At 34.5% G+C, this 72,089-nt stretch overlaps 2 pseudogenes; both read left to right on the top strand.

Annotated features, from left to right (window-relative positions):
• Positions 1-35,284: 35,284 nt before the first annotated feature.
• LOC103013867 (poly(A) polymerase alpha-like) lies at positions 35,285-36,125 on the top strand (annotated as a pseudogene).
• Positions 36,126-51,886: 15,761 nt separating this feature from the next.
• LOC103018641 (metalloreductase STEAP2-like) lies at positions 51,887-53,171 on the top strand (annotated as a pseudogene).
• Positions 53,172-72,089: the final 18,918 nt, after the last annotated feature.

Here is a 72,089-nt window from a genome sequence, read left to right on the forward strand (position 1 = left end):
TTCACTGCACTCATCCTATTCAGAGCCATGCTACTCATCACTTGACAGGATGCAAAATGGAATGGTCATAAAAGTAAAGTCTGCTAACTTTCACTCCTGACAATTTGTCAAAAGGCACATTAAAAATAATTGGAGAAAAATTGCACAGATTTTTTAAATGTATTGAGTCATTTTTCTTCAATGCTTGACTGGTCAGCTTGCAAGATACCATTCTCTCCATTATTAACCAGCCAGGACCACTGCTTTAACAAAAGGAATAGCACTATATTGCACTCATCTTGCTCTTGGGATTTGTTTCCATAGGCCTCTGATTTATCTAGAAAGTCAACAAGTAAAACAGTCTTTTAGTACATGACTAGTTTATGTTTCCAATTTACCTTCTATTAAAATTGTCGTTTTTTCCCCCCAAGCCTGCAAGGTATATCATAAATACCACCTGAAGTGGAACTGGTAAACCCTTCTATATTGTTTTATTAACAGTTTAATGTCTTAATAAAAGTTTAGAGAATTCAACTGTTAATAAATTCTATTCTTAATCTATCTTACACAAACCGTTTCAACTGTAATAAATTTCAGTGACATTGTTACATGGTCAAATGGTTCTCGTGAGAGCCTAAACAAAATACAACAAATGACACACCATGATGAACTCCATTAAGAGGTAAATTTAATGTCTTTGGGATTTCAAGAAAGAAGAAAACAATACTTCTACTCTATGGATCTAGGATCTATGAATAAGAAATAAGGAGCAAAAAGAACAGGAAATTCAGTTTGAGTTAACGTGCTGGCTGAAAAAGTGGAATCTGGACCATATGTTCTTTTTTTAAAAAAAAAGGATATTAATATGGAGTAGAAATAATTTCTGTATTACAGTGATTAAACTGTATCTAGATAAAATATGGATTGCTAATAACATGATTTTTAATGATCAACAGGATTACTAATTTTTCACAGAATTTCTATAGTTGCAAAATAATACTACTGATTAAACTACAGCAATAATTACCACAAAGTCATATTCATTCTCACCAAACTTACCATGCCATATTTGTTTTTTAAAAAATAAGAAATAGAGATTTCTTTTCTAAAATTCTGAGAGGCTACCTGGTCAAAAGTTTGCTTCTGGAAAAGTCTGCTATATTTCCTGTAAAGTATTAATATTCACAATAAAAGTGATAGAATGTCCTTTTTGCCTTCTGTTTCATGAATCCTTCCTACTCTAATTCACTAAGTAAATTAAATCTACACATTCCAATCTGTCTTTAAAAGGGCATTTCAGGAAAACAACACGTTCTCAATTGAGATGATTATTACAGATTAAAGTCTTATGTTAAGAGAATATTGGTCATTTATAAAGAAGATTCCATTTTCTTCTCCATCCTCAAATTAATTAAAACTTCATTTATAAAATAATAAGGAAAACAAAATCAAATCTCCCAGAGTCAGGCATCTGTCGGAAAGGCTTTTCCACAAAATCACTTTATTTTCTTTTCAAGAAACATTAGGTAATGACCAGTTATTAAGCACATTGCTTTCATAAGCCATTTACACACAAAATAAAGAACATATAAATGCAACATATTACCTAGCCCACCTCAGGCAGGATGTCCAAAGTCCCCGACATTGCACTTCATTTGTTTGCTGGTATATTAACTGTTTACATGTTGCCTCAGTTTTACTCAACTCATCACAATTGCCTAAAAATTGTAGTAAAAATACATTGAAAAAATTAATTAAAAATTTTTGGTGGTTTCTTACAAAACTACGCATACTCTTACCATAAGATCCAGCAATCACACTTTTTGGTACTTACCCAAAGAAACTAAAAGCTTAATTCCACACAAAACCCTGCACATGGATATTTATAGCAGCTTTATTCGTAATAGCCCAAACTTGGAAGCAACTAAGATGTCCTTCAGTAGGTGAATGGATAAACAAACTGTGGTACATCCAGACAATGACATATTATTCAGCACTAAAAAGAAATGAGCTATCAAGCCATGAATGCACAGGGAGGAAGCTTAAATGCACTAGGTAAAAGAAGGCAACCTGAAAAGACTACATACTGTATGATTCCAACTGTATAACATTCTGAAAAATGCAAACTTGTGGATATTAAAAAGATCAGCATTTGACAGGGGTTGAGGGTAAGAATAGGTGGGTCACAGATAATTTTTAGGGCAGTGAAAATACTCTGCGTGAAATCATGATGGTGGATACATGTCACTATACCTTTGGCCAAATGCATAGACTGCATGACACTAAGAGTGTACCCTAACATAAATTATGGATTTCGGGTAATTATGATGTGTCAATGTAGGTTCATCAGTTGTATCAATGTTGCAACTTCGGGGTGGGTGCTGTTAATGGGGGAGGCTATGCACGTGTGGGGTGAGGGGCTAATGGGACATAGCTATACCTTCTCAGTTTTGTTGAACCTAAAACTACTGTAAAGAAATAAAGTCCTTTAAAAAAATCTTTAAAAATTAGTTGTCACAGTACAAAGAAAATACCATATTAGAATTTATTTAAGTTCTCCTTAAAAATATACATTTAATACACATTTGAGCTATTTTTTATAGTCTTACACTTTTGTATTTCTCATGTCTTTAATTTTAGTTATTTGAGTGGATCTAAGTTAATGATTGCGCATAGGTCAGGAGATGTAAAAAATGAAATATAATAAATTATCAATGATGAGAATGTATTCAAATAAGTAGTTCATAGAATACTGAACAATTATTGTTTTCATTCATTTTCTTTTCAACAGAAATACTTTTACTCTTTGATATTTTTAAGTGATAACTTCTAGGGCTTATAGAAAAGTTTAGTGAGAACTCTTGTCCTGGTGCCTCATAAATCATGTTCATACTATGATATAACTAACTATATTGTAAAATAGTGTCAGCTATAATATGACACTTTAGGAAAAAATGTCTTCCATGTTATAAAAGTAACAGACGTGTGTTTCTAAAGAGTTCAGATATCTCTTCATGAAATTGTACACACATTTGAGAGTAGTATCTAATGTTCTTTTTCTAGTGGTAGTGTTATGAAAAATCACTCTGTAAATACTTTTGTCATCTTAGCTTGAAACATATAACTGAAGTAAATCTTAGAAATGGGGCTTATGAGAGTGGCAGAATGGAAAGGTTTGATTGAGAAAGTCAGCTTGGATATATAAATAGAAAGAAATATCTCCCTTGAATCTGTGGTACGTTGCAGAGTTTCATTTTTGCTGGTTTGAATTCTCTTTCTGACACTCTTTGGTCTCTTGCACCTGTCACTTTGGGGTAATAATTCCTCACAGGAATCTGCTGGTAGTTCTCAAAGATATGAATGGTAGGAATTCATCAAATATGCCTGCATTAGATAACACAGAGGCAATTCTATTTTAATCATAGTTTATCTTAACTTATGATTTAATGTAAGATTAATACTTTTAGGATTTGGATATGATCATTGATTTTTTTATTTTTTGCCTCCTGCCTCTTATTTCTCATTCATATTAAACCAAGATAGTATTTGCCATGTGCCAAATTGAATAAAAAGCAAACTAAAAATATAAAATATTGCCTAATATCATATAGATTCTTAATCTTTTTTACTATCATTGAAAATTAGTGTTTGCATTTCATGAAATAAAGGCTCATAATTACAGAAAAGTCTGTACTTGTTTTTTGGTTTTCCTTCTGTTAGTGTGTGATTTCTTGGTGTGATTCTTACATATATATAATAAATACACGTATAATAAAACTCATAAATAATATAAACTCATAAATCATAAAACATGAAGGAGCCCTTTGAGGCATGGTGTCAGCCCCATCAGGCATGAAATAAAGCCTTGACGGGAGACTGACTCCATGCCTCGGGAGGTCTCACTTTTAGTTCTTGCTGTAACCAAGCCAAGATTGATCTGCACATGCTGATAAGAAGAGACAGATATTTGGGGACAGTCTCCTCACAAGTTGACTGAGATAACATCTGTGAAGAGAAAGTTGGCACTAAAAATCTTTCCCTCCAAAAGTGGACATTTTGGGGATCTCCTGCCAAGTTGACCTGAGCAGACATGGTTAGCATTAGAAACTCTCCCCCTCCCAAACTGAACATCTAGTCTTGGGAATAACGGCCTCCTGGGACCATACATATGGGTGAGCTGGGACTGTCAGTTTGAGACACATCTGGCTGTGACTCCGTCTCCTGAGGATCCACTCGCCAAGACATTGGCCACCAGAGGTTCTACCCAAGTGGACGGTCTTCACTTCATTGTTGGGGACCCAGCAGTAATCTGGACCCGCTTGAGTGCCTACTTGAGGAGACTGGTCTCCCACAACAACTGGACTTTTCCATCCCTGGACACACAGACTTGGTAGGTTACTAGCACTTTGTGCTCCAGTGGTTGACTTTCATTCTGCAGTTTTACTTACATCTTTGCTTTCTGTTTCTCTGCTCGCTTCTTCTCACTTATGTGAAAGTTTCAATAAACTGGTTCATTCCTGAAATGTATTTTGTTCGTCCTTACCTATCATGTGATCAAGGTAGTAAGAACCTGCCTCTCACTTTGAGAGGTTAATTTGTCAACAGGTGTCAGGGAGCAGATTATCCTTGGCTGGTTCAACATGACACTTTCAAGGCACCGTGTTAAAGGATATCTAGTTCAAAGTTCAAACACACTCCTTCATTATGCTTTATTTTTCAAGGGAATTTTAGGTGGTTATTTTTCTTTTCTTTTTTTCATTTCTTAACATATATACTGATGAACTTCATTTTGTGTGTAGCCATCGTTTTACCACTTAGTACTTTCTGCTCTTACCTGATTTCTTATAGCTAGGTGCATGATTTGGATCTGTTCCATAAGTAATTACATATTATATTACTCTCCGAACTAGTTACAGTTACTTGAATTATGTTACACAGTAAAAGATGGACTTGCCTATAACAGTTTTCTCCATTAGCATTAAAAAAACAAAAACAAAAACAAAAACTTACATCATTAGGAAAAAAATAATTAATTTGCCAATGACAAGGGTAGAAAAAGGAGTTTAGTCTGAGCACACATCTAATATACTACAAAAATTTCACATTAGCTGGTATCTCAAAATATTTTGGGTAAGGTTTTCAATATTAAAACATTTCCTATGAAAACAAACTACTGTTTATTCTTGTATCTATACATGGCTTTGTATTCCATTACTGAACTACAGAAAATTTGGTAAAACAAAAAACAATCTTTACAACTCAAGAAATTAATCCAATTTCTGCTTGTATCTACCTCTTCGCTTAGATCCAGACCAATTTCTTATAACACAGCTCTGTGAAGCCTTTTTCAGTTTTCATTTTCATTCATTTACTGTGATTTCATAAGCATTTGCATTGGATTATGTCATTTCAAATTTCTTGCATTTCCAAAATATCTTCATATTGTGCTGGCGTTTAAACACTGTTTTCCTTGAGTATATGATCATTGGATCATAGCTCTTTCCTTTTGATAAATGATACATAATATTTCATTGTCTTCTATCTTTCACTGTTGCAGTTAAGTCCACACTCCTTTTATTTACATTCTTTTTAATGCCTTTATATGGTCTAAGTACTTAAAAGATAATTTTATACTCAGACTTGAGAAACTTTATAAAACTTCAGGCTAAAGGTCTACCATTTTCGTTAAATTTGGTAATTCCTTTATGCTCTTTTATGTGTACATTTAAGCTAGCCCTAACTCAGAGAAATATGCTCATTTATAACCTTTGTATATCTTCATTTTCTCTTCTCAAAAAAATGTTAAGATTCTCAATGCTGTCTGCATAATATTATTAACTTTTGAAATATTCTCTATCACCAGAGAATCATATCTCAGCTTCCAAGGTGATTTTTATGATCACCCATTTTTGAGAACTATTGGAATATTTTAGATGATAACCTTCCCTGGTTCAGTAGCTACCAGGATATTTGATAGTTTGTAGCAGTGTAGATTTGACATGCTCTTTTTCCAAATAAATCTACATGAATTCCGCTCACAATTGTGCAGTGACCAGAAATGGAAATGGTAGAAAATATCATTCACTTATACATATCTATTACTCCTAGAACATGCACGTCCTTTTCTTGGGCCAAAAGTAGTTCACTGTGTGATGTCATTGTGCTTTGCCGTATGACTTGCTTTTTCCAAAGAAATGTGACTGAGCATAATGAATGCAAATTTGAGTCATCCATATTCTTGATTTTAGTGGATGCGTTCCCAAGATGTTATTTAGCACACTCCTCTCTCCTTTTGTTTTCCTATAAACAGTAGTTTTTAGATTTAGAGATTTGACTAGATTTTGGTTCAGTTTTTCAGCAAGACCACTTCCTAGGAGCTGGTGTATGTTTCCTGTCGTTTCATTGTTTATGGGAAAGTAACTTTTCTGTGAAGTTAGCAGTCAGTGTTGATCATTGTCTAGATCCATTATTTCATTTGATGTTGCAAATGGTGCTTTTCTTACTCCATGATTCCTTCGTCACTTTTCATCTGGAATACTTTCAGAATGAGAAATTTCATATCATCAAATGTTTAACTTATCAGAACAGAGTTTACACATGAAAAGCATGTTAAATACTTATTTTTTAAATTTACTGAACAGTTTTCAAAATAATAGATTTATTCTCTAGCATTCTCCAATGGAGAGCAATAGAATTTGTATTTTTTAATTTTTTTTTGTTCATTTTATTTTTTATGTCATTAAGAACATATTTGATGTTTTTCAATCCATGTCAGGTATATTGCTTATTGGTCCTCAAATTATCCAATTTTGGCCTGTAGTAACTTCTTAAAATTAGATCACATTAGTCCTTACTTAACTTTACTATGTATCTTTAACTCTGAACTTACTTTCCCCGTAATAATATCAGTCTTTGATAGCTTCCTTTTACTTTACTATGACAATATGTTCCAGTCTCATTTTGTACTTTTTCTGCATCAGTTCTGAAATTAGTTATTATACCAAAAAATGCTTTTAGTGGAAAATTATATTCAGAGACCACAATATGAGCTGCTCATTCTACTGTTCTAAATTATTGATTATTGTTTCTACATATTTTTTTAAAAAATTTTTTGGCTGTGTTGGGTCTTTGTTGCTGCATGCAGGCTTTCTCTAGTTGTGGCGAGCGGAGACTACTCTTCGTTGTGGTGCACAGGCTTCTCATTGTGGTGGCTTCTCTTGTTGCGGAACACGGGCTCTAGTGGTGTGGGCTTCAGTAGTTGTGGCACACGGACTCAGTAATTGTGGCATGCAGGCTCTAGAGCGCAGGCTCAGTAGTTGTGGCACATGGGCTTAGTTGTTCCGCTGCAAGTGGGATCTTCCCGGAACAGGGATCGAACCTGTTTCCCCTGCATTGGCAGGTGGATTCTTAACCACTGTGCCACCAGGGAGGTCCTCTACATATTTTTAATGGATAAAGCAAGAAATTATGTGTGTCTATTATTATACTATAAGATGAGTTTAAATGATATTTGAAATTCAAATAAGAATTCAGGATTTTTGTTTTTTACTTAAATTATTTATTTTATAGTTGCATCTGTTTTACCTTAAGGTAAAAATCTTGGTTCCTAATAACATTGTCATGATGAATTACTTGTTTCATCCTATTGGTATATACATATATGATGTTAATAGTTTCAGAAGAAAATATTATTAATAATACGAATTACTCTATAATCAGACTTGATAGTTGCAAGTTTTTTTTCAGGATCTTTTGATCCGTAGAGAAATATCTCACTAGGAAAGTACTATCAAATTATTGAATTTAAAGGCAATTTACATAATTCTTCATTGTGAGGAATGGCTGCAGAAACAGCTCAGAAAAGTTGGGTTTATTCCTCTTATTTACCTTTTGATTTTTAGGAATTACTTTATAAATCTTAACATTGAGTGATTATTATGTAAAACATTTACCTGCTTATAAAATTAATTCTACAAAATGTGGTACATTCAGAGCAGTCTAATTTCTATTCATGTCCTCCCCATCTTGTTTCCTCCTGTCCCTCACAGGTAACTGTATGTTTAATTTTGTTTATTTTTCAATTTTCAAAAAGCACATATATTTATGTGGATTTTCTTTTATTTCTTAAATGTATACTCTTTGAATATGAAAATTTATAAGTACACAGTTATAAATTTACAGGGTAATAATAACAGCATTAACAACTACACTAGTTATATTTAAATAGGTAGTGTGTTTAAACAAATATGTTAATGTTCACAAACCAAATGAAACTCAGACTTTGAGAGACCTGGCATTTCATAATATTAGCTTTATACAAATACAGGATCTTTAGTTAATTCTTTTTTGCCAGTATTCTCTCTTGTTGATTTCAGTTGTAAAATTCAGTCATTGCAATGATTGAGTTTTGCAATATTCAGTCTGTTCATTTGGCATTTCTTACAATAATAAATTTAATACTGCATATTTATATAAAAGAATGTGTTAAAAACATAACATTAAACATGTTTTTAGTTATATTTATACAACATTGGACATTTTGGAAAGCATATGGGATAGTAAAAGTAGAATACCATAGTTCTTGAATGATATCCTGACTAGTGTTAGTTGGCAATTACGTTGCTTGAGATACCCCAAACTCAGCAATTCTAAGACTTTATGGTTGCTGCATTTGCTTGAAGATAAATAAATCTTTAATTATTATTCTATTATACCAAATCATAATGTGAGCGTTTCTTAATTTTAACACAGCTTGAAAAAGATTAGATTATTTCAAATTTTGGTCATTACAGAAATATCTTTCAGGAAAAGACAAATGCCAAAACCTTCCCACAATTGTTAGTTACCTTTTCTTTGTTCCTTTGGAGCTGTAAATGCCCATTTATTAAACAGATCACAATGGCATTTCTCTCTTTCCTTTTTGCTCATCTTCCACCTATATCTCCATTCCATTCATTTAACTGTGTAATTGCAACTAAATACAGTTAATTTATTTTTTTAATTAAAGAAGAATACTGAGCCTGCGCTCCGCAACGAGAGAGGCCGCGATAGTGAGAGGCCCGCGCACTGCGATGAAGAGTGGCCCCCACTTGCCACAACTGGAGAAAGCCCTCACATAGAAACGAAGACCCAACACAGCCATAAATAAATAAATAAATAAAATTTAAAAAAAAATAAAATAAAGAAGAATAGTTTGTCTTTGAAAAAACCTGTAAAAAAACCCATGGACTGAAAGTCAAGAAGGGCATTATTTTGTTAATACTTCATGGAGATAACACTGGCTGTCTCTGACTATAGCTCTTGAGATCTTAGTGTTCTATTTTTGTATGAAATTCATTGAAGACATTTTATAGTTTTATCATCATCTCTTTTATTATTTCAACATCCTGAATTTAAATACTTAAGCATTTTCATAATAAGGATAATTTTGGTAATGAAATAATTAATCAAAGATGTAAGTCTTGTATTTACATACAACAAGAAGATACAGCCTAAGCAAAATAATGCATTAGAAGGGTAGTGGTCTACAGAAATTCTCTTTTCCTACTTCCCTGTTTTTTATCCAAGTAAACAAGTTTTGTGTTCTATTTCATTACAATTTTTAAAAAATATTTTAGAATTATATTTAAGAAAGAATATAAAATCCAATACATGTTTGTAATCCTGTAATCAATATGTTTTACAGTAAAAGGAGAAAACTTCCTGGTTGGAACATAGTCAATAGCCAACTTAGAGGTCAGGATTAAAACATGGGTCCGTATTCTGATGGAAATTAAGTTATATTTGGACTAAATGAAGGATACAGCAAAATCTAGGGAAGGAAAATGGTGCATCTTATGATGGAGCATTACCAGGCCCTCTTGATACCAGTGCTTTAGCTTGAGCATTTCTTGAATTCATCACTTATTTGCCTTCTCAAAATATACACCTCTAGTTTTTCCAGTATAAGAGCAACAAAATCAACTCTAGACTTTTTGCAGATTGAAGAATCCTAACAATGTCAAATTGGTCAAAATTTACTCACTGTGTATATCACACTTAACCTGCTGAGTGGATGTGTTTCAGTGTTTATAATTTGGTGGGGCTGAGAAAGATGTTCTGTCATGAATAGCATTAGTATTGGTGTTTTATGCAAATAATGTATTTTACTTGCTTACTAATTTATTACTCAATCTTATATAGTAAGATAAATTAAGTGTAAATTTATAAGATAAATTTGTTGCAGATCTTAAGATCAAGATCAGCATTGAAATATTCGTCATTACGGTTCTTTTGCCAACTGTTTTCATGGTGTATAATTATATAAAGTTGGAATAAACATGAAAGTATATCACATAGAAATATAGCAAAGAAATAATTGTCAAATTTTGTATCAAAACTTTAAGTATAATATAGTTTAAAATAAAAGGAATACAGAGCCACATTGTTTCAAGAACAGTAGGATGAGGTTTGAGGTTGATTTGGGAAACAGAAGCCAAGAGAGGTAAAGTTATTCATTTATAAACACAGAAATGGGAGAGGACCTTCAAGATGGTGGAGGAGTAAGACTTGGAGATCACCTTCCTCCCCACAAATACATCAAAAATACATCTACATGTGGAAAAGCTCCTACAGAACACCTACTGAACGTTGTCAGAAGAACTCAGACTTCACAGAAGGCAAAAATGTCCCATGTACCTGGGTAGGGCAAAAGAAAAAAGAAAAAACAGAGGCAAAATAATAGGGATGGGACCTGCACCTCTGGGAGGGAGCTGTGAAGGAGGAAAAGTTTCCACACACTAGGAAGTCCCTTCACTGGCAGAGACGGGGCGGGTGGGTGGGAGGGGGAAGCTTTGGAGCCATGGAGGAGAGCGCAGCAACAGGGGTGCAGAGGGCAAAGCGGAGAGATTCCCGCACAGAGGATCGGTGTTGACCAGCACTCACCAGCCCGAGAGGCTTGTCTGCTCACCCACCGGGGCAGGTGGGGGCTGGGAGCTGAGGCTCAGGCTTTGGAGGTCAGATCCCAGGGAGAGGACTGGGATTGGCTGTGTGAACACAGCCTGAAGGGGGCTAGTGTGCCACAACTAGCCGGGAGGGAGTCTGGGAAAAAGTGTGGAACTGCCTAAGAGTCAAGAGAACATTGTTTTGGGGTGCACGAGGAGAAGAGATTCAGAGCACCACCTAAATGAGCTCCAGAGATGGGTGTGAGCCACGGCTATCAGAAGGGACACCAGAGGTGGCATGAAATACTAAGGCTGCTGCTGCAGCCACCAAGAAGCCTGTGTGCAAGCACAGGTCACTAACCACACCTCCCCTCCTGGGAGTTTGTGCAGCCTGCCACTGCCAGGGTCCCTTGATCTGGGGACAACTTCCCCCGGGAGAACACATGGTACACCTCAGGCTGTTGCAATGTCACAACGGCCTCTGCCGCCACAGGCTCATTCCACATTCCATACCCCTCGGTCCCCCCAACCTGAGTCAGCCAGAACCCCCTAATCAGCTGCTCCTTTAACCCCATCCTGTCTGGGTGAAGAACAGATGCCAGAGGGTGACCTACATGCAGAGGCAGGACCAAATGCTGAACCCCAAGAGCTGTGCGAACAAAGAAGAGAAAGGGAAATTTCTCCGTGCAGCCTCAGAAGCAGCAGATTAAATCTCCACAGTCAACCTGATGTACCCTGCATCTGTGAAATACCTGAATAGACAATGAATCGTCCCAAAGTTGAGGTGGTAGACTTTGGGAGCAACTGTAGACTTGGGGTTTGCTGTATGCAACTGACTAGTTTCTGATTTATATGTTTATCGTAGTTTAGATTTTAGCACTTGTTATCATTGATGGATTTGTTTATTGGTTTGGTTGCTCTCTTGTTTTCTTTTTATTACTTTTTAATTTTTTTATTTTAATAATATTTTTAAAATTATTTATTTTAATAACTTTATTTTATTTTAGTTTTCTGTCTTTTTTTCTCCCCCTTTTCTTCTGAGTCATGTGGCTGACAGGGTCTGGGTGCTGCAGCTGGGTATCAGGCCTGAGCCTCTGAGGTGGGAGAGCCGAGTTCATGACATTGGGCTACCAGAGACTTCCCAGCCCATGTAATATCAATCGTCTAGAGCTCTACCAGAGATCTCCATCTCAACGCTAAGACCCAGCTGCACTCAATGATGAGCAAGCTCCAGTGCTGGACACCCCATGCCAAACAACTAGCAAGACAGGAACACAATGCCACCCATTAGCAGAGAGGTTGCCTAAAATCACAGTATGTGCACAGACACCCCAAAACACACCATGGACATGGTCCTGCCCACCAGAAAGACAAGACCCAGCCTCATCCACCAGAACACAGGCACCAGTCCCCTCCACCAAGAAGCCTACACAACCCACTGAACCAACCTTAGCCACTGGGGGCAGAGACCAAAAACAACGGGAACTATGAACCTGTAGCCTGCGAAAAGGAGACCCCAAACACAGTAAGCTAAGCAAAATGAGAAGACAGAGAAACACACAGCAGATGAAGGAGCAAGGTAAAAACCCACCAGACCAAACAAATGAAGAGGAAATAGGCAGTACCTGAAAAAGAGTTCAGAGTCATGATAGTAAAGATGATCCAAAATCTTGGAAATAGAATGGAGAAAATACAAGAAACATTTAACAAGTACCTAGAAGAAATAAAGAGCAAAAAAAATATGATGAACAACACAATAAATGAAATTTAAAATTCTCTAGAAGGAATCAATAGCAGAATAACTGAGGCAGAAGAACGGATAAGTGACCTGGAAGATAAAATAGTGGAAATAATTACCGCAGAGCAGAATAGAGAAAAAACAATGAAAGGGATTGAGGACAGTCTCAGAGACCTCTGGGACAACATTAAACGCACCAACATTTGAATAATAGGGGTCCCAGAAGAAGAAGAGAAAAAGAAAGGGTCTGCAAAAATATTAGAAGAGATTATAGTTGAAAACTTCCCTAATATGGGAAAGGAAATACTCATTCATATCCAGGAAGTGCAGAGAGTCCAATAGATGATAAATCCAAGGAAAAACATGCCAAGACAAATATTAATCAAACTATCAAAAATTAAATACAAAGAAAAAATATTAAAAGTAACAAGGGAAAAACAACAAATAACATACAAGGGAATCCCCATAAGATTAACAGCTGATCTTTCAGCAGAAACTCTGCAAGCCAGAAGGGAGTGGCAGGACATATTTAAAGTGATGAAAGGGAAAAACGTACAACCAAGATTACTCTACCCAGCAAGGATCTCATTCAGATTAGACAGAGAAATTAAAACCTTTACAGACAAACAAAAGTTAAGAGAATTCAGCACCACCAAACCAGCTTTACAACAAATGCTAATGGAACTTCTCTAGGCGGGAAACAAGAGAAGGAAAAGACCTACAATAACAAACCCAAAATAATTAAGAAAATGGTATAAGGAACATACATATTGATAACTACCTTAAATGTAAATGGATTAAATGCTTCAACCAAAAGACATAGACCTGCTGAATGGATAAAAAAACAAGACCCATATATATGCTGTCTATAGCAGACGCACTTCAGACCTAGGGACACATACAGACTGAAAGGAGGGGATGGAAAAAGATATTCCATGCAAATGGAAATCAAAGGAAAGCTGGAGTAGCAATTCTCATATCAGACAAAATAGACTTTAAAACAAAGACTATTACAAGAGACAAAGAAGGACACTACATAATGATGAAGGGATCAATCCAAGAAGAAGATATAACAATTATAAATATTTATGCACCTGACATAGGAGCACCTCAATACATAAGGCAAATGCTAACAGACATAAAAGGGGAAATTGACAGTAACACAGTCATACTAGGGGACTTTAACACCCCACTCCCACCAATGAACAGGTCATCCAAAATGAAAATAAATAAGGAAACACAAGCTTTAAATGACACATTAAACAAGATGGACTAAATTGATATTTATAGCACATTCCATCCAAAAGCAACAGAATAAACATTCTTCTCAAGAGTTCATGGAACAATCTCCAGGATAGATCATATCTTGGGTCACAAAACAAGCCTTGGTAAATTTAAGAAAATTGAAATCATATCAAGTATCTCTTCCGACCACAATGCTATGAGACTAGATATCAATTACAGAAAAAAAAACCGTGAAAAATACAAACACATGGCGGCTAAACAATACAATACTAAATTACCAAGACATCACTGAAAAACCAAAAAATACCTAGAAACAAATGACAATGAAAACACGATGGCCGAAAACCTATGGGATACAGCAAAAGCAGTCCTAAGAGGGAAGTTTATAGCAATACAATCCTAGCTCAAGAAACAAGAAAAATCTCAAATAAACAACCTAACCTTACACCTAAAGCAATTAGAGAAAGAAGAACAAAAAAACCCCAAAGTTAGCAGAATGAAAGAAATCATAAATATCAGATCAGAAATAAATGAAAAAGCAATGAAGGAAACAATAGCAAAAATCAATAAAACTAAAAGCTGGTTCTTTGAGAAGATAAACAAAATTGATAAACCCTTAGCCAGACTCATCAAGAAAACAAGCAGGAAGACTCAATTCAATAGAATTGGAAATGAAAAAGGAGAAGTAACAACTGACACTGCAGAAATACAAAGGGTCATGAGAGATTACTACAAGCAACTCTATGCCAATAAAATGGACAACCTGTAAGAAATGGACAAATTCTTAGAAAAGCACAATCTTCTGAGACTGAACCACGGAGAAATAGAAAATATAAACAGACCAATCACAGGCACTGGAATTGAAACTGTGATTAAAAATCTTCCAACAAACAAAAGCTCAGGACCAGTTGGATTCACAGGTGAATTCTATCAAACATTTAGAGAAGAGCTAACACATATCCTTCTCAAATTCTTCCAAAATAGAGCAGAGGGAGGAAACTCAAACTCATGCTACGAGGCCACCATCACCCTGATACCAGAACCAGACAAAGATGTCACCAAAAAAGAAAACTACAGGCCAATATCACTGATGAACATAGATGCAAAAATCCTCAACAAAATACTAGCAAAAAGAATCCTGCAGCACATTAAAAGGATCATACACCATGATCAAGTGGGGTTTATACCAGGAATGGAAGGATTGTTCAGTATACACAAAACAATCAGTGTGATACACCATATTAACAAATTGAAGGAGAAAAAAGCCATATGATCATCTCAATAGATGCAGAAAAAGCTTTCGACAAAATTCAACACCCATTTATGATAAAAACTGTCCACAAAGTAGGCATAGAGGGAACTTACCTCAACATAATAAAGGCCATAGATGGCAAACCACAGCCAACATCGTTCTCAATGGTGAAAAACTGAAACCATTTCCACTTAAATCAGGAATAAGACAAGATTGCCCAGTCTCACCACTATTATTCACCAGCGTTTTGGAAGTTTTAGCCACACCAATCAGAGATGAAAAAGAAATAAAAGAAATCCAAAGCAGAAAAGAAGAAGTAAAACTGTCACTGTTTGCAGATGACATGATACTATACATAGCATCTAAAGATGCTACCAGAAAACTACTAGAGCTAATCAATGAATCTGTTAAAGTAGCAGGATACGAAATTAATGCACAGAAACCTCTTGCATTCCAATACACTAATGATGAAAAATCTGAAAGAGAAATTACGGAAACACCCCCTATTACCATTGCAACAAAAAGAATAAAATACCTAGGAACAAACCTACCTAAGGAGACAAAACCTGTTTGCAGAAAACTATAAGACACTGATGGAAGAAATTAAAGATGATACCAACAAATGGAGAGATATACCATGTTCTTCGATTGGAAAAATCAATATTGTGAAAATGACTATACTATCTAAAGCATTCTACAGATTCAGTGCAATCCCTATGAAACTACCAATGGCATTTTTCACAGAACTAGAACAAAAAATTTCACAATTTGTGTGGAAACACAAAAGACCCTGAATAGCCAAAGCAATCTTGAGAATGAAAAATGGAGCTGGAGGAATCAGGCTCCCTGACTTCAGGGAGACTATACTACAGTATATACTACAGTCTATACTTCAGTAGACTATACTACAAAGCTACAGTAATCAAGACAGTATGGTACTGGCACAAAAACAGAAATATAGATCAATTGAACAAGATAGAAAGGCCAGAGAAAAACTCACGCATATATGAGCACCTTATCTTTGCTAATGGAGGCAAGAATATACAATGGAGAAAAGATAGTGTCTTCAATAAGTGGTGCTGGGAAAACTAGTTAGCTACATGGAAAAGAATGAAATTAGAACACTCCCTAACACCATACACAAAAATAAACTCAAAATGGATTAAAGACCTAAATGTAAGGCCAGACACTATCAAACTCTTAGAGGAAAACATTGGCAGAACACCCTATGGCATAAATCCCAGCAAGATCCTTTCTGACCCACCTCCTAGAGAAATGGAAATAAAAACAAAAATAAACAAATGGGATCTAATGAAACTTCAAAGCTTTTGCACAGCAAAGGAAACCATAAACAAGACGAAAAGACAACCCTCAGAATGGGAGAAAATATTTGCAAACGAAGCAACTGACAAAGGATTAATCTCCAAAGTATACATGCAGCTCATGCAGGTCAATATCAAAAAAACAAACAACCCAATCCAAAAATGGGCAGAAGACCTAAATAGACATTTCTCCAAAGAAGACATACAGTAGCCAACAAACACATGAAAAGATGCTCAACATCACTAGTTATTAGAGTAATGCAAATCAAAACTACAATGAGGTATCACCTCACACCGGGCAGAAATGGCCATCATCCAGAAATCTACAGACAATAAATGCTGGAGAGGGTGTGGAGAAAGGGGAACCCTCTTGAACTTTGGTGGGAATGTAAATTGATACAGTCCCTATGGAGAACAGTATGGAGGTTCCTTAAAAAACTAAAAATAGAACTACCATATGACCCAGGAATCCCAGTACTGGGCATATACCCTGAGAAAACCATAATTCAAAAAGAGTCATGTACCACAATGTTCATTGCAACACTATTTATAATAGCCAGGACATGGAAGCAACCTAAGTGTCCGTCAACAGGTGAATGATTAAAGAAGATGTGGCACATATATACAAGGCAATATTACTCAGCCATAAAAAGAAACGAAATTGAGTTATTTGTAGTGAAGTGAATGGAGCTAGAGTCTGTCATACAGAGTGAAGTAAGTCAGAAAGAGAAAAACAATACCATATGCTGACACATATATATGGAATCAAAAAAAAATGGTTCTGACACACCTATGGGCAGGACAGGAATTAAGGATGCAGACGTAGAGAATGGACTTGAGGACACAGGGAGGGAAGGGTAAACTGGGATGAAGTGAGAGAGTGGCATGGACATATATACACTACCAACTGTAAAATAGATAGTGGGAGGCAACCGCATGGCACTGGGAGGTCAGCTCAGTGCTTTGTGACCACCTAGATGGGTGGGATAAGGAGGGTGGGAGGGAGGGAGATGCAAGAGGGTAGAGATATGGGGATATATGTGTACTATAGCTCATTCACTTTGTTATAAAGCAGAAACTAACACACCATTGTAAAGCAATTATACTCCAATAAAGGTGTTTAAAAAAGTAAATAAATAAAAAATAAAAACACAGAAATGGAGAAATCAGAATATGCTAATTTTTGGTCCAATTTGTGTCTGAAACAAGAAATGGAATCACTGGGGAATTTTTGGCATAGTGTTGATATTGTAAATTTTCCTCAGGTATTTCACGTTGTTCAGTCAGCCTTTATATCCAAGTTATACATGCAGTGACTCCCTTTCTAAGTTAGTATAAGCCCTCATGTAGTTTCTTAAATTTACTACCTTTTAAATTCTATATGCATATGTATTATATGTTGTTTATGTATGCCTCTTATTTTATAAGGCCTAGGTTATATTCAAATAGCTTTTGATATCATGCAAAAATTTACATTTTAGGTTTTCTGTGTAGACAATTTTATCCATGATATTTCTATCAGAAATTCCACTTTAGCTTAGTTAAGAAATATTACTGGTAGATCTTAGTGTTTTATTGGTCGCAGGGTAAATGAAAAATCAAGGTTATTATCAGGAAAACGTGTTCTCAGGGTAAAGATTGAATGCACAATAAATAAAACTCTTTTTAAGACCTTGTAAAGATTTAAGATGATGTCTCAAAAATATTTTTATATAGACAAAAGGTCTTCTGTGAATCTTGTCATGATTTTTAAATCCACTTCACTAAACAAGAGAGCTTCTGCAAATCTTAAGGGTTGTGTTGCAGAGAAGCTTCAAAGGAGATCAAGATGGAGAAGGGAGTATCTTAAAAGATTTATATGAGTGACGTGTGTCTGATGGAGTCTAACCGATACATAAGAGACCCAAAACATTCTTATAAGAATTTTATCAGCTTGGACTAAAAGAAGACATTTTGTAAGATTAAAATTCTCCATGCTTCTTTTTGCAGAAAGCAAGCTTATACATTTCATTCCCTTTTATTCTGGATTTCATTTAATGATAATATTACTTTAAAAAGGAGTACAACTATTTGAGGTCTGGGGAAAGGCAAGTGCATTTTTCATTTGGGAAGACTATAAAAAATTTTTGTCCAGAAGGTGTACTGTGATCCTTTTAAAACTTGATAGATGTCCTTTGACACTCCTCTAATGTTGAAGTAGGATTTATGGCCACTCCTGTTAAATATGGCCAGACTTGTGACTCCTCTTACCAATATAGTGGAAGTGACTGTATGAGACTTCCATAACTAGGTCATAAATAGTTGTGCAGTATCTGTCTTGGCCACTGGGAACATTTGCTCTTGCAGCTCTTAGTTACTGTGTTAGAAGTTTGTGTACCCTGACACCATCCTGCTGTCCAGTCCTTCCACCATCCTTGCTCAGGCACTAGATATGTATGTGAGGAAAATACCACAAAAATGGATGCTACAGACCCGGTCGTCCTAGTTTCCAACCATGCAGAACACCAGTAGCTCTTTCAGTCACCCGGAATGAAAGCCCAGATATCATAAAGAATTTAAGAAGTATTTATGCTATGTGCTTTTTGAATTTCTGAACCAAGAATCTTTGTAATAAAATGGTGGTTGTTTTATACCACTATGTTGTTGGATGATTTGTTATGCAGAAGTAGATGACTAGAACAGAAATGTGTGGGGATTTTTGAAATATTTTAATCAGAATAGCATGACCTTTTCTTTTTAGAAAAGATCACTCTGGCTGCTTGACAGAGAAATGTTTGAAGAGAAGGTAAGTGGAAATGGTATCACTAAATAGTTTTAATTGAATTAGATCAAGTAGGACATGATGACAGTTTCTCAAACAAAGTTTCGGCATGTAATGGAGAGAAACAAGTCCATTTTGCAGGTAGAGCCATGACCATCAGTTATTATTTGGTTGCCAAATTTATAGAACTACAGGTTAACCTAGGTCCATATTCTCTAACTTTATTATGCAGAGAAACCACTGGCTATCTGTCTAAATATAGATTCTGATTTAACATGTCTGAGCTGAGGCCTGAGGTTCTGAATTTTTAACAAATCCCCTAATGATGTTGATGCTGCTCGTCTGTGTTTTACCTGTTGAATGGTGTGTTTCCAAGTTACTGTTGCCACGGATAAGATGTGATTGTTCCTTTGAGGTTTTGAAATAAGCTAGCAATAGCTACAGATTTGTTACATATAGAGGGAATAGTTGCAGTATCTAGAAATAAAAGCAGGCTCAAATCAGGTGTGATGTATGCCAATAGTCAAACCTTGCATGGATCTTTTAAGCAAATCAGAATTTGCTAAACTTAAAACTGCTCTTCATCTCAAGCTTGTTATATTTAAATTGAAAAATGCCAAAGCTACAGATTGATTAGGTTTAATGATCTCTGTGTACACCAACACACACACACAAGCACCTTAATATTGAACATCTAGCAAATTGTGTGACACTTCATAAATTTTCAATAATTATATTTGCCTCAATAATCTTTCTGTTATGATTCCACCTATTTTATATTTTTCTTCTTTCACTGATTTTTAAATTATTTTTATGTTTCTGTTTCTTGACATAAAAATGAATGACCTAAATGAAAGTAAATGTAACAAAGACATTTTACTCTACTAATTATTTATTTATTTAAATTGTTCTACATCATAGATACATATTTATGGTGTACAGTTCCATAGAACTTAACACATGTACAGATTTGTGTAACTGACACCATAATCAGGACAGAGAACAGTTCCCATCACTACAAAGCTCCCTTGTGCTGTCCCTTTACAGTCACACTTTCTCTCCAAACTAACCACTGGCAACCACTGATCAACGTCCATCAGTATGGTTTTGTCACTTTGAGAATGTAATACTATATAAAAGGAATCATGCAGTATGTAATATTTTTATTCAGCCTAATAATAATTTAACTAATGTTCATTGACTGTAAAATATATATGGATACCATTCTTTAAAAATTGTTAGTGATAATGGTTTTAGGACCACACAGAAAGTTTTTTCTGTCTTTTGCCAATTTTGTTAAGTTATATTATCTAGATGTGTGTTGATAGTAGATTTTAGGACTATTTTAGAAATATGAGACAAAAACCTGTCAACATTTAGGAAACACAACTAAAGGACTTAATCATCAAAAGAAAAATACCTAAACTGAAGTGAATTTAGAAGGAGCTTCAGCAGACTCTAGCCCATACCTATCAGTTCAATAATTATCAAAGGAAGATAGCTTGAATACATAAACATCACATTGAAATGTACACTTATATGGTATTTATGGTGATATATTCATTTGATTATATGTTTCTTTGTGTACAATAGTTATAATTATTTTGAAAATGTTTCCTCAAATTTTTGTGTTTATCCACTCTAAGTCATTTAGTTCTGGAGCTTTCCTTCACTGTATCAAATAGTTGGTGCTTCAAGAAAGGGTATACTAGTGACTAGACTTACTAGCTTACTGTTGTGTTTTGAAAGTCAAATTATTATTTGTTGGTGTGAGATAATAATTTTGAAAGTTAGGTTTTGAAATGAATGTAGAAAGTAATTCTACATATCTAGAATTTCTCTATGTATCTAGTAAACTCAGATCATAGAACTTTTCTGATTCACAGAGGAGGAGAAGCAAGGACGTGTTGTAAGAATATTTCCACTATATGGGTACGGTAGCCTTCCACCTTGTGGAGGTGTTTTGCCGAAAGCCTTACTTTCAGTTTCAAGGTTCGTAGCATTCGCTGGCAAAGTAACCACTCTACACTCAGTTAAACAAGAATTTAGAGAGAGTTTATTGAATTAACAAATATTACAGTATACTAATAAAGAAAAGAATAGTATAACTAACTAAGAAAGAATAGTAAAGACAGAGGTTTATACATCACCGAATTGGGGAAGCACCTACATCCAGATCCAAGCAGTGCTGGGAAGTCCCTTGAACGTCAATCTGGAGTCCCAGTTGGGAAGGTCCCGGATGGTGCGTCCATCCCACAGGTGAGATTTACGTTTGCCACTCGAAGGAGCCCAGCTTTTAGCACCAGGCCGCAGGCTGATAACAATTCAGCCTATGTGCAAGTTTGCAGCTCTGGTTGCTGTCATAAATGCCTAGGTCTTAACTTGTAAGTCTTGGAATGTTCTTGATACCCGGGGGCTGGCCAGACCCTCAAGGTGCGAGAAGTCCCACGACTTACTCTCTGTCTTATCTAGTGGTTTACAGTGCGAACTTTCGCCACCCCTGCTGGCCTGGGTGTAGCTCAGCAGTTTGGCACGCAGCCAGCTTTAGCGTCATTATCCGATTAGAGAGAGGCCTAGTGCCGCCTCTGAAGCCTGAACAAGACTACTTTACTAGCTTCCCCAATAGGGGGGCATGGTGATATTTGTCAGGCCTAAAGTAGAAGAAAGGAGAAGAAAGAGAAAGGGGGGCTGGAGAAAGAGAGAGAGATTTTTTTTTTTCATGTAAATAGGTAGTAATAATTTGCCAGTTTTTTTTCCCATTTATTTACATCTAAATCTTGTTTTCAAAAAACACAGACTTAGTAAAACTGAACATTACTTTAATGTCTTTATTTTTTTAATTTTTTTTAATTCTTGAATTTTATTTTATTTCTTTCTTTATACAGCAGGTTCTTATTAGTCATAAATTTTATACACATCAGTGTATACATGTCAATCCCAATCGCCCAATTCATCCCACCCCCAACCCCCCCACCAGTTTCCCCCCTTGGTGTCCATACGTTTGTCCTCTACATCTGTGTCTCAATTTCTGCCCTGCAAACCAGTTCATCTGTACCATTTTTCTAGGTTCCACATATATGCGTTAATATATGATATTTGTTTTTCTCTTTCTGACTTACTTCACTCTGTATTACAGTCTCTAGATCCATCCATGTCTCAACAAATGACCCAATTTCGTTCCTTTTTATGGCTGAGTAATCAGGTCTTTATTTTAAGGCATGTTATTTTGAACTTATCTGAGAAACAAATCACTAATCAGTGATACAAAGAAGGAACAAAAAATCATTAATAAACAATTATATCAACTGGTGCAGGAAATAAGCAATTAGAACTTACATGAAGAAAAATCAATACCCACATGTAACTTTTTCCAAAAAGAAATTTCAAAGCAATAAAAGTCGGACTTACTTTACTAATGAAAGCTAGATAACCAAAATTGAAATGCTAAATAGAACACGATAAGGACAATTCCTGGCCATTAAACAATAACTAGAAAATGTAGGTAGATATATCCAGACTTTAAAATATTCATAATTGAATTTATTTTTACTGAATCTATATAAAAGATACTATCAACTGTAATTTTTATCATTTTTTCACATATTTTTCAAATAAATTAAATACTAATCCTTAAATTGAATATTCTTTGATCATTACAATTAAATTTTACTTTATAAATGACATAATACAATTAGAATACACACACAAATGTACACATATACCCCTTGGACAGATACCCTCTTTTGGATCCTACAGTTTACTGCCAACTACAGCTGTCCTGATTCTTAGTTCAAAGTGCTTATTCAAAATACAGTCAAAAATACAACTTCATAATATCTCCATTAGTTATCTAATTATCTCATTATGCTTTGCCTTTAAAAAATATCTCATAAACATTCTTAATATCCCTAGTCAACAATATATACATAGTTATCATCAAACGATTATGAAATGTTGAGGAAAGAGACATTTTACAAGACACAAGGAACCTAAATAATTTAGTGAGGGTCTGAGACTCTTATTCTTGGATAGGTGAATTATAACTTTCATGTGCAGTGAGCTTTTTTAGCTCAAATAAATCCCATCATTGTTTATTTCACTCCAAGAATTCACTTACATAGCTATCATATTTCTCTAATAATTATAGTTTAGTGATCTATACCAACTCATATTGACTTACTATTAAGGAATATATTCTTGGGTTTATAAGCACAGCTAAGCAAATATTACAGTCCTCAAAGAGCTTGAAATCAAGTTAGAAAAACAAAACACTTAAAAAGATGAGAAATATCTACTCATATACATTGCTCAGATAGTTGGTTAAAATCTATACTCTTTCAGATTCAACATTTAAAACAATTTTTCTTTTTAAATTTTTCTTTCTATAATAATTTAATTGCTAGTATCTACATATTAATAAATGTTGTATATATGACATTTTTAACCATTCAAAATTTTTTTGCTTTAGTCATTTGTTAGTATATTTTTCCTCTTAGCTATTTATATTTATATTATATTTACACCATAATTTACTTTTAAGAGAAGAAAAGAAAACTCAGATTCTTTACAAGACAGCATCCATAACATCTGGAATACAATTAAAATAGTTCCAAGAGTTGTGAAGAAGCAATAAAATTTCACCAACAACTAGGAATTAAATAAATAAATAAATAATAAATATAGACTCAGAAAACTTTATGTTGGAGTTTTAAGTTAAGGGCTTAGAAAATGCTATTATAAACATGTCTAAAGATTTAATGTAAATAATGGATGTAATGGAACCAATGAAGATTTTCTACTGATAAATATAAAGAATATAAAGAGATAGATAAAAAGTCTAGAACTGAAACATATCTTATATAACATAATAGATGAATGTAAAGACAGATTGAATACTGCAAAAGAAAAGATTAGTTAAAATTTGAAGATAGGTCAAGAGAAGCTGTCTAAGCTGAAGCGCAGAGGAATAGGGGGGAAAAAAAAAAAGAAAAAAAAGAAGAGAAAAATCAAAGCAGAAATAAACGTTAGAAGAACTAATGCACACATTTTTCAAATTTTATGAAATAATATTAACTCGTATATCAACAAAACAACAAACCCAAAGCAAGACAAACAAGAAGAAAAACAACCTTAGGTAGATCATACCTAAGTCAGTGAAAACCAGTGTAAATAGGAAATTTAAAAGGCAATCAGAACACAAAGCAAAAAAACCCCCCAAAATCAATTTACATATAAAGAAAAACCAAAAAATTCCACTGATTTCTAAATAGAAACAGTACACAAGGTTAACAGACAATAGGATGACGTCTTTAAAGCTTTAAAAAAAAAAAGGCAGACTGTATAGCTTTATCAGGAGAAAACATGCTTGATAAATGAAAGTGAAACAAAGACTTTGAGATAAACAAACGATTTTAAAACATTTTTACTAGCAAGCCTGCAGAAAGAAAGAAAGAAAGAAGAAAGAAAAATCGAGAGAGAGAAAGAGGGAGGAAGGGAGGAAGAAAGAAAGGAAGGAAGAAAGGAAGGAAGGAAGACAAAGAAAGTACTATAGCCCAAAGGCAAATTATATCACATAGAAACATAGATCTATACAGAGGAATGTAGAACAATATGAATTATAACTAAATGGATAAGTGTAAAATACTTTTATCCAGTTTTAAGTTTAATAGATGGTTGACTCTTTAAAGAAACAAAAAACAATAGCAATGTGTTGTAGAAACTATTTTAACTTGTTATTTTATATTGGAGTATAGTTGATTAACAATGTTGTGATAGTTTCAGGTGTACAGCAAAGTGATTCAATTATATATATGCATGTATCTATTCTTTTTCAAATTCTTTTCCCATTTAGGTTGTTACATAATATTGAACAGAATTCCCTGTGCTATACAGTAGGTCCTTGTTGGTTATCCATTTTAAATATAGCAGTATGTACATGTCAATCCCAAACTCCCTAACTATCCCTTCCCCCCTGGTAACCATAAGTTTGTTCTCTAAGTCTGTGAGTCTGTTTCTGTTTTGTAAGTTCTTTGTATCATTTATTTTTAGATTCTACTTATAAGCAATATAATATGATATTTTTCTTTCTCTGTCTGACTTACTTCACTCAGTATGACAATCTCTAGGTCCATCCATGTTGCTGCAAATGGTGTTATTTCATTCTTTTAAATAGCTGAATAATATTCCATTGTATATATATTGTAGAATTTTATAACCTATGTTGAAGTAAAATTTCTGCCAACAGTAGCACAAATAAATGGATGCAGAAATTGTTATGAAGCTATGATGATACTAGTTAAAACAGATCTCAAGACAAGAAATGCTAATGGAGATAAAAATGTATTTTTCTTAATAATAAAAAAGTTAAGGGAAGGGAGTAGGAGATACAAACTGTTAGGTGCGGGATGAACTACAAGAATATGTTGTGCATTGCGGGGAATAGAATCAATATTTTATGATAACTATGAATGGAGTATAACCTTTAAAAATTGTAAATCACTATGTCGTACACCTGTAACTTGTATAAGTTGTACAGCAATTTATACTTCAATAAAAAATGATTTACTCAGCACCTTTTACATGGCAAGCAATGTGCACTCTACTTAAGCTACTTCACTGCATTCAATTCAAAAAAAAGTTAATTTATCACCTTAATAACATAGAAAAGTGCTAATATATCCAGATGTGTATTAATTTAATAATAGCACAAAAATAGATGAAGGAAAAAAGTTGTGACAAATAAAGGTAAAGACAAACTCTCAGATGGAAATTTTAAAGTCCTTTCTCAATAACTGATTGAAAAATAAACAAAAATGGTATTAATTATTTAGAAAGCCACAAAAACAACCATTTTAATTGATATCTGTGCAATATTATACTTCAACAACTGAAAAATGTATAGTGTCTCAAGTGCATGAGGCATATTTACCAATTTAGACCATATGCTCCACCACAAAAAAGCCTGAATAAACTTTAAATTATTGAAATACTATAAATATTTTTGAAAAACAAAATAAAACATTTAAATTAGAAATAAATAAAAATATCTGAACGAAAAACCCAAATATATGCAAATTAAACAGTTCATATCCATGGGTAATAAAAATTATGATATAGTAATATATTATTTTTAGCAAATGGTAATACAAAAACAGTGTCACAAATTGTTGGATAGTGTTAAAACTGAGTTAGAGACAAATCTATAATTTTAAATAATGACATTAAAATGAAGAAAATTCTTGAATAAGTTATCTGTTTTCCCCTTAAGCTTGAAAACAAACAGCAAATTAAACCCAAATTATTTAGAAGCTAATACATAATAAAGATAAAAGAGGAAATCAAATGAATAGAAAAGAGAAGAGAAACAGGAAAAATCAATGAAACAAATTTTATTATTTGAAAAAAATGTTATGCAAAAATAAAATCCTAAGTAAAGTGCTCAAAGAAAAGAGTGGGGAAATATAAATTATCAGTATCAAGAATGAAAGAGAAGATATCCTACATAACACACAATAAAATAAGTATCAGAGACTCTCACAAACAGTTGCATGACAATAAACTGGGCATCTTAAATAAAAAGGAAAAATTCCTTTAAAGATAAACACGACCAAATATTCCTCAGGAATAATATAAAATCTGAATAGTCCTATAGCTATGAAAAAAAAAAAAAAAGAAAGAAAAACTCTACTTATAGAAAACTCCTGCCCCCAAGTGGCATCACAAGTACTTCTCTCACAGAATCTTTTTTAGTCAATAGAGGGAAAAAAGAACACTTCTGTGTTAATTTTACAAAGTGAGAAAATCATGGAAGTGAAAATATTAAAGGATATTACAAAAAATTACAATATCTCTTATGAAAATATAATTAAAATTCTGGACAAAACTGCTATCAAATTCTTTCCAGCAATATGTAAAAAAGAATGAAAAGACAGATAACTACATATGTTGAAGAGTATGTGAAGAAAAGAGAATGCTCATGCATTGCTGCTGGTAATGTGAAATGATGCACTTTAGAAAACATTTTTGCAGTTTCTTAAAATAGTAAGCGTAATTTTTTAACATATGACCTAGCAATCAGCCACACCAGGGGTTGTATGCTCAAGAGAAATGGTATGTGTTTCCACACAGAGACTTACGTATGGATGGTCTTTGCAGCATTATTCATAATAACAAAAATTGGAAACAACCTAAGTGACATTCACTTTGTGACTGGATAGACAAAATATGGTATACATAGAATGGGATGGTATTGAACAATAAAAAGGAATTAACTACAGATACATGCTATGATGTGGCTGAACCTTATTATGCTCAGCTAAAACAAACCAGACATAAGTGACTCTATATTGTATTACTTTATTTTTTTTTACTAGATCTTTATTGGAGTATAATTGCTTCACAATACATTGTTAGTTTCTGTTGCACAACAAAGCAAATCAGCCATATGCATACACATGTCCCCATATCCCCTGCCTCTTGAGCCTCCATCCTATCCTCCCTATCCCACCCTTTTAAGTCATCGCAAAGCATCGAGTTGATCTCCATGTGCTATGTTGTTGCTTCACACCAGCCAACTATTTTACATTCAGTTGTGTATATATGTTGATACTACTCTCACTTCGCCACAGCTTCTCCCTCCCAACCCATGTCATCAAGTCCATTCTCTAGGTCTACCTCTTTATTCCTGCCCTGCAACTAGGGCAAATTGAAGAATAAAAACCATATGATCATCTCAATAGATGCAGAAAAAGCTTTTGACAAAATTCAACTCCCATTTATGATAAAAACTCTCCAGAAAGTGGGCATAGAGGGAACCTACCTCAACATAATAAAGGCCATATACAACAAACCCAGAGCAAACATCAATCTCAATGGTGAAAAACTGAAAGCATTTCCTCTAAGATCAGGAACAAGACAAGGATGTCCACTCTCACCACTGTTATTCAACATAGTTTTGGAAGTCCTAGCCATGGCAATCAGAGAAGAAAAAGAAATAAAAGGAATCCCAATAGGTAAAAAAGAAGTAAAACTGTCACTGTTTGCAGATGACATAATACTATACATAGAGAATCCAAAAATGCCACCAGAAAACTACTAGAGCCAATCAATGAATTCGGTAAAGTTGCAGGATACAAAATTAATGCACCGAAATCTCTTGCATTCCTATACACTGATGATGAAAAATCTGAAAGAGGAATTAATGAAACACTCCCATTTACCATTGCAACAAAAAGAATAAAATACCTAGGAATAAACCTACCTAGGGAGACAAAAGACCTGTATGCAGAAAACTATAAGACACTGATGAAAGAAATTAAAGATGATACCAACAGATGGAGAGATATACCATGTTCTTGGATTGGAAGAATCAATCCTGTGTAAATGACTATACTACCCAAAGCAATCTACAGATTCAATGCAATCCCTATCAAGTTACCAATGGCATTTTTTACGGAACTAGAACAAATCATCTTAAAATTTGTATGAAGACACAAAAGACCCTGAATAGCCAAAGCAGTCTTGAGGGAAATAAACAGAGCTGGAAGAATCAGACTCCCTTACTTCAGACTATACTACTAAGCTACAGTAATCAAGACAATATGGTGCTGGCACAAAAACAGAAACATATATCAATGGAACAAGATCGAAAGCCCAGAGATAAACCCATGCACCTATGGTCAACTAATCTATGACAAAGGAGGCAAAGATATACAATGGAGAAAAGACAGTCTCTTCAGTAAGTGGTGCTGGGAAAACTGGACAGCTACATGTAAAAGAATGAAATTAGAACACTCCCTAACACCATACACAAAAATAAACTCAAAATGGATTTCAGACCTAAATTTAAGACTGGACAGTATAAAACTTTTAAGGAAAACATAGGAAGAACACTCTTTGATATAAAAAACAGCAAGATCTTTTTTGATCCACCTCCTAGAGAAATGGAAATAAAAACAAAAATAAACAAATGGGACCTAATGAAACTTAAAAGCTTTTGCACAGCAAAGGAAACCATAAACAAGACGAAAAGACAACCCTCAGAATGGGAGAAAATATTTGCTAATGAGTCAACTGACAAATGATTAATCTCCAAAATATATAAACAGCTCATGCAGCTCAATATTAAAAAAACAAACAACCCAATCCAAAAATGGGCAGAAGACCTAAATAGACATTTCTCCAAAGAAGACATACAGATGGCCAAGAAGCACATGAAAAACTGCTCAACATCACTAGTTATTAGAGAAATGCAAATCAAAACTACAATGAGGTATCACCTCACACCAGTTACAATGCGCATCATCAGAAAATGTACAAACAACAAATGCTGGAGAGGGTGTGGAGAAAAGGGAACCCTCTTGCACTGTTGGTGGGAATGTAAATTGATACAGCCACTATGGAGAACAGTATGGAGGTTCCTTAAAAAACTAAAAATAGAATTACCATATGACCCAGCAATCCCACTACTGGGCATATACCCAGAGAAAACCGTAATTCAAAAAGACACATGCACCCCAATGTTCATTGCAGCACTATTTACAATAGCCAGGTCATGGAAGCAACCTAAATGCCCATCGACAGACAAATGAATAAAGAAGATGTGGTACATATATACAATGGAATATTACTCAGCCATAAAAAGGAACGAAATTGGGTCATTTGTTGAGACGTGGCTGGATCTAGAGACTATCATACAGAGTGAAGTAAGTCAGAAAGAGAAAAAGAAATATCGTATATTAACGCATATATGTGGAACCTAGAAAAATGGTACAGATGAACCGGTTTGCAGGGCAGAATTTGAGACACAGATGTAGAGAACAAACGTATGGACACCAAGGTGGGAAAGCCGTGGGGGGCTGCGGATGGCGGTGTGATGAATTGGGCGATTGGGATTGACTTGTATACACTGATGTGTATAAAATTGATGACTAATAAAAACCTGTTGTATAAAAAAATAAATAAAATAAAATTCAAAAATTAAAAAAAAAAGAAATGGTGGTGAGAGTTGACATCCTTGTCTTGTTCCTGATCTTATTGGAAATACGTTTAGTTTTTCACCATTGAGTATGATGCTTGGAGTGGGTTTGTCTTATATGGCCTTTATTATATTGAGGTAGTTTCCCTCTATGCCTATTTTCTGGAGAGTTTTTTATCATAAATGTGTGTTGAATTTTGTCAAAAGCTTTTTCTGCATTTATTGAGATGATCATATGGTTTTTATTCCTTAATTTGTTAATGTGTTGTGTCACATTGGTTGATTTGCATATACTGAAGAATCCTTGCATCCCTGAGATGAATCCCACTGATCATGGTGTATGATCCTTTTAATGTGCTGTTGGATTCTGTTTGCTAATATTTTGTACAGGATTTTTGCATCTATGTTTATCAATGATATTGGCCTATAACTTTCTTTTTTTTTATGATACCTTTTTCTGGTGTTGGTATCAGGGTGATGGTGGCTTCGTAGAATGAATTTGGGAGTGTTCCACCCTCTGCAATTTTTTGGAAGAGTTTGAGAAGGATTGGTGTTAGCCCTTCTCTAAATGTTTGATAGAATTTGCCTGTGAAGCCACATGCTCTTGGACTTTCGTTTGTTGGAAGATTTTTCATCACAGTTTCCATTTCATTACTTGTGATAGGTCTATTTATATTTTCTAATTCTTCCTGGTTCAGTTTTGGAAAATTGTACCTTCCAAGAATTTGTCCATTTCTTCATGGTTGTCCATTTTATTGGCATATAGTTGTTTGTAGTAGTCTCTTATAATCCTTTGTATTTCTGCAATGCCAGTTGTGATTTCTCTTTTTTCATTTCTAATTTTGTTGATTTGCATCCTCTACCTTTCTTTCTTGATAAATCTGGCTAAGGGTTTATCAATTTTGTTTATCTTCTTAAAGAACGAGGTTTTAGTTTTATTGATCTTTGCTATTGTTTTCTTTGTTTCTATTTCATTTATTTCTGCTCTGATCTTTATGATTTCTTTCCTTCTACTGACTTTGGGTTTTCTTTGTTTTTGTTTTTCTAGTTGTTTTAAGTGTAGGATTAGATTGTTTATTTGAGATTTTTCTTGTTTCTTGAGGTGAGATTGAATTGCTATGAACTTCCCTCTTAGAACTGCTTTTGCTGCATCCCATAGGTTTTGGGTCATCGTGTTTCTTTGACATTTGCTTCTATGTATTTTTAAATTTCTTCTTCAATTCTTCAGTGATTTCTTTGTTATTTAGTAGCACACTGTTTAGCCTCCATATATTTGTATTTTTTACAGTTTGTTTGTAATTGACTTCCAATCTCATAGCATTATGGTCAGGAAAGATGCTTGATTTGATTTCCATTTTCTTAAATTATCTGAGGCTTGATTTGTGACCCAAGATGTGATCTATCCTGGAGAATGTCCCATGTGCAGTTGAGAAGAAAGTGTATTCTGCCACTTTTGGATGGAATGTTCTATAAATATCAAGTAGATCAATCTCATTTACTGTGTCATTTAAAGCTTGTGTTTCCTTATTTATTTTCTATTTGGATCATCTGTCCATTAATGTAAATGGGGTGTTAAAGTCCTCTACTATTATTGTGTACCTGTTGATTTCTCCTTTCGCAGTTGTTAGCATTTGCCTTATGTATTGAGGTGCTCCTATGTTAGGTGCATAAACATTTATAATTGTTATATCTCCTTGGATTGATCCTTTGATCATTATGTAGTGTCCCTCCTTATCTCTTGTAACAGTCTTTATTTTAAAGTCTATTTTATCTGATATGAGTATAGCTACTCCAGCTTTCTTTTGATTTCCTTTTGCATGGAATATCTTCACTTTCAGTCTGTATGTGTCCCTAGGTCTGAAGTGGGTCTCTTGTAGACAGCATATATGTGGGTCTTGTTTTTGTATCCATTCAGCAAGCTTGTGTCTTTTGGTTGGTGCATTTAATCCATTCACGTTCAAGGTAATTATGGATATGTATGTTCCTATGACCATTTTCTTAATTGTTTTGGGTTTGTTTTTGTAGGTCCTTTTCTTCTCTTGTGTTTCCCACTTAGAGAAGTTCCTTTAGAATTTGTTGTAGAGCTGGTTTGGTGGTGCTGAATTCTCTTAGCTTTTGCTTGTCTGTAAAGCTTTTGATTTCTCCATCGAATCTGAATCAGATCCTTGCCGGATAGAGTAATCTTCGTTGTAGGTTCTTCCCTTTCATCGCTTTAAGTATATCATGCCACTCCCTTGTGGCTTGTAGAGTTTCTGCTGAGAAATCAGCTGTTAACCTTATGGGAGTTCCCTTGTATGTTATTTGTCATTTTTCCCTTGCTGCTTTCAATAATTTTTCTTTGTCTTTAATTTTTGCCAATTTGATTACTGTGTGCCTTAGTGTGTTTCTCCTTGGGTTTATCCTGTATGGGACTCTCTGTGCTTCCTAGACCTGGGTGACTATTTCCTTTCCCATGATAGGGAAGTTTTCAACTATAATCTTTTCAAATATTTTCTCAGACCGTTCCTTTTTCTGTTCTTCTTCTGGGAACCCTATAATTTGAATGTTGGTGTGTTTAGTGTTGTCCCAGAGGTCTCTGAGATTGTCTTCAATCCTTGGCAGTCATTTCCACCATTTCATCTTCCAACTCACTTATTCGTTCGTCTGCCTCAGTTATTCTGTTATTGATTCCTTCCAGTGTATTTTTCATTTCAGTTATTGTGTTGTTCATCTGATTTGTGTGTTCTTTAGTACTTCTAGATCTTTGTTAAATATTTCTTGTTATTTGTCAGTCCATGCTTCCATTCTTTTTCTGAGATTCAGGATCATGTTTACTATCGTTACTCTGAATTCTTTTTCAGGTAGATTGCCTATTTCCTCTTCATTTATTTGGTCTTTTAGGTTTTTACCTTGCTGCTTCATCTGTGACATATTTTTTTGCCATCTCATTTTTTTTTTTCTTTTTTAGGAGTGGGATTGTGTTCCTGTTTCACTGGTTGTTTGGCCTGAGGCTTCGAACACTGGAGTTTGTAGGCTATTAGGTAGAGCTGGGTCTTGGTGCTGAAATGAGGACCTCTGTGAGACCTCATTCCGATGAAGATTCCCTGGGTTTTGAAGTTCTCTGTTAGTCCAGTGGTTCAGACTTGGAGCTCCCACTGCAGGAGCTTCTGCCCAAACCCGGGCTCATGAACCAAAATCCCACAAGCTGCGTGGGGTAGCCAAAAAAAAAGAACAATAACAAAGTAAAAAACAAAATTAGACTAGGAAACTAACAGACATGTTAGAAAGAATATAAAAATTAAAATATAGATGAATCAACAACCAGAAGGTACATCAGTACCACAATAGTAAAAAAGAGGAGGAGGGAAAAGAAAAAAAAAAGAAAAAGAAAAAGTGGGAAGTTCTTGGCTGTGGAGGGCGGGGCCTAAGCAAGTGTGAGATTTCGGTGGTGAGCGGGGCCTATGCTCAGGATCCACACGTCTGGAAAAGCCCTGGGGGCTGTGGGAGGTGGGGCTTAGGCTCAAGGAACAGAAGGGGCCCAGGCGTGCCCCCCACCCCTTGTCTCAGAGGACAGAGGACCTCACCTGGGAGCCCAGCAGGTCTCCTGGGCTCGGGTGGGTAGAGCAAAGGCCCTCTTCTCCTCTCCTGCTCCTCCTGGCGTCTGGGAGGGCCCCTCCCACCTGCTTCTCCTGATCTCCCCGTCCTCCCTCCTATGCCCCCAGGACCAATGTGGCTGGGGTGGGAGGGAGGGGCCTTGGAGGGCAGGGCACCAGCCTGGGAGCTCAGCCTGCTGCCAGTGCTGGAGTGGGCGGGGCAGTTGCCCTCCACTCCTCACCCGCTCCTCCTGGAGGGCCCCTCCTGCCTGCCTCTCCTGTTCTGCCCCCAAGGACCCACGCTACCTGGAGGGGGCTTTGGAGGGGCGCGGATCAGCCTGGCAGCTCAGCAGGCTCTGTATTACTTTTTTATATGAAATGTTTAGGCAATGAAAATCTATAGAAACAGAGAAGTAGATTAGTGATTGTCTGGGATAGGGCAGAGGTTTAACAGAAAATGTGTGTGAAGAATCTTATTAGAATGATGAAATGTTTTAAAATTTATTTATGGTAATGGTTGCAGAACTTGATACATTTACTAAAACATCATTGATTTGTACACATGAAATGGGTAAATTATACGTGTGAAATAGACTACAATAAATTAATTTTTAAAAAGGAAAAGTTCGTCTCATATTAAAAAGTCAATTAATATAATTCACTACATTAACAGAATGAAGGAGAAAAACAACACATCTTAATATTTGAATAAAAAATCTTTAACAGAATTAAACACACATTTAAGCTAAAAAATAAAAATTAGAATAGAAGTGAACCCCTCAATCAGATAATCAGCAACTAAGAAAAAAAAGCCTCACATAAGATAACTTTTCATTTTCAGGGACTCTATATTTTCAACTTAAAACTGAGAACAAGGTAGAATGTCTGTTCCTACCTCTTAAGACTGGAGACCTTATGTAATGAAAAAATAAAGAATTTGATAAGAATTAGAAAGTAAAAGTAAAACTATTTCTATTTGCAGTGATAGGATTATAGAAAATTCTAAGTTATAAACAAAAAAACCCTACAAAAACTATGAAATTATTGTATTAAAATTTTTGCATATGAGGTGAATATACAGTCTATTTTATTTTTATATAACTACAAAATTTCTTGTTCTAGATAAAAAAGCATTTCCCATTAAAACAAGATCAGGAAATAGAATACTTGGGTTTAAATGTATCAAAAGTTGTAGGAACTCTATGTTTAAAACCTCCCAAAACCACTGAAAGGGAAAAAAAAAAAAAAAAGACAAATGAAAAGATGGATCAATCTTCATAAATAGGAAGACTCAAATTTGTAAGATGTCCTTTTTCCCAAAATATTCACCTCCAAAGTCTGGTAGTCGTTTTGCAGAAATTGACAAGATGCATTTAAAATATATCTTATATTTAAGCAGTTGAACTCAGGGCGAGGCAGAACCCCCTCCCTCCTTTTTAGCTCAGTGGATCGTGTCCAGGTCCTCGGTGACAACTGTTGTACTGAGGAAGTGACTGGGTGGTGCGTGCGCAGGAGATGATGTCACTTCCAGTAACAACGCAGGAATCAGAACAAACACAGCCACTACAGAAGCACTACAGCATTCTGTGCTATCAGTTTAGCGGACCCAAAAGGAGACTGACTTCAAACTTACACAGAAGCTAATTGAGATTCCAAAGCCCTTTGGGGTTTTTGAATAGTAACAGGAACAACAATGCAAGACTTTAACTTTGGAAAATGTAACCTGGTAAAAGTGAATACAAGAAATCCGTGAAAACAAGAATCTTCCACAATCTGTGATTGAAAATGTTGGAGGAAAATTTTTTTACACTTGGATCTTACAGATTAGGAATATATACAAAAAGTCGCAAATATTGATGTGTGTTGCACCAAGAGAGATTGATTGAAGTGACTTTTTCACCTCATTCTATAAATTGAAATTACAGGAAGAAGTGAAAGATTTAGGAGCTGTTGAGGCATTTGTGCCAGTTATCAAACTGTGTTTTGATAGCTTAGGGATTGATATTTTGTTTGCAAGATTAGCACTGCAGACTATTCCAGAAGATTTGGACCTAGGAGATGACAGTCTGCTTAAAAAGTAGATAGAATATGTGTAAGGAGTCTAAACAGTTTCAGGGGAACCAATGAAATTTCACATCTAGTTCTAATCATTGACAACTTCAGGTTAACTCTGACAGCTATCAAACTGGGGGCCAAACTCCACAAAATCTATTCCAATATATTAGGTTTCCTTGGTGGTATCTCCTGGGCTAAGTGAGTAGCAGGAACTCGTCAACTTTATCCAAATGCAATAGCATCAACTTTTGTACATAAATTTTCCTTGGTGTTTTCTAAATGGTATGTGTTTAGATTATATTAAAATAAAATTAATTTTAAAATAAATAATAAAATATGTCTTACATTTAAAAAATATTGGATAGCCAAATGATCATTAAAAAGAAGTGTCAATTAAAAAGACATACACTAATTGATTGTGAGTTACTCTATTTTCACATTAACCAAAAGAGTGTGGTATGAACATGAGGATAGAAAAGTACAGAAGATACTTACATGAACAGACACTTAAATTGTCAATAATATTTTTAAAAATCTCCTCAAAGAAAACTAAAGGAAAATGGAAAGTCATTGAAACAAATGGCTGGAACAACTTATAAACATATAAAAAAGTTGAAATTTGTCACTTATCTCTCTCCATACATCAAAAATTAATTTGAGATGAATCAGTGAGATAAATATAAACACAAATATAAAGTTCCTAGAAGAAAACATGGGAGAATATTTTCTCAGATTTTGAGTGGACAAAGTTTTATTTTATTTTATTTTTTTGAGCAATTGTATGTTTTGTTTTGTTTCGTTTTTTTGGCTGTGTTGGGTCTTCCTGCGCGTGGGCTTTTCTCTCTAGTTGTGGCGAGCGAGGGCTACTCTTCGTTGTGGTACGCAGGCTTCTCATTGCAGTGGCTTCTCTTGTTGTGGAGCACAGGCTCTAGGCATGCAGGCTTCAGTAGTTGCAGCACATGGGCTCGCTACTTGTGGCTCACGGGCTCTAGAGTGCAGGCTCAGTAGCTGTGGCGCACGGGCTTAGTTGCTCCGTGCCATTTGGGATCTTCCTGGACCAGGGATCGAACCCGGTCCCCTGCATTGGCAGGTGGATTCTTAACCAGTGCACCACCAGGGAAGTCCCAAGTGGACAAATATTTCTTTTTTTTTTTTGACAAATATTTCTTAAATTGAACCCAGAAAATATACAATTTTTTAAAAAGCACAAATTGGATTCCTTCAAAATTAAAATCTTCTGCTCATCGAAAGATACTTTTAACAAAATGAATTGACAGACCAAGATGGGGAAATATATATATATATATATATATACACACACACACACACACACACACACATATTTATTTATTTATATGTGTGTGTGTGTGTGTGTACACACACACACTATCAGGCCATTATGTATATATTGGATTGTCTTTCCAAAATTTATATGTTGAAGCTGTAACCCCCCAATTTGATATATTTGGAGATAGGGTTTTAAAGAGTTAATAAAGGTTAAAGAAGGATATAAGGGTGAGGACCTAATTCAATATGACTGGGATGTTTATAAGAAGAGAGAGAGAGAGGGATGTGTGTACTTAGAGAAAAGCCGATGTGAGAACATAGCGATAAGGTGGGGCAAGGAGAGTGGTATAAGGAGAAACCAAAACTGCTGACCCCTTGAACATGGCCTTCTAGCCTCCAGAATTTTGAGAGACAAATTTCTGTTGTTTAAGCCACCCAGTCTGTGGTATTTTGTTATGGAAGCCTTAGAAGTATAATAATAATAATAATAATTATTATTATTACTACTACTATTATTATATGCGTGTATATATATACACAAGTATTTCTTTCCGAAATAAATTATTATTATATGATATTAGTATATATTATACATATATATGTATATGTATATACACACAAGGACTTCTTTCCAAAATAAATGAAGATATTCAGATATCCTGTAAATCAAAAATAGAAGAAAGACAAAAACCCCAATAAAATGGTAGAAACAGTGACAACAAATGTGTTTGATAAGAATGTGGAACAACAGGAACTCTCCATGCATTGCTGACAGAAGCTTAAAATAGTACAATCACTTTGGAAAAAAAACTTTGGCGGCACCTTCTTTAATTAAACTATAATAATTTTATGACCTAGCAGTTCCACTCCTAAGTATTTACACAAGAAAAATGAAAAGAGAAATCCAAAGGCAGGCACAAGTATATTTGCAGCATTTTTACATGTAATAGCCAGTAATTGGAAACTACCCTAATGTCAACTAACGAAGAATGGATAAACAAATTGTGGTATAATCCTATAATGTAGTACCACTTAGGAATATAAACAAACTACTGATCAATGAAGTAATGTGGATGAATATCCTAGTCATCATAAGGAGTGAAAGAAGCAAATACAAGTGAGTACATTCTGTAAGATTCCATTTTTATGAAACACTGGAGCACCGCCAAACCAATCTATTTTGATAGAAATGCACACAGTAAAAGTCTCCTGTGGAGGAGATGAAAAGAGAAGTTCCATGAAGGACCTTTCGAGGCCAATAGGAATTTTCTATATTTTGATAGCAGTATGGTTTACACAATTGAATGAATATGTTGAAACTCATCACAGTGGAAATCAATATATGTACATGTTTACCCTAGGTAAAATAGCTTTCAACCGAAAAATTAAAAATGCAAGGTTATGAGTAGTTAGCCCTGATGAAAAAGTATTACTTTAGAATTTAGAGGAATAAAAGAAAATAACCAGTTTAGAATTTACAGTACAACACAGCAGTCATTAGTTCACCTAAACAGTTATCTCAATTTACCCACTGCTTACTATTGTAAAGAACTAACAAAACAAAACCATGACTAAAACTACCTTCATCATTGACCTATTCAGTGCTAATTAAGAAATTTTTGCAACTTCTATGAATTTACGCCACGATATTACCTATAATCTCCACACATTCCAACAGTGTTATTAAACTTATCAACTATCTCCTGCTTTCTCCTCTCAAATTCTCAGATCCTTCCACCTTAATTGCATTCTTTTCCAAAAATATGGCCAATAATTTAGCTGCCATATTTCCATAGAAAATTCTAAAAATATGAAAAGTTTCTTTTGTTGGTTTGTTTTCAATTTTCTGCCATTACATATGCCAACCTACAGTAATTAAAGTTATTCTTTCCTACTTCTTATTGGTTGTGGTGGAATAAGATTCTCTTCTCCTGATTCTAGTGTAACACTCATTCCAGTCTGTCTTTTAAGTGACCTAAGCATTTCAGTTATCTTCTTTCCCAATTATGTGTTCCACATGTTTTCCTTTATTGGCACTTTCCTCAGCATCCCCATAGGCTCCAGTCTCTCCCATTCTCCTTTTAACAGCCACATGTCTTCAAAAAATGTTCACATTTACTTTTTTCTCCCTTCCTCAACCATGTGTAATCAACTTATAACTTTCTGGCTTTTATTCTCTTTATTTAAACAAAACAGGTTTCATTAAATCTGTGCCAAGGGATCCAGTGGACAATTTTTATTTCATACACATTTGACCCCCAAAGTATTAGACCTGTTGACCTCCTTCTCTAAACATGTCTTTCCTTTGGTCCTGGGAAGTTTTATTCACCTGGCTTTCCATCTGTCTCTGGCTGCGTATCACATTCCTTTATAGGCTTCTTCGCCTTTGCTTTTTGGTTAATGTTGAGGGAACATCAATGCTACAATCAAGGCCTTAGAACTTTCACTCTTTAAACCTTCCACAGACAATGGCATTTACTCCCGTGTAGCCTATTGTCTTCTTATATTGAAGTCTCACACATCTATTTCTGCAGTCCACATCTAATTCTTGAGCCTCATGTCCTTATAGCTGACTGTTTCTTAGAACTAACCAATTGGGTATTTCACCAGCATCTCAGAACACAACCTGTCCCAAATGAAAGACTTTGCTCTAATGCTCCCCCTCACAATTATGCTTTTCTCTTATTCCATCCGCCAGTAGTTGCATCTTATCCAGTCTTTCATTCAGGTTTCTAAGCTTCAGATCTTGCTTCTTTAAATAATTGTCTTCACTTTTCACTAATTTCCTCAGCTTCATGACTTTCTACTTTCCTCCCATCTTCTAAACTAGTTTAAGTCTCCTTTTTTATGCCCCCAATGCATCCTGCTCTTCCCTCTTTATAAGATGTATTTTTCTTCAGTTATTTGACCTATATCCATATATTCTAACTGTAATCCAGTTTTAATGGGGATTACATTTACCCACTTCTCTAGCCTCAGCTCTTATGTAAGTTCTTATCCCATAGCAGGATTTCAATAACTATATATTGAATTAATTAGTTAATTAATTAATGACAATCTCTTTATGTTTAAGAGCCTAGAAGGAAATATAACCCAATATGTGTACTACCTCAATGCTTGTTGAAATTGGTTTGGGGAAGATGTCCATTTATTCTGCTCTCTGCATATTAACAATGAAATATAGAGAGAATGGTTACTTAATAGTAACATTACAACATTAACAGTTTCTGGGAGAATAAGTTCATTATGATGATAGGTACAAAAATCTGTGGTTCATGATAAAAGTTTGTGATTGATTAATCAGTGGAAGCAATTGGTAATTATGGTATTCTGAGAAATGTGATGGTGAAAGCGTTGACAAACACAAGGTGGCAACTTAAACAGCAGATCAAGGAAGCTATTTATTGAAAAACATATCTTTTGCTTATAATATAATATGTTTCACACATTTTACAATGAACTAGTAATATAGCGTTGAAGAAGATAGTCCCGCTTTTGATGAATTTACTGTCTAGATGCATAAAAGACAAGTGAGTTGGCAATTATAATACTGTGTCATAAGTGCTAAACTAAGGTATACACACAGTTACAAGAAAAGTTGCTAAGAGGATATGATTTCAGAGAGGGAAAATGCCAGAGACAAGGAGAATAGTCATGAAAGAATTGCAGTAATTCAAGAGTGACATAATAATGACTTGAAATAGTAACAATTAGAATAGAAACGGTTCTTGGCTTGGATTGAAGAATAGGGAATACCAAGAAAGACAATCTCAGAGTTAACAAGAACACCAGAGGCATCGGTGCCATGGGACGAGGGAAGAGAGCTCTAGGGAAAGGCAGGAGTCATCAATAGAAGCTGATCTTGCAGACAAATAAAATGAAGATTCAAGTTGTATGCATTCTTTCATAAAAATATTATATTTGAAACCCACTTTGAATATATAAGGATATAAAAATAGTTTTTTCTCCCTTTTAAAGAAAAAGATCTTATTGGCAAATTGGGCTTTGGATAAGAGTATACGAGAATGAAAATGTAACAAGGAGTTGACGAGAGGTGACATGATGAGTAAACCAAGTGCACTGAAACTGGAGAATATTGACCAGGGGGTATGGAGATAGACCATTACATAAAGGATAGTTTCCAAACTAGATAATTTATATATAAATTAGCAGGCATTGAGAACATTAATTTCCTCCAACAGTACATTAAGATGTGCACAAAGATTTTCCAAGTGGAAAATTTGAAAACTTCAACCTGAGCAAGTGATTTCTGTTACCTCAGTCACTTTATTGAACTCTAAGTAGAAACCTGAGGAGTATTTGAACGGTGTAGGGGATGAAGTCTAAGTCTTAGATCAGTGTCAAGACGTATGGACCAAGAATTACAATGGTGATGCTATATCCATACATAAAGGACAACTCTATCATAGAACAAATTTTTTTCTAGGTTGAAATAGGCAGATGTTGCATTAAACAGAAGTAGGAGTTTAAAATTCGGTTAATTAAATCATTTAACTCTTGCCTTCACACTCATTAGCAACACAACAGTGTATAAAATAATATGAACCGCCAAAATGGAGCTGTAGCATAAATGATTATTGATCATTTCTACATGTTTCTGTTACCAATATGAAACTTTCGCTAAGTAAGAACATATGTATCAAATAATTTGGTAGATTATAAATTTCTTTAATGCTTCCTTTAAGAAATTTTCAAACCAAATGCTAACATTCAGAAATTTAATTGCTATACAGTCATATAGCTTTAGGGGATTTTTTGGTTTGTTTTTACATTTATTAAGCAAATTTGCTAAATAGTAAACCTTATTTGTAATTATGATGCAAAATCACAGCTGAGGAACTAAACACATAAATTGGGTTCTGTCATATGTACAAATGCATGCAGTTTTAAATATACAGAGCATACACAGAATGCTCAGGTAGTGTAAACAAAAAAGCAATGAATCTGGCTCAAGATACTGTAAATATAGTGATACACAATTTTATTTATAATTCAACTAGAATATAGAGAGGATAATTTCCATCCCTCAGGGTTGTTTATACCATGTATAGTTAGAGAATTTTTCTCGCATATTTTGTTTTCTAGTTTTTGCTTTTGTTCCTAAGTAAGAATTCAATTATCAACATTCTTGGCTCTTGAAAAATAAGAATCTCCCTGACAAACCAGCATTACAGTTTTTGCAAGAATACTTCAACAATCTAATATAAGAGTTTTAATCAGGACCTTTTTCTAAAATAGCTTACATTCTGATAAAATTGGAATCTAGTGGAAAATGCTTTATTACCTTCCACTGTGTTTTTAGAGAATAGTCAAGCTTATTTTTGATGCCCTGTAAATAAGTACATATCATAAATAATATATAACAATATGAAATTGTTAACTCTTACATGATCAAGACAGTACATTTGCACTGCTTTCTTTAATCTGACTTGTTCATCCACATGCATTATGCTTCAAAGGTATAGGTATAAATAAAAGTTTTGATATATAATTTAAGCATTATATATGCAAATATAGGATAAATAGAAATAAAGGATTCAGTATGAGAGTAAAATGTCAATAAATACGTAGGCTGAGTAAGTTAAGATGAATAGTTTTGCATTATGATCTTGAGAGATTATTAAAATTATAAGAATGGTAATGAGAATTCATTAACAACAAAAACATTAATATTTAGATAAACAAATGTGACTCTCACAATGTCTTAGTAATTTAGGATAAAATTTGGATAGATATAAAAAGAGAAAAATTGAAATAAGTTATATGTGATATTTTAGAAAAATAGACACCTACATTTATTCCTTAAAAAATAATTTCCAAAAAGGAAAAAATTTATATGTGATGAAACATAATAATAAGAAAAATATTTTTCAGGATAACAATTTCTTCTAATTTTTCTTAGAACTTAATTGTATAAACTAGTTTAGTTTTGGAAGTGGTATTTCTACTTTTGTCTGATCACATCCTAGGAGATTTGGTAATTTTTCTGTGAAAAACTCAATGGAAATCTTTATAAAGTTTTCATCATAGATGATTTCTGGCAGGTTGTAGGATTTTAAAAAAAATTTATGTTTCAACGCTGAGTATAATTTGTTCTTCAGACAATCAAGAGTCAATGCTGTGTTGCGGATTTTGTGGTAATTTATAATTTCTTGTGAAAATAATTGTAAGAAAATTTTAGGAGACTAGGAATCTTTATTAATTTCCCAATCCTAGAGATTTGAAGTTATTCTGAGAACATTGTGAAAAAACCCTAATACTGTGCTAAGTAATGGAAATAGAGCATGCACAATATATAATACTCTGATATTACCCAGCCAGTCTTTTATCTGGTGAAAGAGACAGGCTTGTAACTAAAATCTATTACAAAACTACTATACCTTTGTCTAACTGATACTTGAAAAGCTTAGGAAAAATTAAGAAGACTTAATTCAACCTAGAAAAAATAGGAACACTTAATACAGCCAAAAAGGATTTGATTTTGGAGAGAAGGTACAACTTGAATAAATATGACTTTATCTGGAGATGAATATGACTTTATCAGGTCTTGCCCATAGTGAATTTCAGGCAAAATAGAATCTTCTAGCTCATCCATTCTGCAGCAAGTATCACCCCTCATTTAATTTAATGGTAGTATAAATCATATAGTATTGTAGTCATTTTCAGCTTCACCTTTTCCACAAATAGTGGGGTTCTTTTCATTTTCACCTTTGTATCTAACTCACTTTTATACCCCAGTACTGGTACCTAGTTATTTATCTGAAAACACATGTTGGCATATTACCGATTACACTAAGGCATCTTATATCTGTTATAATAAAATTTCAGCCTATGGGTTGTATTTTCCATCTTAGATCCAAGTTTAGTCTTCTATTTTCACATAATAAGAAATGGATAGCTAATCATAGAATGTTTTCAGAGTCATATTCAGTCACAGGGAATAGAATAATCGGCCTACTTCAGAAGCATAGCTTTCCCTGAGATGTATATATATTACATATCACATTGTGTGCTTTATTACCATAACATATAAGTACACAGACACTTCAGAACATTATGTGTATAAGATAAAATTAAAATAATTACAACAAAATCTCCCTGACAATCATATTTCTACTATGAAAAAATACTTGTAATAAGTGAAATATAATCCATTTAGAGTTTAACAGGTCTTATGAAAGCAAATATACTTGAAATATGTTTTGGGCAGTTTGAACAGTTCTTACAAATGACTTTCACAGTAGACTTTGCATTTTCTGAGATCAAATGCTTCTAAGTTAATAGCAAGTATATGTCTTTTAGAGGTGTACTGAACATATTCTGACTGCACTTCTCTGAAATGAAGTCACAATCTAACTAGAGATCTCCATGGTGATTAGGTGTATTTGCTTGCCTGTTATAAAATGAAAAGAGAAAAAATGTAATGTAACTACATTAAATCATTTGAGTTTGAATTTTAGTAAGTGTATTCATTCATAAAATTGCTCATAATAGGCTATTTAGTTTAAATGGTGAATTCACAAATACTTATGGAATGCTACCTTGTTCTAGGAAATGTGCTAAGTACTGTGAATTCAACAAGGAGGTTTTGTAGGGAAGTGGAGTTCAATAAACAAGAGCAACTTTTAAAAATGCATATAGTAAAATTATTTGTATGTATACAAATGTATACAGTAAAATTTTGTGTAATTAGTAAAATAATATTATGTTCTGGAGTCAGAAAGAAGAACACTGAAATCTGGCCTCAGAAGACCTCTGGAGGGACAGGCGGGCTGAGTCCTAGAGGCTGAGTGGGAGTTGATTGGATGAAAATGGGTGAAGCACACACAAGGCAAAGTGATTGGCGTTACCTCAGTCATAGAAATGAGACATAAGTTGGTTTCGGGGGTTACCTTAAGCTACTAGATCATACTGTAACATAAATTTCAGATCTAAGAGTGAACAACTGTTGGAGGAGGTCACCGAAATGCTGTGACTGGCAATTGACCCACTAGCTGGACCCAGGCAATAGGAGGCTCCTCACCTATCCACTGTCTTGGAGTGTACCTTCTTCCCACCATTCCCACACTAGGGACTGTTTCAAGGACACAGCCTTGAGAGAGTAAGGCATTGGGATCATCTAGACCATGTAATATATATATATATATATATATTCTTTTTCAGATTCTTTTCCATTATAGGTTATTAAAGGATATTGAATGTAGTTCCCTGTGCTATAGAGTAGGTCCTTGTCATTTATATATTTTATGTATAAAGTATGTATATGTTAATCCCAAACTCCTAATTTATTTCCCCCCCTTTCCCCTTTGGTAACCATTAGTTTGTTTTCTATGTCTGTGAGTCTATTTCTGTTTTGTCAGTAAGTTCATTTGTATCATGTTTTTTAGACTCCACATATGAGTGCTATCATATATTTGTCTTTCTCTGTATGACTTACTTCACTTAGTATGATAATCTCTAGGTTCATCCATATTGCTGCAAATGGTATTATTTCATTCTTTTTTATGGCTGAGTAATATTCTATTACATTCTATATATGTACCACATCTTCTTTATCTATTCGTTTGTCGATGGATATTTAGGTGGCTTTCACATCTTGGCTATTGTAAATAGTGCTGCTATGAACATCGGGGTGATGTATCTTTTCAAATTAGAGTTTTCATCTTTTCGGGATATAAGACCAGGAGCGGGATTGCTAGTTCATATGATAATTCTATTTCTAGTTTTTTAAGGAACTTCCATATTGCTTTCCATAGTGGCTGAACCAATTTACATTCCCACCAGCAGTGTAGGAGGGTTCCCTTTTCTCCACAGCCTCTCCAGCATTTATTATTTGTAGACTTTTTGATGATGGCCATTTGACTGGTGTGAGGTGATACCTCATTGTAGTTTTGATTTGTATTTATGTAATAATTATCGATGTTGAGCATCTTTTCATGTGCCTTTTAGCCATCTGTATGTCTTCTTGGAGAAATGTCTATTTAGGTCTTCTGTCCATTTTTTGATTGGGTTTGTTTTTTTGATATTGAGCTGTATGAGCTGTTAATATTTTTGGAAATTAATCCCTTGTTGGTAGCATCATTTGCAAATATTTTCTCCCCTTCTTAGGTTGTCTTTTCATTTTGTTTATTGTTTCCTTTACTGTGCAAAAGCTTTTAAGTTTAATTAGGTCCCTAATTAGGACAGTATAATACATGACCAAACCCTGTTAAGGCCTCTGTATGAGCATTTAAGATTCTGACAGATGGGTGTGGAGATCTACTCATCCTGAAGCTGCTCAACACAAGTATGTAAGTTCCCCTTGCTCATTAAATTGCCACCTACCAATCTGGAGTGGTCTGCCTCTTTCTTTGGTATCTCCTTGCCCTCCTTGTACAGAGGCCAGTTTAGAATGTCACCCAGGGGGGTGGGGGTGGGAACTAACAAGAAGGAAGCCTGAATATGTTGGTAGGGAACAATTCATGGATAGCTTTTATGTCATACATACTGTATAGGAATGTATCAGTGGTTCTGAAACTTTAGCATGGGTAAGAATTGCCTGGGCTGTCTATTAAAAATATAAATTCTGGGCTTCCCTGGTGGCGCAGTGGTTGAGAATCTGCCTGCCAATGCAGGGGACACGGGTTCGAGCCCTGGTCTGGGAAGATCCCACATGCCGCGGAGCAACTAGGCCCGTGAGCCACAGTTGCTGAGCCTGCGCGTCTGGAGCCTGTGCTCCGCAACAAGAGAGGCCGCGACAGTGAGAGGCCCGCGCACCGCGATGAAGAGTGGTCCCCGCTTGCCGCAACTGGAGAAAGCCCTCACAGAGATGAAGACCCAACACAGCCATAAATAAATAAATAAATAAAAATTTTAAAATATAAATTCCCATTATCTACTCTCAAAGATTTTAAGTCTGAGTTGGAGGACAGGAATTTACAACTTTAACAGGCAAACAAGAAGATTCTTAGGTGTCTTGTGAACTAATTTGGAGAATATAGTTGACAGTTATCAAATGATTTTGAACAGGAAAATGGCATTTAGATAGATCACTCTAATTGTAATGTGAAAGATGGCTGTAAGAAGAACAACATTTTAAGAGAGAAACTATTTAGTAATATACTACAAGAATTTAGGTGGGACATGGATAATTAGATTACAGTAGTATACCAGAAATGAAAGAGGATAAATGGATTCCACAAGTATTGAGAAATTCATGGCTTGAATTTAAGAAGGGGTAAAAAAAAAGGGTTGGTTTAGAATACCTGTTAGTCTACTATCTCATGTGACTGGCTAGTCATGGCATTAAGTTAAATAAGGCACATGGCAAATTTCTGATTTTAAGTTGATAGATTAGGCATGTATTCTAATACTGTCATCTTATATGAATTACAGGGGAAATTTTTTAAAGTGAATTAAAAAACACCTAGCAACATTCAAGCATTTAAGCAAACCATCTGTTAACTGGAAAGTGGAAGAATTTTTTGAAAGGTCAACAGCAGACAGAGAACAGCAACCAGATATATATGGAGAGCTTTATTCTATAGGATGAGAAGAGCATCAAGGAGCACCAAGGACAAGTGTAGACAAAGCTGGGAGCAGCGTGTGCATATGGGGCAAACATCAGACTAATTAGTTGGGGGTAGGTGTTCTAACCTATCCAGTTAGGGAGCTGAATCTGGATGAAGTCCTCCTCTTCTGCCCAGAACCTCTGCATCTTGTGCAGGACAGTGATCTGTAGGTCTTCACGGAGCCACAGAGGTATCAGCACACTCTGAGGGCAAGAAGATCCAGGGAATACCAACAGCCATATGATTTTCCACTGAAGTCCCCCCTCCCCTGTGGCATGTCTTCTAATGGCCCCCTCTTCAGGAAGTGGAGAACAAACAACAGCTTCTCCTTTAATGTCTCCTAAGTGACCTGTACAAACAAAGGCAAGAGATTCATAAAACATGAGGCAAGATAAAAATAGCACATACTTAAATAAAAGTAACACTTTACTTACAGGAGAGTTAGCAGGTTCAAAGGGAGGAAGACATCTTACAGAGAAAATGGAGATAAAAATTTCACTTTGAGTATAATGTGTTTCAGATGAATGTAGAAAATACGTAAACATATGAATGTCTAGTTGAAAATTGAATATGTGGATTTAAATTTCAAGAAAGAGAACAGGGATGGACATAGGGATTTTTTTAAAATATTCAATGCAGGTGGTAGATCAAAGTATTGCTGCTCATGTAGACAATAAATTATTGAATAAAACTGTCAAAGAAGAATTTATATTAGGAATGGTGGGTCTGAGTAAAATCTGGAGTAATCCCTAGATATAACATCTGTATTTGTGTCTTATAATTTTGATCCCTTATCTTACTTTAGATTTTTCCAGAAGCAGAGCCTGAGACAAGGATTTGAGAACAAAGAGTTTATTTGGGAAGTGTACCCAGGATACACCAGCAGCAAAGTAATAATATGTTAGGGAAGGGAGGGCTGTGTTATCAAGCAAGTACAGCAGCAAAGTAATAATATGTTAGGGAAGGGAGGGCTGTGTTATCAAGCGAGTACTGGTACTGGGGCTTGATCTTCCTGAGAAACTCTGGAAGATCGGGAAACTATCCATCAACTCCAATAGATAACATTTTGAGATATCAGTGAACATAAATATTTTGCCAATTCATATTCAGAGATTGTCAGAGAACTCCGAATTTCATGACTTGATAAACAAAGCAATAAGAAAGTAAATATACATTTTCTAAACATTTTAATAACATTAATATTGATAATATCACTGATACATTTTCCTTCAGTATTTCGTGTGTGTGTATATATATGTGTGTGTGTGTGTGTGTGTGTGTGTATATATATATATATATATATATACATGCATGTACCTAATCATTTTCAGTCATGTTTTTGCTTTTCTACTTATATATTTTTCAAGTAGTCTCATAAGTTCATAAATACTCTTTAAAATAGTTATTAAAATCAAAATCAAAATTTTAATTTAGTTCAGTAATCTGTGTACTCTATTGACCTACTTATATAACATTGTTTATTTATCCATTTCCTTTATGTCAAACATTTTGCTTCATTTTATATATTTATGTGATGGCTATATCTGAGAAGTTTATTTCCTTTTCCAAGTGTTATTATAAATAGCATCACAATGAACATTTTAAATCATAGTTCTTCAAGCTTATTTCTGATTATCTCCTTAAAGATATCCCTAAAATGAGAGGTATTGGTCATTGATACAAATATTTTAAGACAGTTGATTGCAACATATATATGTAACAGTAATATATAAAAACATCCATTGTCAGATTTTTGTAGTTCTTTAAGTCAGTGTGGTCTGCAAACATTTTTGATCATACACCTCTTAAGAAAGAAAAGTGTTGAGCAATCACAGACATTTACAATTATATACATTTCTTACTATGTAAATATAGTATATGAATCAAAAATTTGTAGAAAAATAAGGAATTAATAAAAATTATATAAGAAGTTCTTATATTTTTCTCAAACACCTTTGGAATCATTTTATATTTTGTCTTTTCCATGTTTTTGATTTACAGTATTGTCATTTTTATCAATTAGGAGTCGAGTTAATTACATGAAGCATGAGAAAAATTAGCAAATAGGAATGTCAATGTTGAAGCAACTATTTATAGACTTAGTCTGATGATATTAATCATTATAAGAGAGCCTTATTTGTTAGTGTGTCACAGTTTACAATTTACTTTTACACAAAAAATCTTAAGTGATTTTCACAAGTGCCTTATAATGTGGACAGAACAGCAGGTGTTAACATCTCAATTTTGAGATTCAGGAAGCCTTAGTGTCTTTCTTGGCCATATGAACAATAATAATAATGTGTCTGTTATTAATAATAAGATCTTGCAAGTGCTGAGCATTTGGTTAAAATCAGGGTTTAGAATCAGGGTACTCTGGGTGATAGAAGCAGGATGAAAAGGCCTGATATGTGTAACCATGGGATTAGGCTGGTCATGGTGAAGAACAGGGCACTTAAAGCTGGGGGTCACAGTGGACCTGGGTCAGGAGGGTGAATCCTAAGTCCAGGTGATGAGGCCTAGAGGATCAGAATCCAGGAAACAGTGAAATAAGCAATACAGAGTGAGGAACCAAGTATAGAACTTCTCTGCAGGTGACAGTGTGTGTGTGTGTGTGTGTGTGTGTGTGTGTGTGTTGACAGAAACCATGTAATCTCTGGGCTAGAAAACAGTTTGTTTCTCATAGAGAATCTTAGTGCCATTTCCTAGAGCCCTGAAGCCCATGGAGGGGCACAATGTCAGCCAAATGTTCACTTGTTCCTGCATCTCAAGAATCTTGATGTAACATGATTCAGAATTTATAGAGGACAGTTAGTCTATGGGCCCAACCTCCCCTTCATTGAAAGAAAGGCCTTTACTTTGAGTTGCAAAAAAACAAAATAAAATAAAATAAGAGTAAAAAAATCTTTTCTGGGAAGAGTGTTAGGAAGGTACCTAGATTTTTACTGTCCTGGAATTTGAGCAAATGTCTCTGCGTCAGATGAGTTTAATTCCCATAGTCTCTTTGGAGCAATATCCAATATATAGCTTCTGAGGCAATCATCCTTTAAGATTTTTTTTTTAATTTATTTAATTTATTTATTTTTGGCTGTGTTGGGTCTTTGTTGCTGTGCGCAGGCTCTCTCTAGTTGCGGCTAGTGGGGGCCACTCTTTGTTGCGGTGTGAGGGCCTCTCACTGCGGTGGCCTCCCTTATTGCAGAGCACGGGCTCTAGGCACGCTGGCTTCAGTAGTTGTGGCTCTTGGGCTCAGTAGTTGTGGCGCATGGACTTAGCTGCTCCGCGGCATGTGGGATCTTCCCAGACCAGGGCTCGAATGCATGTCCCCTGCATTGGCAGGCAGATTCTTAACCACTGCACCACCAGGGAAGCCCGCAATCAACCTTTAATCAAGCTTCCCAGTGCTCTTAGGTCAGAAAGCCTGGGCCTTAAAGAAACATAAAAATATTCACAAAGAACTGTTTTCTAAAACTGATGACCACAGCAGCAAGAGAGGAGAACACAGCTATAGAACAATGCTTCCAGGGATGGGACTTTCCAGATACTTCCTGAATTGCTTGTCAAGTTTTTCAGCCACAGAAATTGTCTTTGTGCTTGATTCCATTCTTTTAATACTGTCGCTTTCTCTGTCTTGTTTTATCTTTCCCCCTTAAATATTACTTTTTTCCATTGCATGTCCATGAAGTAGTCATTTCATCTGCTATACAGTTTGTTGTTGCCTCATCACTACATTGAAAATGCACCCTTTACCTCCCACTGCTTGAGCCAACCTACTGGCTGTACGTTTTTTACATCCTCTGAGGGGGACCGCTTCTGAAATGCTGTCATCTAGCTTTCTGATGTGACTCAGGAAAAAGGGAGAGACTGACACGGGGCATTACAGAAAGGGGCCAGTCGGAGGTGGGGAAGCTGCCAGCAGCGGGCCGGGGGCGGGGTCCCTAGGCAGAAGAGCCCTGGGAGGCCCCTGGGGAGGCCCCGGGGAGTCGGCGCTGCTCAAGGGGAGCTGCGAGGCCCGCCTCTGCCCCCCGCGGAGGGCGCGGAGAGCTTTGCTGTTCAAAGAGGGGCCCGCGGCAGCCTCGGCACCACCTTATCAGAAGTGCAGAATCTCGGGCCTCTCTCCAGACCTACTGAATCAGAATCTGCGTTTGAACAAGATTCTCAGGATATCCGTGGTGATCTTGGAAGAGTCCGTTTCATGGAATCGATCTCTATGATGGGAAGCCCCGAGAGCCTTAGCGAAACATTTTTGCCTAATGGCATAAGTGGTAACAAAGGTGCAAAGAAAGTCTCTGTAGGTGTAATTGGAAGTGGAGATTTTGCTAAATCCCTGACCATTCGACTCTTTAGATGTGGGTATCATGTGGTCATAGGAAGCAAAAATCCTAAGTTTGCTTCTGAATTTTTTCCTCATGTAGTAGATGTCACTGACCATGAAGATGCTCTAATAAAAGTAAATATGTCTGAGTAATATTCCATTGTATATATGTGCCACATCTTTATCCATTCATCCGATGATGGACACTTGATAGGGAGGGTGGGAGGGAGGCAGATGCAAGAGGGAAGAGATATGGGAACATATGTATATGTATAACTGATTCACTTCGTTATAAAGCAGAAACTAACACACCATTGTAAAGCAATTCTACTCCAATAAAGATGTTAAAAAAATAAATAAAAAAATAAATGTATTAGCTTGGTAAAAGAAAAAAAAAAAGTAAATATAATATATGTTGCCATACATAGATAACATTACATCTCCCTGTGGGACCTGAGACATCTGCTTATGGGTAAAATCCTTGATTGATGTGAGCAATAACATGAGGATAAACCAATACCCAGAATCCAATGCAGAATATTTGGCTTCATTATTCCTGGACTCCTTGATTGTGAAAGGATTTAATGTTGTCTCAGCTTGGGCACTTCAGTTAGGACCTAAGGATGCCAGCTGGCAGGTTTATAGGTGCAGCAACAATATTCAAGCTCGACAGCAGGTTATTGAACTTGCCGGTCAGTTGAATTTAATTCCCATTGACTTGGGATCACTATCATCAGCTAGGGAGATTGAAAATTTACCCCTGCGACTGTTTCCTCTCTGGAGAGGGCCAGTGGTGGTAGCCTGGCCACGTTTTTCTTTCGTTATTCTTTTGTCAGAGGTGTGATTCATCCGTATGCTAGAAACCAGCAGAGTGACTTTTACAAGATTCCTATTGAGATTGTGAATAAAACCTTGCCTATAGTTGCCATTACTTTGCTGTCCCTGGTCTGCCTGGCAGGTCTCCTGGCAGCTGCTTATCAGCTTTATTAAGGCACCAAGTATAGGAGATTTCCACCTTGGTTGGAGGCCTGGTTACAGGTAGAACACTGCTTGGATACTAAGCTTTTTCTTCGCTTCAGTCCATGTTGCCTACAGCCTCTGCTTACCAATGAGAAGTTCAGAGAGATACTTGTTTCTCAACATGGCTTATCAGCAGTATGGGACGTGCTTGATATTTATCTGATGCTAGTAAAATACTTGATTAGTATAATTTGTAAAACATAAGATTTAAAGTAGTGTAAAATTTTACATACCTTGTAATAGAAATTTTAGTATATTTAGGGAGGGGAAAGAATTGTTCTTTAAATAATGTTTCTGCATAAGAATTATGTGGCTAATTCAAAATCATTTAGAGTAAAAGCTGCTACTATCCCTTTCTTTGCAGAATAAAAGCAGAGAAGTGAAAAAAAAAAAAAAAGAGAGAAAGGGACCAGTCACCATAGGGTGACTATATTTTTTAACATTGCATTTTATCAAAAGAATATTTTTTCTTTCCCTTTAAGTTTTGATCAATTACAACAGCTCAGAATATCATGGGCATCTCTGCACCTCCAAAATACAATAACCTGTCAATGAATATGATGAATTAGTCATAAATCCAAGACCACAAAGTCATTATTATTCAAAAATTGACAAAGTGCATCATGTTTTGAAATAAAAGGCTGTTATAAAGCATTACTACCCTTTTACTTATCAAAGTTAAGTGGTAGTTTTAACAAGTTAGTTTCCACAAAAGCTTTAACAAGATGAATGGATTTATAACACTGTCAGATACAACTAAGAAAAACTTGGAAATAACTGACAAAAAAAAGCCCAAGAGACTTTTATCCATTCATCCTCACCATCACAGGTACTGTCTGACAGCACATCTCGTCTCTCTGAGGTTCAGTACAAGGGATTACGTATCTGACACTGGATTTTTATAGGTAAATACAAGAATTCCTTATTATAAAATGGTCTCTTGAGAAATTTATAATATTTTGGCATCACTTTCAAGAAGAAACAAGGACTCAAAAATATAAGTAACTTCAACTTATACATTCTTCCACTCTCCTGCCTCTTGCTGTAGAATTTGTAAAAACTAAAATACAGGATGCTTTTTACCCTGTTGTAGCTGTTTATACTTTACATGTATGATACCACTGGGAAAAACTTTTAAAGGATCTTATGATAGTATGAAAATAGATTTCACTTATGATTCCCCCCCAAAAATTTAAATCTATTTTTACTATTTGAACAAACTCAAATAAATCTCAGTTAATGCATTTTTTTTGTCAAATACAGCCTTAGAAATGTTTTGATTCCAGACATTTCAAGGAATGAAAGTACATGAATTTGAATGAATTCACCATGACCAAAAACCAATAGCTATTTGTTGGTTTTATTAGTTCATTACCTAATTATTTATTAATTTTGTGCAAAATAAAGTGGTCTCATTGAACGTTTTAATGATTTTGCTGTTTGTTTATACAGTGTTAAGCATGTATAAAGTTTTCAATACATGCTAGTTATTGTCATCATAATTATACTAACCTGCATCTCTTGGACTCCTCCATTTTCAGAGAACTTTCACTATTGATACTCTGTGTCTATATGTTTTCACCCTCTCCTCCTCTACTGTTGCCACTTCATCACCATTAGTATTTAATAAAGATTAAATTTCACAGTGAAATGATTGACATTTCCGACTCAAGCGCTCGTGACTCTCCACTGGTCTTCCATCGCTGCCTCCCTGGTCACGTGGTCTTCTCTCTTCATGAGTCTGTGTCTTCTCCTCTAACAAAGTGAATCAGCTATACATATACATATATCCCCGTAGCTCCTCCCTCTTGCGTCTCCCTCCCACCCTCCCTATTCCACCCCTCTAGGTGGTCGCAGAGCACCAAGCTGATCTCCCTGTGCTATGCAGCTGCTTCCCGCTAGCTATCTATTTTACATTTGGTAGTATATATATGTCCATGCCACTCTCTTACTTTGTCCCAGCTTACCCTTCCCCCTCCCCGTGTCCTCAAGTCCATTCTCCAAGTCTGCATCTTTATTCCTGTCCTGACCCTAGGTTCTTCAGAACCATTTTTTGTTTTTTAGATTCCATATATATGTGTTAGCATATGGTATTTGTTTTCCTCTTTCTGATTTACTTCACTCTGTATGACAGACTCTAGGTCCATCCACCTCACTACAAATAACTCAATTTCATTTCTTTTTATGGCTGAGTAATATTCCATTGCATATATGTGCCACATCTTCTTTATCCATTCATCTGTCGATGGACATTTAGGTTGCTTCCATGTCCTGGTTATTGTAAATAGTGCTGCAGTGAACACTGTGGTACATGACTCTTTGTGAATTATGGTTTTTGATATTGATATACATTTGTTGAAAAAGTCCTTTCTAGCAAAACTCCATTTATGTGATTTATTGATTCCTATTTCATTGACACATTTTTGGCATGAATTTTTTCGTTTAAAAATAAAATTAAATCTGGTTGATTGATTCTTTATTCAATCTATGTCATATTTTACTTATAACTTCTTTTGTTATTTTTATTGGAGCCATTATTACCGCAAAAGCCGAATTTAGAGGGCAAATTTTGTCTAAAGAATTAACTCTTCAGTTTTTTAAAAACATAATATTTGGATCTTAATATGTTGTCATTTCAATGTATGTTGATTGTTACTATTAAATTATGTTTCTGAGAGAAAGTTTGTTGTTTAAATGTTATTGCACTAACTGGTCAGCAGGATCTGATTGCTTACCAACCTTCAGCTTGTTACAGGAAAATAATACAATATAGTAATTACATTAAAAAGAGGATATGAATATATTTATAAATGAACTAAATATGTATAAATCATAACTATATAATTTATTCATTATACTTAATAAGTATGCAGTATGATATAAAATAGCATTTTCTCTTTGAGTTCATAGAGACTGCATTACTAGTAAAGGATTGAGCACATAGACCACGTTATTAGTAAAGGATTTTGAGATTAGATCGTTTCTCATTCAGGAAGAACTATTACAAATACTACATTATTTCAGAAACTAAGGAAAATGCTAAAATTTTTAAGGAACCACATAGCTATTTTAGTTGTGGGAGGCCCTCAAACTGATCACTTGCAAAGCTAAAGTAAATCCAGGGAAAATGTATTAGCATTTCCATTATTTAAAGAAGAAGATAGATAGTCTATATGTCTAAAAGAACAGTGACATAAAATTATTTCGTTAGTTCCACAGGGGTTTATTGTTATTCAATTTAGAAATAACCCTTGGGCAGTAAGGAATTGGTTTCCGTGTTTAGCATGTATAATTTGGAAGGCAGTAAAAGAGATTTGCATCAAATTTTTTACACTTTGGAAAGTTTGCTCTCTAGTGATTTTGATAACAGAATTTTTCAAATCTTTTACACTGAAGAGTGAAAAGAAAATAGATCCTCTTCTTCTCTTTGAAAAAGTACAGATTTAATAATCATTCACATACAAAAACTCTTCTTGACTTGCACTTAAAGTGAAGAATAACTATAGGCTTCTTCCAGAGTCTTAAAATCGGGTTAAGCTTCTTTCCTCAGTAATTTTGAAGCAGTGAGATGCTCCTGTACAATATCACTGAGGGACACTTGTAACAGAAAAAAAAAATCACTGATCTGAAGTAAGCAGCCTATGAAAGCTAGGAATCTTCTGGTGTAAGTCCCACTAGCCTATGTGCCAGAGCAGACACTGCTGTACCGCTAAATTATCTTCTGTCAAGAAAAATACTGAAATATGAAGGCGCTTAGGTTTTTGTCTCAATCTTTAAGAGTTTGCTTAATGTTTAGTAGGTACAAAAATGAAAAGCATTGAACAGCAACAAAAAAGAGTTGACTCAATGTGCTGAGAGGTAGAAATAATTATTGATCCTATTTTTTCAACAACTTATGTCAGTTTGGTATACACTATTCAAATATTTATCAAAAATACCTTTAAAAATCTATCTTATTTCCACAAAGTCAAGCATATAATTATATGTATATAGGTGTGTGTGTAAATTATATATGTATATATACATATATATAAATTGTTACAGTTTTGTTTTGTTACAGTTTTGTTTCTTTAATGATAATTGTAAAAAAAATGTGGAAAATACATTGTATACAAACATAAAGTAAAAATGTACAAGTCTTATGAAAGAAATTTTATAACAATTTGGCATTCAAGAAAATAATATGATGAAGTGAGGGAGTAGCATTGACATATATACACGACCAAATGTAAAACGGATCGCTAGTGGGAAGCTGCTGCATAGCACAAGGAGATCAACTCCATGCTTTGTGACCACCTAGAGGGATGGGATAGGGAGGGTGGGAGGGAGACTCAAGAGGGAGGGGATATGGGGGTATATGTATACATATAGCTGATTCACTTTGTTGTACAGCAGAAACTAACACAACATTGTAAAACATTCATACTCCAATAAAGATGTGGAAAAAAATTACATTCTTATATTGTAAACCTCTATTATCCTTTTGTCCATAATGCAAATTACAAGGCTTTTGTTAACCTTACAATTATTAAGCTTAAATTTACACCAGTGTTGCTAAATAGGAAAATGAGGATCCGCTAACAAGCTGTGATATGATTTAAGTGAATTCCCCATTTTCTACTGTGTACTAATAAAGTGACAAATATGATTCCAGTGTCTCTGTTATTTTGCTTGTGGAAATCCATGTCAAACCTGGATATGAAATAATTTAGTACAATCAGCTTTAAGTGCACTGCATCAATCATTTCACCCCTTGTTTCTCAAAAGAGATCTTGATCCAACATTGACTTACTCTGGTCTTTACTTTTTCTGACATTAATATTTCCACCCAAAATTTTGGGGTATGTTTTGGTTTGTTGACATGGCTATTGTTTCTCAATATGTATGTTTGTGCATACTTTGTGACCAATTTTTAGTACAGTTTAAATAATTGACTTACGTTTTAACAACTTGTGAAAATCAAAGTTGCCCCAGTCAAAACATTTGTTTTGCCTGCTGCCTCATTATTATTATTTTTGTTGGGATTACTTTGTTTTTTCTATTTTATGACGTTTCTCTTTTAGATATTTATGTCTTCTAGTGATTTATGAAGTAGATATCATAGGTTTATTTTTTCTGCTTGTTCCTTTTATGTATTCCAAGAAATAATATTTAGACAACAGTGTAGTAACACTTAAAGTCTATTATGAAATTTGGTTCATTTGTTCATTAATCCGTGCATTCATTAAAAAACATTTATTGACATCTGATATTTGCATGATATCTTGCTAGACTAATAGAAATATTATATGTCTAACAATAAAGTTTTTGTTTATCTGTGGGTGATTCAGGGATATAAATAGATTTTATAATATCAAGATGTTAAAATAATAAAAAAGAGATTGATTCCATTGACAAAAACAAAACAAAACAAAAACCAAGTTCATTCTTTCGTCATGCCAATGGAAAATACAAATACTTTATCAATTACAAAATCAAACACAGTTGCAATGTATCCAAATATCAGATTCATCTCTTTAGGAACTTGAGTGATAAGGAATTTTCCCACCCTAATGGTTAATTTCTAATTAATAGCTAATATGTTCACTCTAATGATTAATTTCTTACATTAGGATTCTAGTATTCTGGTCCCGCTTTATAGAAGATGTTTGGCTCTGATCCTGCAGCTGTTTTGAGTCACTGAAGGTCAGAGAGATTGAACAGAGAGAAAAGAGGAGGATATGGGATTACCCTCTTGATGTTTTCCATATCAACTATTGGAAAGAATTATCCTATTCCCAAACTAACTATTTATGAACTGATTTTAGTAATTTTTAAAGAAATATTTGTTTCACCTATGAAAAATAATGCATTTCAACCTCAAATACAACTTCAAATAGAGAAGAGTTATCCTTCCAGATGTGTTTAATTATTTCTTAGTCATTTATTATAACATGTTGAAATGTACTAAACAAAGCTAATGAATGAATACTATAGAGTGAGATTTGAGCAAAATTTAAAACTTTTTTTGAATAAAGGTACTGCTATCTTCATTCTATTTTGTTTCCCTTTTTTCTCTGAGTACTCACACTTCAGATCCTTTTAAAATGTTTTCTAGCCACCAAGTAGTACTCACTGTAGTCTCTCATCCAGAATTGCTTATTTACTTAATGCGTCATCCTGTGTGTGTGTGTGTCTGTATGTGTGTGCATTCATGCGTGTGTATGTGTGTGTATCTCGATTGCCATCACATTTAGCCTTTCTATTTCCTTAATTTTATTCTTCTAAAGATATCTAATTAACAAATTAATAGTATGTTTTATTTGGGGCTGGTGACATTTTGAAAAGCCATGTTCTTTTCTGATAAATGACTTTAGTTTTATACAGTTCCTCATTTCCTTGATTCAAAGGAGTTTCAAATTATGCATCTTTTATGCGTTCTGACAGGATATTTGGGAAATTGATCCCCAGATCAATATCCATGAAGTCATTAGAACTTTTCTACTTATTTCTATATATGACTGCTTGGATATTTGAATCTGATACTCAGGCAATTATTTTTAAAATATTTGCCAAAACCTCAGAAAGCCATAATCATTTAATTAATCACTGTGTCTATTAAAGAAAACAATTCTTTACACTACATCTTGATCTAGGAAAAAATGTGTCTTTTCTCACTAACTAGGAAATGTGAGTTTTTAGGTGAATTAAACTAATAATTATGTTTATATTGATTTGTGTTTATTGTAAGTATTTTCATATTAATTTTAATTTTTAAAAATGGGAAAATTCTCCAAATTTTATTATTAAATATTACTTGAAAATATATGCTGAATCAACAAAACTGATCAGGGTTATAGCTGGTTTATATGGAAGTAGAAACCTCTAATGGGTTTCAGTGAGTATCATTCATAATATTATCTGCCATTTATAAATACATCAGAAACTTTTCAATGAGATAATAATTTTAAGCTATGAATTATTTTTTTCACGAGAAAAGTATTAGAAAAATCATACTGATATTCAAAAAATTACCAAGATAAAACATTTTAAATTAGTGACTGGATAATGTAATTTTAATATAAAAATGCAGTACACCAGCTATAAATGTCACCAGGAGCTGAATATCATTCATCAAAAGTAGTTAATGTGTATATTGTTCAGAATTATTTAATTATTACACTATAAAACTATGCCTTACATAATTTATAATGTTAGTATCAAAGTTGAGTTACAAAGAGAATTAATGGTGTATATGTTGAATATTTGAAAAAGTAAATTAATCAATTTAAAATCCAAGAAATATTAAAGTCAGTAATATACATGAGTGCACTTATTTAGATACACAATAGAATAAAAGAAAATCATATACTATCCTTGAAACTGATAGTAAACTGTCTTCCCACCTTAGAGTCCAAGCCATGGTAATATTGAAAAGTTTTGTGGTCAAAAAATATCCGTTGAGTATAAATTCTCAGATTTGCAGGATATACTCTGCACGTTTCACCATCTCTTTGTAACTTAAATTTATGAGGGATTTTAATATTACCTTTTTAAAAATCTACTTTAAGTTATGTTGTATTAAAGCTACCTGTTCTAATCTATATGTACATTATTTTACATTTACTAAAAGTTGCTAGTAAAAAGATTTTTTTCTTCCAGGAAAGAATTTAAATTGGACTGTTAGTTCCACACATATCTGTGATTCTTACAGAATGTCTGATCTTATGCTTAAATGTTATGTTCTTATTCTTTCCTCTTTTTTTCAGGATATAGATTTAATTGCTTTTTGTATTTGAATATTTTTATTTTTTCGGTCTTCTATTCGTTACTCTGTCTTGGTCGTAAGTTCAATTTAAAAGGATGTTTTCTCCTATAAGTTCTACCCTTCATTTTAAAGTTTTTTCTTTTTTCCTATTCAGAACTCTTATTTCAACCTATTTATCACTCCATCCAGAAGTACTCTGGATTATTTATTTCTGAATCATCACACTATTTCCACTAATATCAAAAATAGCTGGGCTTTAATTCATGCTTGTTCTGCTCTGAATCACCAGAGGTGATTAGCATAGCCTCTTTAGCAAGAAGAAAAGCCATAGAGACCTTTAGAGTCACTGGAATTGAAGGTCCTGCAAATGATAATTATCCAGTGTTTAAACAACTAAAATCATTTCCAAATGGCCTATCTTGAATGAAATTCATAGAACACATTAATAAATTATTGAACCAAATCAAATTTTAGTGTGCCATTTTTCTTATTTTTAACAGTAGAGTTCTCATAATTTGACTCAACATGTTTGAATAAAATGTTAAATATTATTTTCCCCAAAAAAAGTGAATGTTTTTTTTTTCACTGCTGAAGGAGTCCAAGCAACATGCAGAATGAAGTGTCAAACTACCATTGACGTAAGTGCTCACAAAATATGGCTGATCATGGTGAAAGGCTGAAACCATTTCCACTAAGATCAGGAACAAGACAAGGTTGCCCACCCTCACCACTATTATTCAACATACTTTTGGAAGTTTTAGCCATAGCAATCAGAGAAGAAAAAGAAATAAAAGGAATCCAAATCGGAAAAGAAGAAGTAAAGCTGTCACTGTTTGCAGATGACATGATACTATACATAGAAAATCCCAAAGATGCTACCAGAAAACTACTAGAGCTAATCAATGAATTTGGTAAAGTAGCAGTATAAAAAATGCACAGAAATCTGTTGCATTCCTATACACTAATGATGAAAAGTCTGAAAGTGAAATTAAGAAAATGCTCCCATTTACCATTGCAACAAAAAGAATAAAATACCTAGGAATAAACCTACCTAAGGAGACAAAAGACCTGCATGTAGAAAATTATAAGACACTGATGAAAGAAGTTAAAGATGATACAAATAGATGGAGAGCTATACCATGTTCTTGGATTGGAAGAATCAACATTGTGAAAATGACTATACTACCAAAAGCGATCTACACATTCAATGCAATCCCTATCAAACTACCACTGGCATTTTTCACAGAACTAGAACAAAAATTGCACAATTTGTATGGAAACAAAAAAGACCCCAAATAGCCAAAGCAATCTTGAGAAAGAAAAACGGAGCTGGAGGAATCAGGCTCCTGGACTTCAGACTATACTACAAAGCTACAGTAATCAAGACAGTATGGTACTGGCACAAAAACAGAAATATGGATCAATGGAACAGGATAGAGGGCCCAGAGATAAACCCATGCACATATGGTCACCTTATCTTTGATAAAGGAGGCAAGAATATACAATGGAGAAAAGACAGCCTCTTCAGTAAGTGGTGCTGGGAAAACTAGACAACTACATGTAAAAGAATGAAATTAGGACACTCCCTAACACCATACACAAAAATAAACTCAAAATGGATTAAAGACCTAAATATAAGGCCAGGCACTATCAAACTCTTAGAGGAAAACAGGCAGAACACTCTATGACATAAATCACAGCAAGATCCTTTTGGACCCACCTCCTAGGGAAAGGGAAATAAAAACAAAAATAAACAAATGGGACCTAATGAAACTTAAAAACGTTTGCACAGCAAAGGAAACCATAAACAAGATGAAAAGACAACCCTCAGAATGGGAGAAAATATTTGCAAATGAAACAACTGACAAAGGATTAATCTCCAAAATTAACAAGCACCTCATGCAGCTCAATATCAAAAAAACAAACAACCCAATCCAAAAATGGACAGAAGATCTAAATGGACATTTCTCCAAAGAAGATATACAGATTGCCAACAAACACATGAAAGAATGCTCAACATCATTAATCATTAGAGAAATGCAAATCAAAACTACAATGAGATATCATCTCACACCAGTCAGAATGGCCATCATCAAAAAATCTACAAACAATAAATGCTGGAGAGGGTGTGGAGAAACGGGAACCCTCTTGCACTGTTGGTGGGAATGTAAATTTATACAGCCACTATGGAGAACAGTAAAAAAAAAAACTAAAAATAGAACTACCATACGACCCAGCAATCCCACTACTGGGCATATACCCTGAGAAAACCATAATTCAAAAAGAGTCATGTACCACAGTGTTCATTGCAGCTCTATTTACAATAGCCAGGATATGGAAGCAACCTAAGTGTCCATCAACAGATGAATAGATAAAGAAGATGTGGCACACATATACAATGGAATATTTCTCAGCCATAAAAAGGAATGAAAAGAGTTATTTGTAGTGAGGTGGATGGACCTAGAGTCTGTCATACAGAGTGAAATAAGTCAGAAAGAGAAAAACAAATACCGTATGCTAACACATATATATGGAATCTTAAAAAAAAAAAAATGATCATGAAGAACCTAGGGGCAAGAGGGGAATAAAGGCACAGACCTACTGGAGAATGGACTTGAGGACACGGGGAGGGGGAAGGGTAAGCTGGGACAAAGTGAGAGAGTGGCATGGACATATATACACTACCAAATATAAAACCAATAGCTAGTGGGAAGCAGCCGCATAGCCCAGGGAGATCAACTCGGTGCTTCGTGACCACCTAGAGGGGTGGGATGGGGGGGTGCGAGGGAGAGTGACACAAGAAGGAAGAGATATGGGGATGTATGTATATGTATAACTGATTCACTTTGTTATAAAGCAGAAACTAACACACCATTGTAAAGCAATTATACTCCAATAAAGATGTTAAAAAATAATAATAAATAAATTTAAAAAATATATCACTGATCATGCTGATAGTTCTTAAGATAACCAACCTAGGAGGAGAATTGTTGAAAATTGACATCCTTGTCACTTGTAAGATAAACCTATCTGAAAAGAGGGAAGAAATAAAAGTGATTACCGAGCTCGACAACCCATTTCCTGTCTCAGGGTCTCACTTTGTCTTTTACAGGATATTTTCGCTTTATGTTTCTTTGTCTGATGCAAAAAAGATTCTGTTCAAGGTAGCTCTAGACAATTAGATGTACATTTTTAGAAGAGACAATAGGTTCTCACTGTGGAAATCTGGAAATTTTTAACTAACTGATCTGCTATTTAAAATGACTTCTTAATCCCTTAAAATGGGGCAAGAGAGTTTAAATTTAGATGGGCAGTTTTGAGAAACAGTGCATAAAATATAGACAATTAAATAGGAGCCATGATTCTGTACCTCAAAAAGAGTGAATTCGTTTATTATTTTGAAATTGTATTATTATTGTGTTAACTAAAGTAGATGTCAGGTGCTTCAGTTTAAATGACTCGTAATGCCTGGCCTTTCTCTACCTAGAACTCACTGTTAGTCCCTTCCTGTATGCTGTAGGCAGAATAATGGCCTCCCCCCCTCCTCAAATGTTCACGTCTTAATCCCTAGAATTTGTGAATATGTTATGTTACATGGGGAGGGGGAATTAAGGCTTCAGATGGAATTAAGTTTGCTAATAAAATGACTTTGAAATAGGGAGATTATCCTGGATTTTCCTGGTTAGCACAACATTATCACAAGGGTTCTTATAAAGGCTAGAGAAAGATGGAAGAATCAGTGTCAGAGTGATGAGATGTGAGGAAGCCTGGACCAGCCATTGCTGGTTTGGTTCATGACTCCATTCACTGGTTCATGTATGATACAGACATTGGTAAGATTAACACGAGGTTTTCCTACAGCACTACCAAAAGGACTCCTACTCATTCCCCAACATTAAAGATTCCCAGTTTTGTTCACTTTATCCAAGTTTGGAGAAATTTAAAAAGCCAAGAGGCAGAGATTTCAATGACACCCTTGACCTGTAATCTCTTGGGGGTTTTATGCAAATTAATCAAGATAAAGATTGACAAATGGGCCAGGAGTCCTCAGCTTAATTCCTTGCTGAGGAACCAAAGCCTTCTGCACAAGGTCACAAGATTTTAATTTTTATTACTTTTATTTTTATTCATTTTAACTTTAGTATTTTATTTCTGAAATTTTATTTTTTCAAATATCCATGCCTATATTTAGTAGTCTTTTAATGCCTTGCTTCTGTTTTTTATTACCTCCATTATTTTTTAACTTTTTAATTATGATAAGCATAAATATATCCTATAACTGATGGTTCCAAAATAGGGATTCTTCATGAGTCTGATTCTGTTGTTTGATTATCTTCAGACTCTCAGTCATATTTCCTTCTTCTTGATTTTTCAGACTAAGTTGCTGAAGTCGTATTCACTGTTATTTTACATGTTACTATAAGATTTGTTTTTAGGCTAAATTTATTGATAGCTCTTTTTGGTTCTGTGAGACACGTGAGGGCACTAAGCCACTTGGTACTCAAGTCATATCTAAGTTTGTAATTACTTACACCATAATATGTAATACAAATCAAATCCTATGTGAAAACCAGCTGGAGTTATGAATTCTCAGAGGTGTCACATCTCCTAAAGGAGGACTATAAGTTAGTTTATCTTTCATTGAAGGTATACATCTTTGGGAATTCAGTTTTATGCTTGGTCACTCTGCACTAAAGCCGTCCTCCATATTGCATGCTCAGGTGCTTGTAGATTGTCTCCTGTGGATGGCCATCATCAAAAAGTCTAAAAACAATAAATGCTGGAGAGGGTGTGGAGAAAAGGGAACCCTTCTACACTGTTGGTGAGAATGTAAATTAGTAGAGCCACTGTGGAGAACAGTATGGAGGTTCCTTAAAAAATTAAAAATAGAGCTACTGTGTGCTCCTGCAATCCCACTCCTGGGCATATATCCAGAGAAGACCATAATGCAAAAAGATACAAGCACAGCAGTGTTTATTGCAGCATTATTCACAATAGCCAAGACATGGAAACAACCTAAATGTCCATCGACAAATGAATGGATAAAGATGTGGTATATATATACAATGGAATATTACTCAGCCATAAAAAAGAATGAAATAATGCCATTTGCAGCAACATAGATAGACCTAGAGAATATCATACTAAGTGAAGTAAGCCAGACAAAGACAAACATCACATGTTATCACTTATATGTGGAACCTAAAAAATTGATACAAATGAACTTATATACAAAACAGAAATAGACCCACAGACATAGAAAACAAACTTATGGTTTGTTATGGTACCAAAGGGGAAAGCCGGGGGGTAGGGATAAATTAGGAGTTTGAGATTAACATACATACTAATATATATAAAATAGATAACCAACAAGGACCTACTGTACAGCACAGGGAACTATAGTCAATATTTTGTAATAACCTATAAGGGAAAAGAATCTGAAAAAGAATATATATGTACACATTATATATATTATATGTATATACATATATAACTGAATCACTTTGCTGTATACCTGAAACTAACACAACATTGTAAATCAACTATACTTCAATAAAAATAAGTAAATAAAATCAAAAGGTAAGACTGTAAAAAACAAACATAAACAAATAAAAAGTAAACCTCTGAATTCCTTGAGATCTTCAAATCCCCTCATAGTAGGTGTTGGCTTTGGCTCACTTGCATTCTCTATTTGTCTTCATCCTACTCTTTTGGTCTCATAATTTCCCCTCCTTTCTTGCAAGTCCATTTACATATTTCAAAGTATATGCATTGCTATATTTAACAAGTATTTAAGTATTTTGTAGGAGATAGGTTTGCAGGATAAATAGTCTATATGTTTGTGAGAAATTTTGTCAGCTATATTTTGCAGAGTAAAAAAACATGTTTAATTTAGTAACTTAAAAAATAGGCCATTTATATATCTCAGGGTTCCATGGGTCAGTAGTTTGCCCTGGGCTCCCCCAGGAAGTTCTAAGGGGTTCTTGTGATATATCAATGGTCCCAAGATCAGCAAGAGAGAGCAAACCCAAATGAACAAGAATTTTTAAGCCATTCCTTCCATCATATTAACTATTATCCCATTAGTCAAAGCAAGTCACATGGTCAAGTGCAGATTCAGCAGTTAATTAAAAAGACTCCACCCTTTTTATGAGGAGCTACAGTGTCATATTGAAAAAGCACCAACAAAGTAAGAGGAGGGGAAATTAATGGCTATATTTGCAATATACTACAAAAAGAATTTCCTTATTATTGATTTGTGTCATTTTCCTTTTTATGTGACATTTATGCCATCCTTTTTAATTTTTAAAATAGTCATTATTAGTCACTTAATGATCTTGAAATATTAATATATGTGTCTGAATCTAAAGCTTTATAAGGATAGGTGAATAACATATTATCATTGTATTACTATTATAATTAAGGGAATGCTTAAATATGTTTGTATTTATGTAACTTTTAACTGAAAAATATATTTTTAAATATTCATAAGATTCTGTTCTCATAATTTGTTAGATTAGAAACCCTGAAAAGTATAATACTGCTTAAGAAAATAAATATATATTATAGACTTTAATGAAAATAAAGGAAATGATTAATGCAAAATTCAGCATAGACATTATTTATAAAAAAGCAAAGGAAAAAAAAGGTTGCAGTCAGGGATAGATCCAAAGAGATTTCAAATTAGTGATAATATTACTTCTCTTAAACTGGGAAGGGGTTATCTGGAAAGCCCATTGTGTGTTTTATGATAAAGTATAACACTGCAGTATTGTGCAACAGTAAGATATTGATTTTGTTCTCAATAAGTGTGACTAAATCAAATGGGTAGCCATGTTTAAAAGTTGAATTATTGTCCTCTAATTCAAACCACATACAGAAAACAATTCCAGTAAGATTGTTGATATTGAAACCAAGCAGGACCCTGCAGGCCTTCCTGCGAACAAACCCCTCTCTCCCCCGCCATGTCCCCCATCTCTTGTTTGTAGAAAAGCTTTAGCCTCCTAGGCCTTCCCTGAATTCCAAAAAGCAAATTTAATTAGAGAAATGAGAAAATGTAGACACAGTGGAAAACAAGACAAATAATAATAGTTTAGCCATAAAACAAAGTCAAGGATTTTTAGTTCCTCCTCAAAGGCTATGTATAATATACTGAGCCACATCCACTAGTTATTTTGCAGATACTAAAACTTCCACCAGGTGGAGGACCTTAACTCATGCTGACCATTAACACATGACCCCCAGACTGGCTGGAGCCTGAAGATTAATAATGCTGACTCCTGTGACCTCACGTGGTTACCTCACCACCCACCAATCAGAATTATGCACAAGCTAAACACATACCCCATGACCCTCTCCCTCACTTTGTCTTTAAAAACCCTTTCTTAAAAGCCAGGAGGGTATTTAGAATCTTTTGAGCATGAGCTGCTTATTCTCCTTGCTTGGCCCTGCAATAAACTCTGTGCTTTCCTTCTCTACAACCTGGTGTCAATAGATTGGCTTTGGTACATGTCAGGCAAGCTTTGGTACATGAACAAGTTTGGTTCAGAAACAATGTAAGTGTTAAAAGAAAAGTAATAGTATTGCTAAAACAAATGTGAAAAATATTTTCATGACCTTTAGGTAGGTACATTTTAAAATAACTTAAATGACAATTATTCACCTTCAATTATTTTTAATGTTTAAATAATTATTATAAATGAAATTTGTTTTATTTTGCTTTAATGTACATGAGTAGATTTCCTGATGGTATCTTACTAATATTTACACATTTGGGGGAGTTACTAAATGATAGTTTGTGAAGGGCTGGGTAGAATGATACGGTAGAGCTTTCAAAATTGCAAGGAAATTTTAAGAAGCCTAAAAATAAATTCTTAGGAAAAGAAATTGTATTATGTAATAGTACTGCTGTATGTATCTAAAAAAGGGAGAGTTTAGTGGTCAAGCAGAACAAAAAATATATAGGATAGTTGGCGACACTAAACTCAAATTGTGGTTCTGTAATTTCTAGAACCAAAATACTTGATGACTTCAGCAATGTTTATGTCATCTTTACGCAATTAGAAACTACATTCATCTTATCAAACTATATTAGTGTCATCGCTGCTGTTAACAATTGCCACAAAATTTGTGACTTAAAATAACATAAATTTATTCTTTTACAGTTTCGGAAGCCAGAAGCCAGAAATCATCCACCAGGCTAAAATCAAGGTGTTGGCAGGTTGGTTTCCCCTGGAACTCTATAGGGAAAATGTATTTCCTTGCCTTTTCCACCTCCTAGAGGCCACATGCATTCCATTGTCTTGTGGCCCCGTCCTCCATCTTAAAAGTACATCACTCTAATTTCTGGTTCCATCATCACATCAGCTTGTCTTCTGGCTCTGACTCCTCTTGAGTCCTCTTATAAAGATTGCTGTGACTATATCAGCCCACCCCGATAATCCAGGATAATTCTAGGTAACCCATCCAAAGAACTATAATTACACATAAAAAGTCCCTTTTGCCGTAAAAGGTAACATTTAGGTTCACAAAACCAAGGATTAGGACACGGACATGTTTGTGGCAGTTGGTGTGTGGAGGTCGGAGCATTATTCAGCCTACCACACCAACAATCAATCAGTCTGCGTATTGCAAATGGAAAACTGAGAAGTATTTTGTGCGTGTATGTTGGGTTTTAGTCCAACATTAGTCTTAGTCAATATCAGTGAGTTTCAGCATCTTGATCTCAACAGACAATATTTTTATGAAATTTCTGAAAGTGTCATTAAAGCTTGTGAAGTAACTTAGTATATGAACACAGGAATAATTATGTAAGAATAAATAATATTTTTAATATAATTTCTCTTCAGTGCTGAGAGCTCATAGATTACCTGCTCCCTTCTCGAAACTGGCTAGAAATAGCTCAAAAGTAATAAAATGGAAAACAAATAAGAAAATGTCAATGGTAATGGCAAGGGAATGAAGGATTTGGTTACGAATAGGTCATAAAATTGGTGTTATTCACTCTCACTAAGATAGTGATTCCAAAAGTAGCATCCATAAACCCATTATTTAATTTAAAGCATTTAAAGTCATAATTCAATTTAGAAAGCCTTTCGGGATCTTAGAAAGAGTGCTGAGGTCTGAAGAAGTTGTTAACATCAATGCCGGCTGAGAAATGTAAGGAAAGAAAATTACAATCAGTATTCAAGATTCAGTGATTTCACTAACAAGTCCATACTAAATTTAACTACATTTCCAAAGCATTCTAATTACAGGTCTTAACAGAAAAATCTAACATGTCAGAAAGTAAGTTTCTGGAGACAATAAAAGAAGAACCTAGGAATAAATATAAAATAGCTAAATTTTCAGGACCCGTGTTTGAACAATTATAAAATCCTATTTCAAGATTTGAAAATACTTAAATAGAAGGAAAGCAGAATCATTTAGGATTGGAAAACTGATTCATAAAGATTTCATCTCCCTAAATTAACCTATAAATTCAAAAATACTTTAATTAAAACTATTATGGGATCTTTGAAAGTTGAGGAAAATATGACCAAAATTCATCTAGACAATGAAAAGGTAAGAAGAGATTGGACAAATACTTCAAAGTGACAGAGTGACATTTTCCTACCAGATATTTACACATAATGTCCTGCACGCTGTACATTTGCAGAAATAGAATGACAAGTCATAGTAAAAAGAAATTCAAACCATATTCAGGAATACATGGAAATTTAGCCCATAATAAAGTGTAATTTCAAACCAATAGGGTTATAGATTACCTAATACCTGTAGTGCAATTAAGAGAAAAGCAATACACAACCTCATCACTCACACTAAAATATATTCCATCTGGATCAAATATTTAAATGTTATTAAGCTACAAAATTGTAACAGGAATGAATGTTTATATAAATGTATAGAGAAACTCATTTTTATGCAAAGAAAAAAACCAAAACCAAGGACAAATAATGTGATTGTATAAACATGTATAGTTTCTTATATCACATAAATGTAGAGAGATATATTTTAAATAATAAACTCTAATGGGATATACTTCCAACATTTATAACAAATTGCTGATATCTAGAATGTGATTAGATAATGTCAAAATTTCTTAGATTTAGTAATCTTTTGTATTTTTTTTCATCTGAAGAGTAATAGACTAGATTGGTGATTTATTTCTGAGTTGATTTGATTTGTCCAATGGAGAATAGCTGTATTCAACCTTCATTGCAAATCTCATCATGACAGTAATTAATATATTGGAAATGCATCATTGAGCTAGCCTGTCAAAAAAATTACCTTAAAGTATTTCATGTATTAATGGGCAGGAGGGTCTAGGAAACATTTTATGACTCATAGAAAGGCAAGAGCAGCAAAGTGCAGCAAACTCAAAGGGAATCAAGTGTTCTGCAGTTAAACAACACTTGAGCACTCAATAGTATTTATTTAATTAAATTTAATTAAATTCAAATTACGATGATTCCCTTGTTTGAAAGCTCAGAAAATATTAACTGTGGACAAGTTGAATTTTAATAATTATAACAAGTGTATGTAAAATAACTATTTTGGAAGATAAATAATTTCAAAGAAATTTCGTTGGTAATCCTACCTTATGAGAATTTCAAGAATATTTTTTCCACTGCTTTGCAGTAATAATTATAATAATGTCTGCTAAACATCCATCCTGAAGTTATCTCTGACCTATCCAAAAATAAAACCTTCGTTATTAATTATGACTATAAACAAGAATTCTATTAATTATGTGATCACATAATAAATTTTAGTCTAATTGAAATTGATTTTAAATAAATTAACTATTTTAATTAATTCAGATTATTTAATTAGCTAAATTAATATAAATACAATCTGAACAAAGACTGCCAGATAAAGATACAGAACGCTGAATATTTCAAGGACATAAGATTCCACTGTTGTACTTCACAGCCAGTACCCACCACCCCAAATTAACTGCTCTTCCATTTCTATCAGCATAGATTATGTTTTCTTGTATTTTACACATATATTGAATCACATATTTTTTGTATATCGTTTCCTTTTGCCATTTTTATGTCTGTGAAATTCATCTATATGGTTGCATATACTAGTATTTTTCGATTGCTGTAAAACATTCCATTATTTTAATATATTACAACTAATTTATCCTATTTACTGTTCATGAACATTTTGGTTAGTTCTGGCTTTGGGTAGCTGGGAATAGTTTTCTTTGTTTCTTTTTTTGTTTGTTTCTGTTTTTTTGATTTTCTTTGCACATATACCCTCCTTTGCCTTGCATACCTATGTATATAGAAATAGAATTGCTGGGTTATGGAATAAAAGGTGTGT

Source organism: Balaenoptera acutorostrata, chromosome 1 (genome assembly GCF_949987535.1).
Source record: "Balaenoptera acutorostrata chromosome 1, mBalAcu1.1, whole genome shotgun sequence".
Classification (NCBI taxonomy): domain Eukaryota; kingdom Metazoa; phylum Chordata; class Mammalia; order Artiodactyla; family Balaenopteridae; genus Balaenoptera; species Balaenoptera acutorostrata.